Below are 72089 nucleotides of genomic sequence, written 5' to 3' on the forward strand. Positions count from 1 at the left end.
AACCACTATAGTCATAGCTACTTCACAAGTCGGGAGAGGCAATCAGACTCCCGCCGCTCGCACACCTGAGCAGGTAGTGCAGGGACTTCAGATGCCGGGGGCGCATCCAGTCCAGTCGATCGCAGCAGCTCAGGACTATGTGGTTCCTATCATGCCGGAGGATGAGCAACGTAGATTGGAGAGGTTTGGTAGATTACAGCCTCTGACCTTTAGTGGCGCAAAGGGCGAGGATGCCCGGGGCTTTTTGGATAAGTGTTAGAGGATGCTTCGTACTGCCGGTATTCTGGAAACCAACTGTGTCGCTTTTACCACCTATCAGTTTTCAGGAGCTGCTTTTACTTGGTGGGAGGATTTTGAGAGGCGTAGGCCTGTTGTTGCAGCTCCCCTTACTTGGCAACAATTCTCCGTTATCTTCCTAGAGAATTATGTGCCGTAGTCCTGCAGTGAGGAGCTGCGTAGACAGTTTGAGTGGTTGCGACAAGGGGGATATAACTGTGTCATAGTATGAGTTGAGGTTTTCTAAGTTGGCTCGTCATGACATCTGGATGGTTTTGATAGATCAAGAGAGGATCAGGAAATTTGTTGATGGTCTTACTTACCACCTCCGTATTCTTATGACCAGAGAGAGGGTGACTAGTGCTACCTTCGAGGTGGTTGTTGATATCGCTCGTGAGATTGAGATTGTTCGCCGTAAGGAGCAAGAGGAGATGGAGGCCAAGAGGCCTCGAGGATCTGGCAGTTATAGTGGTGCTCCTTCGAGGGGACAGTTCCAGCACAGTAGAGGATGTTCATTCAGGCCTGCTCAGTCAGCCCGCCCAGGTTATCGGGGGGCATCTTCGGGTCATGGTTATCATGGATCTCAGTAGGGCCAGTCCTCACTCAGCGCCCTTCCAGCTCATAGTGCATCTCGTGCTCCATCAGTTCAGGGTTCTTTTATGCCGAGTGCATCTGCTAGTCACTCCAGTACGAGGGGTTCCCTTTAGTCCCCTTCTCTAGCACTGGGAGTTGTTATGAGTATGGAGAGATGGGCCACATGTGGAGGCAATGTCCTCGTCGTGTTGCTAGTTCATCCTAACAGAGGGGTCAGTCTTCGGCTTCAGTGCTAGTTTCTTCACCACCAATCGCTTAGCCAGCTAAGGGTGGAGGTCAGGCATCCAGGGGTCTCCCCATAGGGGAAGGTCAATCAGAAGGCGGTCAAGCCCGTTTCTATGCACTCCCAAGCAGACTCGATGTTATTGCTTCAGATGTTGTTATCATAGGTATTGTTTCAGTCTGCCACAGAGATGCCTCTGTATTATTTGATCCCGGTTCCACCTTTTCTTATGTGTCATCATATTTTGCTCGTTATTTAGGTATGCCCCGTAAGTTTCTTGCTTTACCTGTTCATGTATCTACCCCAGTAGGCGATACTATTATTGTAGACCGTGTGTACTAGTCATGTGCGGTGAATATTGGGAGCCTGGAGACCTGAGTGGATCTATTACTATTGAGCATGGTGGATTTTGATGTCATTTTGGGCATGGATTGGTTATCTTCGTGTCATGCTATTCTGGACTGTCATGCTAAGACAGTCACATTGGCTATGCCGGGTGTGCCACGGATCGAGTGGTGAGGTGTGACTGATTATGTTCCTAGTAGAGTGATCTCTTTCTTGAGAGCCCAGCGTATAGTTGGAAAGGATTGTCTTTCATACCTAGCGTTTGTGAGGGATGTCGGAGCTGAGACTCCCAGTATTGATTCTGTTCCAATTGTGAGGGATTTTCCCGATGTGTTTCCTACAGACCTGTCGGGCATGCCACCGGACAGGGATATTGATTTTGGTATTGACCTGGCGCGGGGCACTCAGCCCATTTCTATTCCGCCGTATCGTATAGCACCAGCGGAGTTGAAGGAATTAAAGGTGCAACTTGAAGAGCTCCTAGATAAGGGGTTCATTCGGCCTAGTGTGTCACCTTGGGGTGCGCCAGTTCTGTTTGTGAAGAAGAAGGATGACACAATGAGAATGTGCATTAATTATAGGTAATTGAACAAGGTAACAATTAAGAACAAGTATCCTTTGTCTCGCATTGATGATTTATTTGACCAGTTTCAGGGAGCGAGGGTGTTCTCCAAGATTGATCTCCGTTCAGGTTATCACTAGTTGAAGATTAGGGACTCGGATATTCTTAAGACGGCTTTCAGGACCCGATATGGTCATTATGAGTTCTTGGTGATGTCTTTTGGGCTGACCAATGCCCCAGCAGTGTTCATGCATTTGATGAACAGCGTGTTCCGGGCTTATCTCGATTCATTCGTCATAGTCTTCATTGATGATATTCTGGTGTATTTGCGTAGTCAGGAGGAGCACGCGGAGCATTTGAGAGTTGTATTGCAGAGATTGAGGGAGGAGAAGCTTTATGCAAAATTCTCCAAGTGTGAGTTTTGGCTTGGTTCAGTGGCTTTCCTGGGGCACGTGGTGTCTAGCGAGAGTATTCAGGTTGATCCAAAGAAGATAGAGGTGGTTCAGAGTTGGCCCAGACCGTCCTCGGCCATAGAGATTCGTAGTTTTCTTGGTTTGGCAAGCTATTATTACCGGTTTGTTCAGGGGTTCTCATTTATCGCATCGCTCTTGACCAAGTTAACTCAGAAGGGTGCTACATTATGGTCGGACGAGTGTGAGAAGAGCTCAGAAGCTCAAGACAGCTTTGACCGCAGCTCTAATGTTGGTTTTGCCATCAACTTCAGGTTCATATACCGTGTATTGTGATGCTTCGACAGTTGGGATTGGTTGTGTGTTGATGCATGAGGGTAGAGTTATAGCTTATGCTTCTCGTCAGTTGAAGCCCCATGAGAAGAACTACCTCGTTCATGATTTGGAGTTGGCTGCCATAGTTCATGCATTGAAGATTTGGAGGCATTACTTGTATGGCATATCTTGTGAGGTGTTCACTGATCATCGCAGTCTTCAGCATTTGTTCAAGCAAAAGGATCTTAATTTGAGGCAGCGGAGATGGTTGGAGTTGCTTAAGGATTATGATATCACTATATTGTACCATCCGAGAAAGGCTAATATGGTGTCTAGCGAGGGTATTCAGGTTGATCCGAAGAAGATAGAGGCGGTTTAGAGTTGGCCCAAACCGTCCTCAGCCATAGAGATTCACAGTTTTCTTGGTTTGGCAGGCTATTATTACTGTTTTGTTCAGGGGTTCTCATATATCGCATCGCTCTTGACCAAGTTAACTCAGAAGGGTGCTACATTTGTATGGTCGGACGAGTGTGAGGAGAGCTTTCAGAAGCTCAAGACAGCTTTGACCGTAACTCCAATGTTGGTTTTTCCATCAGCTTCAGGTTTATATACCGTGTATTGTGATGCTTCGAGAGTTGGGATTGGTTGTGTGTTGATGCAGGAGGGTAGAGTTATAGCTTATGCTTCTCGTCAGTTGAAGCCCCATGAGAAAAACTACCTCGTTCATGATTTGGAGTTGGCTGCCATAGTTCATGCATTGAAGATTTGGAGGCATTACTTGTATGGCATATCTTGTGAGGTGTTCACTGATCATCGCAGTCTTCAGCATTTGTTCAAGCAAAAGGATCTTAATTTGAGGCAGCGGAGATGGTTGGAGTTGCTTAAGGATTATGATATCACTATATTGTACCATCCGGGAAAGGCTAATGTGGTGGCCGATGCTTTGAGCCGAAAGGCAGTGAGTGTGGGGAGTATGGCATATATTTCAGTTGGGGAGAGACCTCTTGCAGTTGATGTTCAGGCCTTGGCCAATCGGTTTGTGAGATTAGACATTTCGGAACCTAGTCGGGTATTGGCTTGTGTGGTATCTCGATCTTCCTTATATGATTGCATCAGAGAGCGCCAGTACGATGATCCATATTTGCTAGTCCTTAAGGACAGAGTTCAACATGATGATGCTAGAGATGTGACCATCGGCGATGATGGGGTGTTGAGGATGCAGGGACGGATTTGCGTGCCCATGGTGGATTGGCTTCGGGAGTTGATTCTGGAGGAGGCCCATAGCTCGCAGTATTCCATTCATCCGGGTGCCGCGAAGATGTATCAGGATTTGAGGTAGCACTATTGGTGGAGAAGAATGAAGAAAGACATTGTGGGATTTGTAGCTCAGTGTCTCAATTGTCAGCAGGTGAAATATGAGCATCAGAGACCGGGTGTCTTGCTACAACAGATGGATATTCCTGAGTGGAAGTGGGAGAGAATCACTATGGACTTTGTTGTTGGACTTCCACGGACTTTGAGGAAGTTCGATGCTATTTGGGTGATTGTAGATCGGCTGACCAAGTCCGCGCACTTCATTCCTGTGTGTACCTATTCTTCAGAGTGGTTGGCATGGATTTATATTCGGGAGATTGTTCGTTTGAATGGTGTTCTGGTTTCCATTATTTCAGATAGAGGTACTCAGTTTACTTTGCAGTTTTGGAGGGTCGTGCAAAGAGAGTTGGGTACTCAGGTGGAGTTGAGCACAGCTTTTCATCCTCAAACGGACGGGCAGTCCGAGCGCACTATTCAGATATTGGAGGACATGTTGCGTGCTTGTGTCATTGACTTCGGAGGGTCATGGGATGAGTTTTTACCGCTTGTAGAGTTTGCTTATAACAATAGCTACCAGCCGAGTATTCAGATGGCTCCATATAAGGCTTTGTATGGGAGGCGGTGTAGATCTCTAGTTGGTCAGTTCGAGCCCGGTGAGGCTAGGCTATTGGGGACAAATTTGGTACAGGATGCTTTTGAGAAGGTGAAGGTGATTCAGGAGAGGCTTCGTACAGCGCAGTCGAGGCAAAAGAGTTATGCTGATAGGAAGGTTCGAGATGTGTCCTACATGGTTGGCGAGAAGGTTCTGTTGAAGGTTTCACCCATGAAGGGTGTTATGAGATTTGGGAAGAAAGGGAAATTGAGTCCTCGATTCATTGGGCCTTCTGAGGTACTTCGGAGGATTGAGGAGGTGATTTATGAGCTTGCTTTGCCACCCAACTTGTCGAGTGTGCATCCGATATTTCATGTTTCTATGCTCCAAAAGTATATTGGGGATCCGTCTCATGTTTTGGACTTCAGCACGGTTCAGTTGGATGATGATTTGACCTATGATATGGAGCCAGTAGCTATTTTGGGTCGTCAGGTTCGAAAGTTGAGGTCAAAGGATATAGCTTCAGTGAAAGTGCAGTGGAGAGGTCGGCCCGTGGAGGAGGTTACATGGGAGACCAAGCGGGAGATGCGGAGCAGATATCCTCACCTGTTTGAGGCTTCAGGTATGTTTCTTGACTCGTTCGAGGACGAACATTTGTTTAAGTAGGGGAGGATGTGACAAACCGGCCAGTCATCTCATGAGTTACCGCTCCATTTTCCCCCATTTCAGCTTCTTTACGCTTCATTATCCGTGTTTTATGTGATCAGATTGATTAGTTCGAGTTCAGATAGGATTTGATAAGAAATGAGACACTTAGTCTCTTTTAAGAAGGCTTAAGTTGGAAAAGTCAACCGGATATTGATTTATGTGTTAGAGGGCTCGATGTGAGTTTTGATGGTTCAATTAACTTCGGGAGGTGATTTGTGGCTTAGGAGCGCGATCGGAATGAGTTTTAGAGTTGTAGAGAAGATTTAGGCTTGAATTGGCGAAGTTGATATTTTGGCGATTTCCGGTTAATAGGCGAGATTTTGATATAGGGGTCGGAAAGGAATTCCGAGAGTTGCAGTAGCTTCGTTGTGTCATTTGGGGTGTGCGCGCAAAATTTCAGGTCATTCGGGGTGAGATTTGATAGACTTTTTGATTGAAAGCATAAATTAAGAGTTCTTGGAGTTCTTGTGCTTGAATCCTATGTTAAATTGGTGATTGATGTTGTTGTGAGCGTTTCGAAGTTTTGAACAAGTTTGAACGATGTCATGGGATGTGTTGGTAAATTGGTTTGAAGTTCCGTGAGTTCCGGGTAGGTTCCGAGATGTTTTAGGTCGAAAATCATAATTGTAGCAGGTCCAGAAGGGTTGCAGGCCTCGGAACCCACCCGCGCGGTCCTCACAAAAGAAGTGCGGCCACGGTAGGTGCTGTGCGGACCGCACAAAATGCAGTGCGGCCGCGGTGGGGAACATTTCACTAGTCCTACTTCGGAAGCTCATGTCTTTTGATCTACAAGGAATTTTGAGATGATTCAGAAATGAAAGTTGTAGCCCTTCGTGTCTAGTTTCCAGAAAGGTAAGGATATCGCAATTTGGACATATGTAGCAAAAGTTATGGCCAAAATACTAAAGCCTATCACTGCAAAGGAAAGCCTATGCGGCCGTGGTCGATTTTGTGCGGTCTGCGGAGGTGGAAATCTGTGGGGTACTCTATAAATTTGAGGTTTTGGGTTTTATTTGATATTTTGACCTAGAGAGCTCGGATTTTGGTGATTTTTCGAAGGTTTTTCAAGAAATTCATCGGGGTAAGTGATTCTAACTCAGATTTGGCTAGAGTACATGAATCTATCATTGAATTCATCATTTAATTCGTGATTTGGGATGGAATTTGGGAAGAAAATTGTGAAATCTTTCAAAAATATAAAATGATGATTTGAAGGACCAAATGGTATCGGAATTGGATAATTTTCGTATGATTAGACTCGTGAGAGTATAAGGATTCTAGTTTTGTGAATTTTGTCAAATTCCGTGATGTGGGCCCGGGGGTCGGGTTTGACCAATTTCTGGAATTTTGTGGTAATTCGATTGTTTTCGCTTGGGCTTTATTCCCTTAGCATATTGTGACGTATTCGTTCTAATTTTGGATAGATTCGACACGCGTGGAGGCCAATTCGAGGGGCAAAGGCGTCGCGAGCTAGAGAATTAGCCGGTTCGAGGTGAGTAATGATTGTAAATGATGCTTTGAGGGTTTGAAACCCCGGATTGCACATCGTAGTGTTATATTAATGTGAGACACATGTTTGATAATGAGCGTGTGGTCGTATACTATTGGGGATTGTGACTTGGTCCATCCGGTTGATGATTTTACCACATATTTGACTGAAACTTATTTGTTATCATCATTATTTGGGATGAACGCCATATTTGGGCTTCGTGCCAACTATTTGGACCCTTCGGGGATTTTTATTACCATTTCCTCACTATTTTGAATTATTACTTGAACCCAGTCCCGTTATTTTCCTCTGTTTTACTACTCAGTCATTTTTACTCAGTTTTGAGACTTAAATAATATTTTAAATGACGTTTTGGGCTGAGAAATACTGTTTTACTATTGCTCGAGGGGCTTGTGATGATTTTGGACTGATTAAAGGCCGATGGCCTAGTTGTGAGGATACACTGGTACTGATATGAGGCCGAGGGCCTGGGATATATATATATACGCCACGAGGTGGCTTGATTGATATGAGGCCGAGGGCCTAGATTTGATGCCACAAGATGACTTGATATTGCGCTTGGGCCGTAAGGGGCCCATCCCGGAGTCTGTACAACCCCAGTGAGCGCGGGTACCCATTGTGATGTGAGATTGAGCCCGAGGGGTTGATATTGTTCTGAGATTGAGCCCGAGGTGCTGGTACTGTTCTGAGATATTGCCCGGGGGGCGGATTCGTTGACACTGTGCCCGAGAGGCGAACTTCTATTTGTTTACTTACCTATCAATTACTTGTTTTACTTGTTGAAAAGGGATTTACTTAACTCTTCACTGTTTTACTATTTTAATTGATTTTTACTGCTTCAGTATAGAATGCCTTATGTTTTACATGTTTTCTTACTTTCAGTCGTTATTTACATTTGTTACTCACTGAGTTGGAGTACTCACTTTACTCCCTGCACCCTGTGTGCAGATTCAGGCGTAGCTGGTACCGCTCCTGAGTGCTGATTCCTCCAGTTCCAGGCGATTTTTCGGAGACTATGAGGTAGCTATTAACGTTCACAGCCCCGTGTCTCTACTTCTCTATCATTTCTGTTTCCTTTCAAACACTTGTAGTAGTTTATGACTTTAGCAGACTAGTATTATGTTTTAGAGATGCTCGTGACTTGTGACACCCCGGTTAGGGTTGTGTCGGGTTGGACTTTCCGCATTGTTATCGATATTTTCGCTATTTAGTATTGTTTAAATCATGTTTAGACTATTTTTCATGTTGATTAACTGCTTTGAAAGTAGAGTTGGGTTGAACTGGCTGACCATGTCTTCACAAGAGGCGCCATCACGACCGGGTTCGGGGTTAGGGTCGTGACAGACTATCTGTGTACAGTGAAATCGGAGGGTCCAATTTCTCATTATCAAAGCACCTCAAAAGACCATCTCGAAGTCTCGAGGCTATAAGGTTATGATCGAATCTCCTCCCTCGAGGCTCGTCGATACTCGGTCTTAGGATAATGTTGACCACAGTCACGGTAGAAACGGGGATTTCCCAAGGCACGTGGCTAGGACTGACAGAGCCTATAGAGCTACTCTAAGACCCGAGTCAGGGTGTCATCTAGTTGTCATATCTCCGTATCTTTGTAATTAATGCTTGTTGTACTATGATGAGATTTTCCTCCTATATAAAGGGGATCCCTCCTTATAAAATATAAGAACTCTCTGATATATTCTCTTGATATTATCGCTTTTATTTGTTATCTTCATATTTGGTCATCATTCATTGCTTATCATTGGCCATAAAGAGCCTTTGTTGATTATTTCATAACTGTTAGCCTCACCCCGATTACCCTCAACAGCTCGTAGCCGAGCCCCGGGATCGACAAGCTCGAGGTCCCGAGTAACTAGCCTATCAGTTTGATTATAACTCTCTCCTTAACTTTATTTCTTCTCCAAATCTCATATACTTCAAACTAGCATAAAAATAAATCATGTATTTTTAAAGTCTCATCAACAAATTTAATTATTATTACCATTTTCACGGTAAAGAAACCCCAACTCAAATTTTAATGACAAAAAACACACATGTCGAAATATAAGTAGGCGTTTGGACATAAATATTATAATTTTTGAAAAAAGTAGTATTTGAAATTAAGTTCAAAAATAGTATTTGGAATTTGAAAATATGTTTGGACATATATTTTACTTGAAAAATGCTGTAATTTCGTGAGTGAGGAAATTTTTTTTGTAAATTCTCAAAAAGTAGTCAAAATTACTTTTTGATTTTTTCGAAAAGTTTCCAAAAAATTACAAATTTTTATGGATAAATATATTTTTAAATTTTCTTTTTTGGAAAAAGATTTTTTTTTATGGACAAACGACCATAAAATATTCATGACAAAAAGGGAAAATAGCTAAATCTTCTCGTAGTCGAAGTTTACTCGGCACCCAAAAAACCACACTCCTTCGAGTCCGTCTTGAGCTATAAAACCCCATAAGCCAGCTCCCAAGCCAGTTTTCTACTTCACTTCTCTATTTCCCCTCGCTCGCCGTCGTCGCCTCTGTGAATCCATTTTTACGGCCACTGAACCACCGTGAATCTCCGGTGAGCCAACATCTCTGGTAACATTTTTACATCCGACGTATATCGAGGTTCGTACTTCAACTAGGGTTTTGTATTTCAATTCTCTGTATAGAGATAAACCGAGATTTTGTAGTTTGAGATTTCGAGTTTGCACGAAGTAGTTATGTGGAGTGGAAACGGACAAGATATGTGGAACAATAGTAACATGGCACCACCAGGTACTAGTGGTAGTGCTGGAGGACCGCCGCCTCCGTCAATGATGCAACCGCCTCCGCCGTCTATGATGCCGCCGCCTCCAGGTACAAGCTCAGGACCAGTAATGATGCCTCCTGGTACAAGCGGTAGTAGTGGAGGACCGGCTCCACCTCTGCCACCGCCTTCTTATACTGTTTTGCCAACGGAGGCTCAGCTTGAAGAGAAAGCTAGGAAATGGATGCAGCTTAACTCTAAGCGGTATAGTGATAAGCGCAAATTTGGATTTGTGGAGACTCAAAAGGAGGATATGCCTCCGGAGCATGTTCGCAAGATTATTAGGTAAATTTTTTTGTTGTTTTTTTGCTCGTTAAATTTGTGCATTTAGGTGTATATTGTCAGAAAATGGTGGTAATCTATTTATGGGGTGTTGTGGTTTAGTTTATTAGGTAATTGTTTTGGAGTCTGGAAGGTGTTTGCATCGTGAATAAATGCATTAGTAGGTGTGAGGTAAATAATTTTTTTTGCCTATATATATATTTAACAATGTGGTTTCTGGAGTTCTAATATTTGGGGCCTCATGACTATCTTTGTTGTTTCAAATTGTGTGTAAATGAATTTAAACACTTGCACGATGGGGGCAACCAACTTCTCGAACACCTGCAAAGTAGAACCTGAAATCATCCAATGACGAGGGCTGTTAAAAATTAAAAAGAGAGAATGAAGGAAAAAACACCTTGTTACCTGAGTGAATTCTGATAGGATGGTAGTCCAAGTGCCTTAACCCATACCTATATATCCCCTTAAAGTTCAGATGTCAGTATAGAAGAACTGGGGTTTTCTACATTGTCTCAACATCACCTTTACTGTTATAAATCATGATTTGATGATAATGTTTGCTCAGCTTTATGAAGTGTGATATTGTTGTATTTTTCTCTCCTTTGCTTATCGAGCTAATACATCTTACAGGGACCACGGGGATATGTCATCAAAAAAATATCGTCATGATAAACGTGTGTATCTCGGAGCTCTTAAATTTGTCCCTCATGCTGTTTACAAACTCCTTGAGAACATGCCTATGCCGTGGGAGCAGGTACTTCCTGCAGCCTTGCTGATTGTTTTATTTTGACAAATTGTCTTGTGTCTTGTTCTAGTAGTTGAATCTTCATTTTATTCTATAATGCTTTTGTTTTAACAGGTTCGAGATGTGAAAATACTGTACCACATTACTGGTGCTATTACATTTGTTAATGAGATACCATGGGTTGTTGAACCTATATATCTGGCTCAGGTATGCTACTGGACCCCTGCCTTGGTTTCTTTCTAACTCCACTAAACGATATATTCTGGACTGATTCATAATCACGAAATCTTGCAGTGGGGCACTATGTGGATCATGATGAGAAGGGAGAAGAGAGACCGGCGGCATTTCAAGAGAATGCGTTTTCCTCCTTTTGACGATGAGGAGCCTCCATTAGATTATGCTGATAATCTTTTGGATGTTGATCCTTTGGAGCCAATCCAGTTGGAGATGGATGAAGAAGAAGATTCAGCTGTTTATAACTGGTTTTATGACCATAAGCCATTGGTGAAAACAAAGCTTATTAACGGTCCTAGTTACCGCAGGTGGCATTTGTCCCTCCCTATAATGGCTACACTTCACCGGCTGGCTGGACAGCTGCTTTCAGATCTGACTGATCGCAATTACTTCTACTTGTTTGATATGGAGTCCTTTTTCACTGCTAAAGCATTGAATATGTGCATACCTGGTAAGGAACATGCTCTATTGAGTCGTTAGTTACGTGTTTTTGTCTTCTAAGTTCATAGCTATTTGGTGTGCCCCTAAAATGCTAGTGGTCTGAACTGCTTCATTGCCTAGCTGAAGATCAGTATCCTCCCAATAAATTCAGTTGTCTTTTTCTGCCTAGTATCTGCATAATCTTATCGAGAAGTTATACCTGAGTGCTAGGTAGTTCAGGAACCAATTATGATATTGGTGAGTTCTCCCATCTGATCAGTATTTGTTTGCGTATTTCCATGTTTCACCCTGCATATTTGGCTATCCTCTCCTAATTTAGGTAACGTGTCGCATTCCAACAGGATTGCCTTGTAGCATCACTTTTTGTCCATTTTTTCTGGCCTAGGGTGGGCCGGATTAGGGAATAATTTTTCATGGTATGTGTTGAATCTTCACGCATTTACATTAATATCGGCATGAGATGAGTTTAACTGAAGTAACATGGTCTTTGGGATAAAGGCGTAGTTATTTTTGTTGTGTTGAATCTTCATGGTTGGTGGACTGTTTTCACTAAGAAGCTTCTTTTACACTGCAGGTGGGCCCAAGTTCGAACCTTTATATCGTGACATGGAGAAAGGAGATGAAGATTGGAATGAGTTTAATGATATCAACAAATTGATCATCAGGTCACCGCTGAGGACAGAATACAGAATTGCCTTCCCTCACCTCTATAACAACAGACCAAGAAAGGTGAAGCTTTGTATATATCACACTCCGATGATCATGTACATAAAAACAGAGGATCCAGATCTACCTGCTTTCTATTATGATCCGCTTATACATCCCATAGTCACCAAGGACCGCCGAGAGAAGAAAGTTCCTGAGGATGACGATGATGATGACTTTACCTTGCCTGAGGGTGTTGAGCCATTGCTGAACGAGACTCCAATCTATACTGATACTACTGCTGCTGGTATTTCCCTGTTGTTTGCCCCACGCCCATTTAACATGAGATCTGGTCGGACAAGACGTGCTGAAGATATTCCCCTTGTGTCAGATTGGTTTAAGGAGCATTGGTATGGTTTCCATCTTCACTTACTTTTGCTATAGCAAGTTAATCATTATACTGTGAATATATTTAACTATCTATTTTGGTTTCCTCCAGTCCTCCATCATATCCTGTCAAGGTGCGTGTCAGTTATCAGAAGTTATTGAAATGTTTTGTGTTGAATGAGCTGCATCATAGACCTCCCAAGGCCCAGAAGAAGAAGCACCTCTTCCGCTCACTTCAGGCCACAAAATTTTTCCAAACCACAGAACTTGATTGGGCTGAAGCTGGTCTCCAAGTTTGCAAGCAGGGATACAATATGCTGAATCTCTTGATCCATAGGAAAAACCTGAATTATCTTCACCTTGATTACAATTTTAATTTGAAGCCTGTTAAGACCCTAACTACAAAGGAACGTAAGAAATCCCGGTTTGGTAATGCTTTCCACCTTTGTCGTGAAATTCTGCGTTTGACAAAGCTAGTTGTTGATGCCAATGTTCAGTTCCGTCTGGGAAATGTTGATGCATTTCAGCTGGCAGATGGATTGCAATACATTTTTTCACATGTTGGTCAGTTGACGGGTATGTACCGTTACAAGTACAGGCTTATGAGGCAGATTCGAATGTGTAAGGATTTGAAACATTTGATCTATTATCGATTCAATACTGGGCCAGTTGGAAAAGGTCCTGGTTGTGGTTTCTGGGCACCTATGTGGAGGGTGTGGTTATTCTTCCTTCGGGGTATAGTGCCTCTTTTGGAACGATGGTTGGGAAATTTACTGGCGAGGCAATTTGAGGGTCGCCATTCGAAGGGGGTGGCCAAAACTGTCACAAAGCAACGTGTTGAAAGCCACTTTGACTTGGAGCTCCGTGCTGCAGTAATGCACGATGTCCTTGATGCTATGCCAGGTGATAATCTTCTATCATTGATTGTCCATCTTTCTTGGGATGCTTTCATTTCTTTGCATTACTTTGAACCAAATCTTTTTGCTAATATAGTGCCTCTTTACTGTAGAGGGTATCAAGCAAAATAAAGCGAGAACCATTTTGCAGCATCTAAGTGAAGCATGGCGTTGTTGGAAGGCAAATATTCCTTGGAAGGTACTATTCCCCCCCCCCCCCCGGCGTAACAATGAGTTTCACTTTAGACTACATATCTATTCAATTAAATTTTTTGGCTATTTGTTTTATTAGGTCCCAGGTTTGCCTGTTCCTATTGAGAACATGATTCTTCGTTATGTCAAATCAAAAGCTGATTGGTGGACAAATGTTGCTCACTACAACCGTGAACGTATAAGAAGAGGAGCAACTGTTGACAAGACTGTGTGTCGTAAAAACCTTGGAAGATTGACTCGCCTTTGGCTGAAGGCTGAACAGGTGAGTTTTACTGATATTATCTGTGGGTTTCTTTTACTCAGAAAAGTGCATTGGTGTTATAATATCTGCTTATTGGAGATAAGCTTGGTGGTAATTCATGTTGCTTTGTGATTTCTTCAATTAACAGGAGCGGCAACATAACTACTTGAAAGACGGCCCATATGTTACTCCAGAAGAAGCAGTAGCTATTTATACTACCACTGTGCATTGGTTGGAGTCGAGGAAGTTTTCTCCTATTCCATTCCCTCCATTGTCATACAAGCATGACACGAAGCTACTTATCCTTGCCCTTGAGAGACTGAAAGAATCTTACAGTGTGGCTGTGAGGTTAAACCAGCAGCAAAGGGAAGAGTTGGGCCTCATTGAGCAAGCTTATGATAATCCGCATGAGGCATTGTCAAGGATTAAGCGTCACCTGCTTACTCAGCGTGCCTTCAAAGAAGTAAGTTTCACTATTTGCAATACATGTTTGAGTGTTAAGGAGCTCAATGTACTGATTTGGTGGAAGCAACTATGATCTTGTCGCATTATCCTAGGTTTATAAAGTTTATGTCCTAAGTATTTACTTAATCCAAATAGCCTAAACGAGATTGAGTAATTGCTGAAAGGTCATACAAGAATCAGAGATATCAGATAGTTAGACCACTCTTTCTACTGCTGCCATACCATGGTCCAGTTGGCCCATAATTTTGCACACAGAAATTTGGTATCATGTAAATTCTGCTGAAAAAACCTAGGTCTATGATATGTTGGAAAAAATCCTTGCTAGGATTAAATTTATATTGGAGTTACTTCTGTGTGTGTGTGTGTTTTTGTTTGTTAGTTAATTGAAATTTGGGTTAGAGAAACAAGATAAGATGTGTGCTCTGATCATTTCCTGGAAGTTGCTGAAGAGAGCCCTTCTTATTTAGTTTGGTAGTCTCTGTAAGAATGTCTTTCTTTAATCATGGACTGATGATTGCATTTCACAGGTTGGCATCGAGTTCATGGACTTGTACAGTTACCTGATTCCTGTTTATGAGATCGAACCACTTGAGAAGATTACTGACGCGTACCTGGATCAGTACCTATGGTATGAAGGTGATAAGCGCCATCTCTTCCCAAATTGGATTAAGCCTGCCGATTCAGAGCCACCACCACTATTAGTGTATAAATGGTGTCAAGGCATAAACAATTTGCAAGGAGTATGGGATACCAGTGAAGGACAGTGTGTGGTGATGCTGCAGACGAAGTTTGAGAAATTCTTTGAAAAGATTGACCTGACCATGTTGAACAGGTATTTGTTGTTGAGAGCTGCTGATATTTAGATTTCATAATGGTTCTCTTTTCTTTTTTGGGTATTGCGTTAACCTAATTTAATTTTTTTGCAGGCTTCTGCGTTTGGTGCTGGACCACAATATTGCTGATTATGTTACTGCAAAAAACAACGTTGTGCTGTCTTACAAAGATATGAGTCACACAAATTCTTACGGGCTGATACGTGGTCTTCAATTTGCTTCGTTTGTTGTACAGTACTATGGGCTTGTGTTGGATCTTTTGCTCCTAGGTTTAACTCGAGCTAGTGAAATTGCTGGTCCACCACAGATGCCTAATGAATTCATAACCTTTAGTGATACTAGAGTGGAAACGAGGCATCCTATCCGGTTGTACTCTCGCTACATTGACAAGGTGCATATATTATTTCGCTTCACTCATGAAGAGGCTCGGGACCTTATCCAAAGATATCTTACTGAGCATCCTGATCCCAACAATGAAAACATGGTTGGTTATAACAACAAGAAATGCTGGCCAAGGGATGCAAGAATGAGGCTCATGAAGCATGATGGTAATTGTCATATATGCTATTCTATGTTGTGCCTTAATTTTGACCTTCTGTAATTGGTATATTTTCTGATTACAGGTAAATTTAATGAGAGTTGATTTATTATCATTGTACTGTGAAACTTGACTTTCTTTTTGGTTTAATTCAAATTTCAGTTAATCTTGGGAGAAGTGTCTTCTGGGACATGAAGAATCGGCTGCCTAGAAGTATTACTACATTGGAGTGGGAAAACAGCTTTGTCTCTGTTTATAGCAAAGATAACCCAAACTTGCTCTTCAGCATGTACGTACATCTTTCTGTTTGTTGTCTGTTATAGCTTTTTTGCATGGTGATATCTATTTAGAGAATCCTGTTGAGTACTTGAATGATATTCTTGCGGGTGAGTAGTGATGGGGACTGGATAATTCCATTCGTTGAATTCTACCCCAGAATCCATTGTGTCTAATATCTTGGGATAGGAGTTAGAACTTATTTGTGTCTTAATCTTCCTAATTTTAAACCTGCTAAAAGATCACCGGGATATTCATTCGCGATGAGCTGTTTACGGCTTACTCTTTATTGAAGGGAAGTGTTGAGGATCTTATTTAATGAGCTAACCTTGATATGATTATGTAGGTGTGGATTTGAAGTTCGGATACTGCCTAAGATAAGAATGACCCAAGAGGCATTCAGCAATACAAGAGATGGAGTCTGGAATCTACAAAATGAGCAGACTAAGGAACGCACAGCTGTTGCCTTCTTGCGTGTAGATGACGAGCACATGAAGGTGTTTGAGAATCGTGTTAGGCAGATCCTCATGTCCTCTGGTTCTACAACATTCACAAAGATTGTTAACAAATGGAACACTGCTCTTATTGGTAATATCTTGTCCTGAGTTTCTGCCTATTAATTATTTCAAACCTGAACTTTGGCTCTTGCTAGTGGATCCTTGTCACTAAGGTTTTTGGTTTATTCTTGTAGGCCTCATGACATATTTCCGTGAAGCAACAGTACATACCCAAGAATTACTGGACCTGCTGGTCAAATGTGAAAACAAGATACAAACTCGTATTAAGATTGGTTTGAACTCTAAAATGCCCAGTAGGTAAGTTCTTGAATACGTGTGAGCGTATGCTGAAATTATTTGAATTTTCAGTAAATATGTTTTCTACATCTCTTCTAATGATGAATATGCTTTAGGTTTCCTCCTGTTATTTTCTACACGCCAAAGGAAATTGGAGGGCTGGGAATGTTGTCAATGGGTCACATATTGATTCCGCAGAGTGATCTTAGGTATAGTCAGCAAACAGATGTTGGTGTGACACATTTCAGAAGTGGAATGAGCCATGAAGAGGACCAATTGATTCCAAATCTGTATCGATACATACAGGTGACTTTTGATACTGGCTTTGACTTTTCTCTTGTCTACCTAAATTAGTTTTACTAATACTAATTTATTACCCTGTGACAGCCGTGGGAGAGTGAGTTCATTGACTCTCAGAGAGTTTGGGCCGAGTATGCTTTGAAAAGGCAGGAAGCCCAGGCACAGAATAGGCGTTTGACTCTTGAAGATCTGGAAGTGAGTAATCTTCCTATATTGATAACTTCCTCTTGCATCCAGACCAGTGAAATTTTTCTTAGCTGTCTGCTGTACTTCTTAGACAAGAGGGGTTGCTCTGATGGTAAGCAACTTCCACTTCCAACCAAGAGGTTGTGAGTTCGAGTCTCCTCAAGAGCAAGGTGGGAAGTTCTTGGCGGGAAGGATGCCGGGGTCTATTTGGAAACAACCTCTCTATCCCGGGTAGGGTTAAGGTCTGCGTACACACTACCCTCCCCAGACCCCACTAAGTGGGATTATACTGGGTTGGGTTGTTGTTGTCTGCTATACTTCTTAAGTGGTTTGTAGACCGAGGCTAGATACATCATTTGTGATATCTGGAATTTCCTTCCATTGTGGTGCCGAAAAGAAAACTACAAAATACAAAAACAAATCATAAGCTAGTTAGCATTTTGGGGGGGAGGGGGAGGGGGAGGGAAACGGGAACTTGCAGCTTTCATGCTATTTTGGCAATTGAGTGCTTGCTGGTTTTGTTAATTTTCCTCTCTTGTGATTCATTAGGATTCATGGGATCGTGGAATTCCTCGAATCAATACATTGTTCCAGAAGGATCGCCACACCCTTGCATATGACAAAGGATGGAGAGTGAGAACAGACTTTAAACAGTACCAAGTTCTTAAGCAGAATCCATTTTGGTGGACACACCAGAGGCATGATGGAAAGCTATGGAACCTGAATAACTATCGTACTGATGTGATTCAAGCTCTTGGAGGAGTTGAAGGAATTCTTGAGCATACATTATTCAAAGGAACATAGTATGCTCTCTTCCTCATTGCTCTTTGTATTTCTTTTAATATTATTGGGGAGCCAAAATGTTTTACTCTCTGAACTGGATTGTCTGGTCTCAGTTTGCATAACCTTTTGGTGCAGGCTTTACTAACTTGATTTCCTTGATATTTCAGTTTCCCTACTTGGGAGGGTCTTTTCTGGGAGAAAGCTTCAGGTTTTGAGGAATCTATGAAGTACAAGAAACTGACTAATGCTCAACGATCTGGGCTTAATCAAATCCCTAATCGTAGGTTTACTCTGTGGTGGTCGCCAACAATAAATAGGGCCAATGTCTATGTTGGTTTCCAAGTACAGCTGGACCTGACTGGGATATTTATGCATGGAAAGATTCCAACTCTGAAGATATCTTTGATACAGATCTTCCGTGCACATTTGTGGCAGAAGATCCATGAGAGTGTTGTCATGGATCTTTGCCAAGTTTTGGATCAAGAGTTGGATGCGTTGGAAATTGAGACTGTACAGAAGGAAACAATTCATCCAAGAAAGAGTTACAAAATGAATAGCTCGTGTGCTGACATCCTCCTTTTTGCTGCACATAGATGGCCAATGTCAAAACCTAGTCTTGTGGCCGAATCGAAGGATGTGTTTGACCAGAAGGCTAGTAACAAATACTGGATAGATGTGCAGCTTCGATGGGGTGACTATGATTCTCATGATATTGAGCGTTATACACGAGCAAAGTTCATGGATTACACAACGGACAACATGTCTATTTATCCATCTCCTACTGGTATGTCACATGTGCATATAGTGATCAACTGAATTTATTCCCTTTTGCGGAGAAGTTATAGTTATTTCTTTTTGCAGGTGTAATGATTGGACTTGACCTTGCTTACAATTTGCATTCCGCCTTTGGTAACTGGTTCCCTGGTTCAAAACCATTGCTTGCCCAAGCCATGAACAAGATTATGAAGGTACTTTTCCCCTTTCAATCATCCATTATTTTCATGAACTGGTTTGCTTGTAGTATATGTTGCAGCTGAAAGTTTCTTAACATCCTTATGTTCCATTATGCAGTCAAATCCTGCACTCTATGTTCTGAGGGAACGCATAAGGAAAGGGTTGCAATTGTATTCTTCAGAGCCCACAGAACCATACTTATCATCTCAGAATTATGGAGAGATTTTCAGCAATCAAATTATATGGTTTGTTGATGACACAAATGTGTACCGAGTGACCATCCACAAGACCTTCGAGGGAAATCTGACGACAAAGCCCATAAATGGTGCAATTTTCATTTTCAATCCTAGGACAGGACAACTATTTTTGAAGGTATATGCAGTTGTTCGATCGTAATTTTCTTGTTTACTTTTGGGCAAACTCCATTGTCCTCTAACTGATGTGTGTGCTGTGCTTTTCATTTACAGGTCATTCACACAAGTGTGTGGGCAGGGCAAAAGCGTCTTGGCCAGCTGGCCAAGTGGAAAACAGCCGAAGAAGTGGCTGCACTTGTAAGGTCTTTGCCAGTTGAAGAACAACCTAAGCAAATTATTGTGACTAGGAAAGGAATGCTTGATCCTCTGGAGGTCCACTTGCTTGATTTTCCGAATATTGTTATCAAAGGAAGTGAGCTGCAGTTACCATTCCAGGCCTGTTTGAAGATAGAGAAATTCGGTGATCTTATACTGAAGGCTACGGAGCCACAAATGGTTCTGTTCAACATATATGATGATTGGTTGAAGAGCATCTCGTCCTATACAGCATTCTCCAGGCTCATCCTCATCCTGCGTGCACTTCATGTGAACAATGAAAAGGCTAAGATGCTACTCAAGCCTGACAAGTCGGTCGTTACTGAGCCTCACCACATCTGGCCTTCACTTACAGATGACCAGTGGATGAAGGTATGTTTAGGGAAATGTACCTATGTCTCCTTGAATATTGCCAGACCGTGATATTGTGAAAGAAATTTTTGTTAGTGGCTTTATACTCATAAGGTTAATCTTCTCTTTGGCTTGTTCAGCGGCACACCTGTGAGATTGTGTTGATTTTAATTTGGTGGAATCCTTTCTGATTCTAAGTTGTGCATGGTGCAGGTCGAAGTAGCGCTTAGAGATCTCATTCTCTCAGACTATGCAAAAAAGAACAATGTCAACACATCAGCATTGACGCAGTCTGAGATCCGTGATATTATACTTGGAGCTGAGATTACTCCTCCATCCCAGCAGCGACAACAGATAGCTGAGATTGAGAAACAGGTAATAATCTTGGTCCTTCTGGTACATATCAATGTGCCCCCTTTGTTTTTAGAGCTTCAGTTGCTAATGTGCATCATCTTTTCAGGCCAAGGAAGCAAGTCAACTGACAGCGGTTACCACAAAGACCACTAATGTTCATGGTGATGAGTTGATTGTTACTACTACGAGTCCCTATGAGCAAGCTGCCTTTGGCTCTAAAACAGATTGGCGTGTGAGAGCAATTTCTGCAACAAATCTCTATCTCCGCGTGAACCACATATACGTAAATTCAGAGGACATAAAGGTAAAACTTGCTTTGCAATATGTTGTTTTAACTAGACATACTATACCTTTAGCACCTTGTTAGTAGAATCACTGTTACAATGGAAAAAAATTCAGTGTTGATATTTTGGTTTTTAACTGTTTGTGCAGGAGACTGGATATACGTACATCATGCCAAAGAATATTCTGAAGAAATTCATTTGCATTGCTGATCTGCGGACACAAATTGCTGGTTACTTATATGGTGTAAGTCCACCAGATAATCCTCAGGTGAAGGAAATCCGGTGTATTGCAATGCCTCCACAGTGGGGGACACATCAGCAGGTGCATCTACCTTCCGGTCTTCCGGAGCATGATTTTCTCAATGACTTGGAGCCTTTGGGATGGATGCACACACAACCAAATGAACTTCCTCAGTTGTCTCCACAGGTTTACTTCTGTTCATCTTGTTTTATTGTGCAGCTGTAATGAGTTATATTCCAGGGGTTAGGTGGGGTTTGTTTAGCCAATTGCTCTGTGCATAGCTCTTCTGATGTGTAAATCTTCTGAATAACAGGATGTTACTTCACATGCTCGGATCCTGGAGAACAACAAACACTGGGATGGAGAGAAGTGTATTATATTGACATGCAGTTTCACACCAGGGTCTTGTTCGTTAACTGCATATAAGCTGACCCCAACTGGGTATGAATGGGGACGTGCTAACAAAGATACAGGAAGCAACCCTCATGGTTACCTGCCGACTCATTACGAGAAGGTCCAGATGCTGTTGAGTGACCGATTCCTTGGCTTTTACATGGTAAGTGTGCTAGTCTATGGGGATTATTCAGTTGGATTTTTGATTGCTGCTCCCGACCCGTGTTTCCTGCATCTCCCTGCTTCCTTCCATGCCACTTAAGTCTAGAACTGAATCTAAATGTAACTTTGTTGTGCAGATACCTGATAATGGTCCATGGAATTACAACTTCATGGGAGTGAAGCACACTGTTAGCATGAAGTACGGGGTGAAGTTAGGTACACCTCGGGAGTACTACAATGAGGATCACCGACCAACACATTTCCTGGAATTCAGCTATATGGAGGAAGGTGACACTGCTGAGGCAGATCGGGAAGATACATTTACATAATACATTGCCATTCAAATATATGTTGGTAAGATTACCCTCAGGTCTTTGGTAAGTCTGAATCAAGTGGCGACTTTGTTGTGGTATGTCTCAGCTATAGTCCATAGTGTAGTGGCTGATGATATTAGATGGAACCTACAAGTTGTAAATATATGAATGAATTTGTAGCTTGATACCAGTGTATGCTTTTTATCGAAGGGCGGGACGGATGTGGCGGCTCGGCTTTGTGGTTTAGGATTTAGCTCGCACCTTTTAGATGCGGCAAAACAGATGTTTGTACACTTAGAGAAAGCAAATCTTGTTTTTGGTGTTTTGATTTATTCCTTAATCCTGTTGCCGTAGGAGCCTTCTATGCCGAGAGCAATGCAACTGAACAGTGTAAGGTTTAGAATGTTAATGAATTAAACGCTAGTAATGTCTTTATTCATATTAAAGGTTTGAGATATTGCATCGTTGCATGTTTTTCGGACATGTATAACTCCTGAAAAAGGTAATATTTGTCATATGCTCGTCTCATTTGAGCTTCCCTTTGTATCGTTTACAGCAATCTTTACTAATTGCGACTCGAGCTTCCTTTGTTTCCTTCAACTTCTAGCAGCCGACTTGTATGGGAGCGTGAGGCGTAATGGATTTGATTATTTGGCAGCACAAATTCTGGCAATTTTCAAAAAAATTGTTGCATGTTGTCATACTGAGTACGTTACTTTTAAGTACGTTGACGTTAAGCTACAAAACATTATATGTCGGTGAAGTAACTGGTCAACTGAACCGTGCATTTTCAACACGGAGAAAAGATAGGAGTCTACTATAATTTCATATAAGAAATTTAAATTATGGGGTTTCAGAAAAAAGTTAAAACTTTGAGACCATAATAAGTGTAACGATTCAATAGTAAGAACCTAAAGTTAAATCTTGGATTCTCCTCCGCAAAAAAGTCAGCGGCCACAATAATACTGTTAAAGATGTCAGAGCAGCTTCCTGCTTGTATTAGCTGTTTCCAAGAACTTGGATGGAAATGTCACTTGCAAAGGCAAAAGCTATGTATCTCAACTTCCACAACAATAATCTGAACATCAAATATGCAGAACAAAGCAGTCTCTATTTGCTTCTAGATCGACTCAACTGGTAAGAACTCAGATAAGAAAAGTGACAAATAAGAGAAGCCGGTATGAGTGGAGACAATCAATTCCAACAATAATGTTCAGATCAACATTAATATCGAAATCATGCGAGATAAGCAAAGATTATACAGACACTTGAGAGGCAGGAGAGGGAAGCACATCATTTCATCATATTTCATTGTGTTTGACATTGCTTAGTCAAGAAAATTAGGGAAGGTGGGAAAGTTCCAGTTCGACAATGTTAGATGCTCACACGGGGCCACAAATACATTATGGAATGGAGCAACTTACTCTCTAAAGAACATATGCTAGAGAAATGGCAAATCCATTGGACATAACCATCTACTAAAGACTTAATATTGTAACGCGCAAAAAAGACAATACCATAAATTCATTTCAGTTGTGTAAAGAGAACTAAACTACGTGATTGCTCTTCGCCGCAGGAGATCGGTCAGATAGCTAATGAACCACTTATTCCATTACATTTGTTACGCAACGCCTTCCTGATGATCTTTGGAAGGGCAACGTAAGGCTAAGCAACCGATGTCAGTGCGGTTGCTGTCCGCCAATGAGGTCCTCGCCGCACGCTAGACTAGATTGTCAGTGCCGTGCGGGAAAACCAATGTCGTAAGCAATTGCGGAAGCTGAGAGAGAATTGGGTTTTGAATGCTGATGATGATTTTATTGATGACTGAAAATGATGATTACAATGATGCGGTGTCGAGGGGGAGAGACACCAGAAAATGCTGATTGAAATGTTTGATTGTTTGGTCCCCCTTTAATAATGCTTAAAAAAAATAAACCAACATTACAAGACTAGTCCTAAGAAAGCTGTAGAAGCACACTGAAATGAAAATGATGAAAACTAGTCTATGATTACAATGAAAAGGACTTAGATTATTACAAGGAAAAACTAAGTCCGATGGCAGCATCTTTGTCTTGCGGGTCTGCGCGCGCGTTGCTGTGGGCGCGCGCGACACTTGATGTGCTGGCCTGAGGCTGGGCACTGGTGCTTGGCATCAGGGTCTGTGCGCGAGGCGCTGTTGGAATGGGCCTGCAGCTGGGCGCTGGCGAGGCATCAGGATCTGCGCGCGCGGCATTGTCAGGGCGCGCGGCGCTGTTGTCAATGGCCAGCCCTTGGGCGCTGGCGAGAGGCATCGGTGGGGCGACAGAGGCACATGCGCGCTTGTCACTTGGCGCAGCCAAGACCACGGGGCCGACCATGGCGCTAGGCATTGTGAGGCTTGCTAGGCCGCCATGGGGTGCGGCCAAGGGGTCATGGGGCATGTCTGGAAAGCAGCCCATGACATTCTCCCCCACCTGAGTTGGCGCCGTCCTCGGAGCCTTATGATGATGATGATGATGATGATGTTTCTGATGGTTGTTGGATGGGAGGTCTGCGCCCCTCTGTTCTGTGAGCTTGCTGTTGTAGCGAAGCAATGATTTCATGCGGCTGACATGGAAGACTGGATGGATCTTCCACCAGGATGGAGTTTTGACCTGGTATGTGGACTTTCCAATGCGTTTTTCAATGGGCAGGGGCCCGATGTATTTTTGTTGCAGGCGAGGGTCATGGGTCCTTTCTGCAAACAAGTACCGCTTTGGGATGCATAGCATTACTTTGTCCCCTGGTTGATGTTGGGCAAAGCAAAGCTTTTGTTCGGTGAACCTTTTTGCCCGCTCTTGGGCCCTGATGAGATAGCTCCGCACTATCTCCATGTTGCGCTCCCATTCGCTCGAGAAGTTGGCAGCTCGAGGAGATTTCGGCATGGTTGAGGCATTCACCGTTTGCGGGAGAAGCGGTTGCTGTTCGGTAACAATTTCAAAAGGGCTCTTGTTTGTATGATGGCTCTTTTGAGAATTGAAACACAGTTGAGCAGCATCCAGGAGCTTCACCCAATGCTTCTGTGATCCGGTTGCGAAGTTGCGGAGATATTCCTCCAGCATGTCATCGAACTGGTCTGTCTGGCCATCCGATGGTGGATGGATGTCTGTGTTGTGACTCAATGTTGACCCAAAGCACCTGAAGAGATGGGTCCAAAAGTTGCTAGTGAAGCGTGAGTCGCGCCTACTAACAATGTTCTTGGGCAGGCCCCAATGTTTGACAATGTGCGAGAAGAAGAGTCGAGCTGTATCTTCTACTGAGATGTTTTGCGGGGCTGCTATGAAAGTTGCATAGTCTGAGAACTGATCTATGACAACCATGATGGATGCAAGATTGCCGACTTGGGGCAATCCCGTGATGAATCTGAGGGAAACACTTTCCCATGGTCTCTGAGGGACATGTAATGGCTGCGAGGGTCCCGGCTGTGATGAGTGATCCGACTTGTCCTTGTGGCATGGCTGACAAGTCTTCACACGATGATGAGCGTCACCAGTCTTTTGAGGCCGATGACATGATGGTTGATTGTTGCTGCGAAGGGTAGCCTGAACCTGAGGTTCATGTCTGTTGACTACCTTCTCCAACTGCATGGCCGAGATGTTTTCAGCGGCCATCTTTATGGGAAAGCATGGTATGGTGTAGGGCTTGGCCCCGTTTTCTCCCATCATCAGGAGCATGTTGGCAAATGGTACCGGAATGGTGTTGGTTTGCCTCATGAACTCTAAACCCACTATGATGTCGAAGTCATCTATGATTGCGATGCGCAGGTCGATGCTTCCTTTGTATGGGCCAAGTTTCACTGGGACATTTGTAGCTGTTCCACCCAATGTCTGAGGTGGTGAGTTGATAGCCTTGACGCGGCCTTTGCTCTTTTGCACAACAAGACCTAGGCGCTCTACTTGCGTTGATGACAAGTAGTTGTGGGTGGCACCCGTGTCTATCAAGGCGTGAAGGGGCTTGCCGTTCACTTTCAATTCGACGAACATTAGGGTCCTCGCTTGCTTAGGAGGTCCTTCGTCCATCTTTTCTTTCCCTTTCCTGGTGATCAGGACTGATGTTTTCTTAGGAGGACATGCACTGGTCCCCGCTAAGGCATGTGGGATAGAGCCAACAATTGCATTGAAGGCGCCTACCTGGTTGTCTTCAGATGTGTCTGATGCATCTGTCTCATCCTCGACAGTCTGATGAGCATTGACCTTGATGTTTGGGCATTCATTGTTCCAATGTGCCCCGCCGCAATGACGGCATTCTGAGGGAGGCTTTCTCCCCTGATTGTTGTTGATGGATGCAGCACTGTTGCTGTTGGAGGGAGGAGTCTTAGTTTTGGATGCACTCCGATCTCCCCCACTTTTGCTTGGGCCACCATTGCTGGGATGGTGCCCGTTGAATCCCCCTCGGACAGACGGCTGGGGCCTGTCGTTCTGAGTTCCCAAATGATAATCGCCAAGGCATTCTGCAGCTTGAATGGCCTTGGGCAGGGTGTCTACCCGTTGTCGCTGTAGTTCCATACGGGCATGAGGTTTCAAACCTTCTATGAATGCGAAGAGTTTGTCTTTGTCCCCCATGTCGCGTATGTTCAGCATGAGTGCGGAGAATTCGCGCACGTACTCCCTCACTGATTTGGTGTGGCGGATGTCCCGTAGCTTTCTCCTTGCATTGTATTCCACATTTTCGGGAAAGAACTGCAGGCGTATGGCTACCTTCAATTCGTCCCATGTCTGAAGAGTATCTTCACCGGCCTTGATGGCTTCGTATTTGACCCGCCACCAAAGTTTGGCATCGCCTTGAAGATACATGGCAGCAGTTGCTACCTTTTTGGATTCCTCCAAATGGCCCACGGCATCGAAGTATTGTTCGATGTCGAAGATGAAGTTTTCCACTTCTTTAGCATCCCGGGATCCGTCGTATGGCTTTGGCTCCGGTATCTTAAGCTTTTGTGGAATGGGGGTGAGGTCTGCTGCACCCCTGATGTGATGGTCGCCTTCTCGAAGTAGGCTCTGTAAGGCAGCATTGACAACATTGAGTTTGTCTGTCAAGTCGTTTATGGTTTGCTGCATGGCAGTCAGTCTGTCTGCCTCCTGTTGCTGATGGGCTAAATCGTCGGCACGCTCCTGTTGGAGGTCCTCAAATTTGCCATGAATATTGGCAGTTTCAATGGCTGCCGTTTGTCGGTCCTCGTCGGAGTCACGACTGATGTTTGCAATGTCATTTTCGGCCTGCCGCATTCGGCGGTCCAGGTCGTCCAACCTTTGCACTAGGTTGTTGCTTTGATCAGGCACCGTTTCTACGATGGGTCGTAATCGGTCAACCGTCTCTTCTAGGGATGCTAGACGCTCCCCATGATTCACCATGGTCAGAAATGGTGATGATGGCAAATGTTCCCTCGTCCGATGTCGAGCCTAGGCTCTGATACCAACTGTTACGCAACGCCTTCCTGATGATCTTTGGAAGGGCAACGTAAGGCTAAGCAACCGATGTCAGTGCGGTTGCTGTCCGCCAATGAGGTCCTCGCCGCACGCTAGACTAGATTGTCAGTGCCGTGCGGGAAAACCAATGTCGTAAGCAATTGCGGAAGCTGAGAGAGAATTGGGTTTTGAATGCTGATGATGATTTTATTGATGACTGAAAATGATGATTACAATGATGCGGTGTCGAGGGGGAGAGACACCAGAAAATGCTGATTGAAATGTTTGATTGTTTGGTCCCCCTTAATAATGCTTAAAAAAATAAACCAACATTACAAGACTAGTCCTAAGAAAGCTGTAGAAGCACACTGAAATGAAAATGATGAAAACTAGTCTATGATTACAATGAAAAGGACTTAGATTATTACAAGGAAAAACTAAGTCCGATGGCAGCATCTTTGTCTTGCGGGTCTGCGCGCGCGTTGCTGTGGGCGCGCGCGACACTTGATGTGCTGGCCTGAGGCTGGGCACTGGTGCTTGGCATCAGGGTCTGTGCGCGAGGCGCTGTTGGAATGGGCCTGCAGCTGGGCGCTGGCGAGGCATCAGGATCTGCGCGCGCGGCATTGTCAGGGCGCGCGGCGCTGTTGTCAATGGCCAGCCCTTGGGCGCTGGCGAGAGGCATCGGTGGGGCGACAGAGGCACATGCGCGCTTGTCACTTGGCGCAGCCAAGACCACGGGGCCGACCATGGCGCTAGGCATTGTGAGGCTTGCTAGGCCGCCATGGGGTGCGGCCAAGGGGTCATGGGGCATGTCTGGAAAGCAGCCCATGACACATTACATGATATCTAAGCAAGTTAGAGCAGATATTTAAGCTTTCAAAAGTGATACGAAACATATACTATTCCTATGCGACCTGGAAAAGTATATATGCTTAGAGCTTATTTCTAGCTCAAATTTGATAGTCAGAGAAAAGAATAGACCGGAAAAGCAAACGTCATTTCGTTCACTCTATCAAAGGTATTCCTAAATATACATAAGATCCTAGGAACTCAAGTATGGAATGCAGGGAAAGAACAAGTGGATCTCAATAGAGAAAACTAGTTTTCAAAAAGATAAAAACATTGTATTCGTTCCACCAGATTCATACCTGAAAACAGAAAGATTAAAGAACTTAAGATTTTTCTTGCAGTTTTAGAGGCAAATTTCTGTCAGTGTGTATCATAATGCCAAATCTATCCCAAAAAAATGAGGGCAATAAAATCAGCTGTTACCTAAGCAATTTCAAATAAATCTCCAGAACAACAGCTCGAAAACCAAGCCTTCCAATTACATCATGAAGCCACTGCAACATTCATCTCCAAGGTCAAATTTTGTAAAGACCAAAAGCAGTTTGAAAGAAGCAGATTAAGTCAGTCTATACCTTTTGTTAGTTCAGTAAAATCTGTCATTTCAGAAGTTCTTCATGCATGCCGAGCTTAAAATTCCAAAACCCATCAGATTAAGCAGACTGTGACCACTTCCCCCCATACAACTGCACAAGAACATGTCTTATACGCTTCTCTTCCGTTCTGGCATGTACAGGAAACCAAAACAGCATGCTTGCAACTATAGGCATAACCGAGCTGTTGCAATAGTGCTGAAGGAGTGGAATGAGGAACAAAACTCCTTTTCTTATGCTGAATCAAGGAGAAAAGTTTCTTCATCCCATCCACAGCCTAAAGCACCAAGCACTTTCATGATTTCCTCGATCCTTGAATTAGAGAAATCGCCAATTGTGAACTTTTCAACAAAACCCTTCACTTCAATGAGACTATGACCAGCCTCCTTCTTTAAGCCGCAGCCCTTTAACATTTTTCTTGCCTCTGCTACACTATCCCACTTCTCGTCTGAAGCATACAAGTTAGATAACAAAACATAAGGTGAAGTTGAAACTGGCCGAAGCTGTAGGAGCTTTTTAGCCATTCTTTCCCCTATTACAACATCACCATGCAGCCGACAAGCTGAAAGTAAGCAACCTAAAACAACTGGATCATGCCCAAAAGAGTATCTTTGCATGTATTCTTCAGCATCTTTCAGTCTCCCAGCTCGTCCTAGTAGATCAATGAGGCAAGAGAAATGTTCAATATCAGGAGTAACCCCATAAATCTCGTTCATGGTATTGAAGTAATCTAGGCCCTCATCTACAAGCCCTGCATGATTGCAAGCGATTAGAAGTCCAAGAAATGTGACGGAATCAGGCTTTAAACCGACATTCCTCATCTCCTCGAACAATTTTATAACTTCTTTTCCATGGCCATGGTTAGCAAATCCAGCAATGACACTATTCCATGAGACAAGATTATGACAAGTCATTAGCCTAAAAGCTGTATATGAATACTGAATACAGCCACATTTAGCATACATGTTCACAAGTGCATTGCCAACACCAATGTCTACACTTGAGCTTGTTCTAATAATATGTGCATGTATTTGCCGCCCAAATTGCATAGAACCCATGCCAGCAGATGCAGAAAGCACACTAGCATAGGTAAACTCATCAGGCCTTCCATCAAAATACTCCAACATCTCTCTAAAAACGCGCAATGCCTTCGAATGATCATCACAACGAGAACAAGCAGCAATGAGAGTATTCCATGAAATGACATCTTTCTCTTTGATTGATCTGAAAACTTTTTCAGCTTCATCTAACATGTTTATATTTGAGTACATTATCATTATTACATTGCCTATAAAAGCAGTCCCGTCAAGTTTGAGCTTCATCGTTTGGCTATGCAATTGCATTCCTTTCCCCAAATCATCTTCAGAATTGCAGGTTCCTAATAACCCCACAAAGGTGAAGCAGTCTGGCACCAACCCTTGTCGGCACATACATTTGTATACTTCAAATGCTTCCTCTCTTTGATTACTTTCTACCAAACCCATAATGATTGCGTTATAGGAGACATCAGTTAGATTAGGTGTTCTTGCAAAAACCGACAGAGCATCACCACATTGACCGTTTTTCATGTACATTGAGATCAGAGAGTTGGACACAAACGAAATGGACGAACAGCCTAATTTGATAGACTGGGCATGTATTTGTCTACCAAGTTTCAGGGCCAAGAGGTTAGAACATGAACTAAGAGCACTAGCAAGGACAAATTCATTGGGCGCTAGTGGCATTTGGGAGTAAAGGTTGATAGCCATGAGATGCTTCCCATCTTGGCTATAACCAGAGATCATGGCTGACCAGGTAACGAGATTTCTCTCGGACATCTCATTAAAAACTTGACTGGCAAAGTTGATATTTCCACACTTGGCATACATGTTGAGGATGTGATTGGATATGACAACGTCATCTCGCAAGCCTGACTTGATCGCCGCAGCATGAACAGAGAGGCCATAACGGAATGCCTTGGTCTTAGAGCAATGATGCAATAGTGAACCAAGAATTTCTGGTAACATTTACCGCAGCACTAAATGAAGTTCTCACGTAATATGCATCTCTTCTTATATCAAAAAGGTCCTTTATTCAAGAATTTCATCTACTAAACAACTTAAACACGGACGTCTCAGCAAGCAAATAAACCTGCACGAAAGGTTCAGTGTATAAGGGCAGAGGACAAAATGAAACGATTGATGATCATAGCCAATTCAAATTTAAGTACTAGCTTCTGTTCTTTCATTATCAGGTCAATCACATGGAAGCCCCACATAACTGCAAATATTTCAAAAACATCCTTCACATAAAAGAAACCATAGTTTATCCAATAAAACCACTTACTCGACCCTTCTGTGTTACTCTTTTCCTTTCTCCATTTTGTTCTCATAATTAACTTCATATCGGCATTAACTCCTAAATTGGTCCTATTTTCCTTCTTATCTTCTCCAAACAACATTACTACACTTCAATAAAGAAAATAGTAACAACCCAAAAAAAAAAAACAAAGACAAAGGCAAAAGACAATCTAGTAAAGAACGAAAGACAAGAGGAAAGACACATGGTAAAGTGGAAAATGCTGCAAATCCGAGCCATTCAAAAGCTCTCTTTACCACATTGAGCGTCATTTTGTGGCATTCGAAGATCAAACTTCAATATTTCTTGTCATAACTCCTTGAACATTTAAATTACTCTTAATATGTGAAAAATTGAATCTTGATATTTCATGTAGCTTCTATACATATAGACACTACATTAAACAAAAAACAAAAACATAAACAAATCAAGCATCTGTTTAATAAGTAAGAAACAAGATTAATAATCTTACTATTTCATTCACAAAATTAACAGTAATCAAACCAAACAACACAAGTTCTTTGAAATAGAAGCACTTATGCAACTTGACCAAATAATTCTATAAAAATGTACAAGCCAATATCTATAGCTGTTTAAACATAACATATAGACAAGTTAGTTGCACTTCATCTTCAAGAAATTATAGACCCCAACAAAAAAAATTCAACCTTTTTCTTCATAATAAACATAAAAGTTGTGGGGTACCACCAGAAAATTACCTATGAAGTAAGGTGGAACAAGAACTCAACTTGGGTCAAATCTCATATTTCTTCCTTCTTTCTTCTTCACAGAAAGCTAACCTAAGCACAGTTTCAAGAATTTCTCCAAAAACCCTTTTCAATGGAATTAAGTTTGATACTAAAAACCTAAGCTTGGATCATTAACAGCAGAAAATTACTACTATTTCTTTTTTAAATGTTTGTATCTTTATTTATTTCTCTCCCTAATTTTCAGTTCCTTTTAATAATAATAATGAAAGTTTTCTCTTAATATTTGAAAATCATATATGGGCCGTAAAGCAGATCCGTAATTCGGATGAGATGGGCTGAATAGTTATCGAAATTTAGCCCAATTCTGTAAAAAATGGATCTTTACACAAATAGCCAGCTGGATTCTCTATTACTTTTTCTAGCCACTATATATAGATTTTATATTGATTATACACAATTACACATATTATACATAAATTATATATATTATACATCTTCCGGCTATTTTTAATTTAAGTGGTTTGGTGGACGACTATTTAGGTAGTCGTGACTGGAGCCACAAAGGACTATCTAAATTGATTCGTTTCTGCCGAATTGCATAATAGGAATTAGAAAAAAATGGTTCTTTCGTATACTTATAGTGACTATTGTCACTTCTTTTTTGATTTTGATAGTTTCTGCGATTACATGGATTATATCTATTTACACAAATACCTCGATGATTTCCGCTCGTTAATACATAGAGTCCAATAAGCATATCTTGCGTTGGTACGGAAATGGAATCCCCAATAGCCGGGGACAAAAGATTCATATGAGAAAAAATAAGTAAACGGCCCTCTACTTGAGCCTCCAAGGATAAAGGTACATGAACAGTCATTTGATCTCCATCAAAATCAGCATTGAATCCCTTGCAAACTAATGGATGTAAACAAATAGCGCGCTCCTCCACTAAAACGGGTTGGAATGTCTGTATGCCTAATCTATGCAATTCCAATTCGAACCGACCAATCGAATTCGGTATATTTTCCACGTTCATAGGAGTGCGTTTATGTTTCTGCTTTACGAATATGATTTTTTTTGGGCATTTCTAATAATATTATATCATATATCTTTCGGCTATTTTTAGTTTAAGTGGTTTAGTGGACAACTATTTAGGTTAACTTTTCAAAAAAAAAAATAGACAATTAGATCGCTTATTAGGTTATTATATAAATTTATTAAAAATTATTAATTAATTTTCTGATAAAAATAGTTACTAACTTGTTATTACAGGTAAAAATTCACTGATAGCGTAAAAATTTACACATTGTTGGATATATATATATATATATATATATATAAGTCAAATAAATAAAAAACATTCAAGCTATATATACTGATTTTTTACGCTTCTAGTCTAGTGTAAGTTAGTGATAGTAGTTTAGTTATAACATTTAATTTGTTGCGAGTTTTCGTTTACGGTAAGAAATTTACTTGTAATTGTCTTATAAATGATTTGATTGTATATATATTTTTACACGATCAATTCATAGAGCTTAAAATTAAAAGAAAATTAGGCTTGTCTGGGATTTAAAGGAATATTTTGCCCTTACTTTCATAAATAAATGAAAAATTGTAGCTTTTTAAAATACATGTTCCCAAATGGATCTTCACCTTACTTAACTATCAAGTTTATCACTTGCACTTTTTGGATCTGAAGTTTAGGAGCTTAATAGACAGTCCTATTCATCATATATCAATTGCCTTAACATGAACATGTGATAAAAATTCTGCAATACATCAAATGTTTTAAACTAAATCCAACAATTTGATAATACTTTATTATGGAATAGAGTAGAATACATAAGATTCATATAATCGATCCAACTTAGACCTCATCTGTTTGCACTTAACGAAAGTCTCAATCATAATTATTTAGATCTCATACATTAAGTGTTTGTTTTTAAAATCTGAATCTTAATTATTCAGATCTTAATCATTAAGTGAGTAGACATGTAATTTTGACCCTCCCCGAGTTTTTACTCATTTTAGCTTTTAGATATTTAGTTTAGGCTTAATATCGCTATTTTACCTAGTTTTAACTATTTTACTTTATTGTATCACAAAAATAAAAATTTACAAAAATATTTTTCTTTTATTTAGCTAATTGATATTTTATCTAGTTAATTTTAGTTTATCTACCTTTCATAAAATTAAAAAATACAAAAATATTATTGATATTTTATTTTTCCAAAAAGATAAGAAGAGAAATTTCAAAAAATATATGTCTATAGTTACTTAGTTTAGTTTAAAAGTTGTAGGCCTTTAATAAGTTGAGTAGTTTTTAATTTTTTTTATTATTATTTATTTATTCGGCTATCATGTTTTTATTTTTAGTAATTTTCTATCAATTAAAAAATTAGTTTTTTTTGTCTTGTCTAAAAAAAGAAAGAAAAAAAGAAAGAAAAATGGAAAACAAACAAAAAAACAAAAATGAAACAAAAGAAGAAAACAACAAAAAATGAAAGAAGAGAAATGAAGTAGCAGAAAAGACCAAGAGTATAAGAAACAAAAATTCAAAGTGGTCCCATTTTACCCTTTTTCTTCCCCATCAAATTTTGGGGAGCACACATTGAAGATACTTTTCTTTTTCTCCAAGCACGGGAAAAAACACTGATCGGCATATATATTTAGAGTAGGTGAACCCTAAGGGACCGGGCTTCTGGACTCCTTTCCAACGCGGTAGCCGCCTCTAGTCATCTACTCCACCCTAGAGCAGCCTCTGTTGCCGGCAACCCCAGAACCGCCGCCAGACCGCCGTCCACCACGAGGCTGCCGTTTCCGGCGAGCTTCACTCTCACACACGACCACAACTCCACCCACAAACGAGCTCACAGCCGCGACACCATCCAAAACTAACGCCCTCACTCACCTCTTCTTCTTCACCAAAAGGCTGGATCGGCTGAACCTCTTAAACACCCCAAGATCCGCCGAACGTCTTCTTTTCTTGTTACGTGAAAACCAGAATTCCTTTACCCACGCATAGACTTAGCAGAACAAGGAGATAACGAGGCAGTCCTGTCAGTTTCAGCGAGGTTCCCAATCGATAACGGTCTTCTATTTGAGTTCCTGTCGGAGGTTCGAGTTTCATTTCCAGTTGTGGTTCAAACCCGGGATTTCCTTTTAGTCAAAATTTCAGAATAATTTTGGTTCATCTAAGGTTTACTCTCTTCTCATTTCTTTTAATTAATATTTCAATAAATGCTTGTTGATTGTTTATATTGCTTGGTTAATTTCTTGGTGGCCTTCATGTTTGATTGGAAACATTATGACGATAATTTCGATTATTTGTTTTAACATGAGATGAACGAACCAATTCAGATTTGGGTTGTAATTTGGACATAACAATGTTTGGGCTGCGGGATGGTTTAAGTTAAAAGAAAAAAATCGGGTAGTGGAGGTTTGAACATAATGAAAGAGAATTGGGTTTAATATGATATGTTTCATTTCTGCTTCATTATTGCTAGTTTCATTAACGCTAGGAGCATGCTTAGGCCGACAACATTTGGGTAGGCAATCTTTGGATTTTTCTATTTGTTTGCTTTTAATTTCGAGGCGAGAGGTCGTTCCATTAGTGAAATTTATCCGGGGAATGCCCCGAGGGATTTGTATATATTTTTATTCGGGGTATGCCCTGAAGTATTTGTAAATGGAGGCCAACACTAAAAACTTGTAGTGTTTTTATTTTATTTTCATTTTTCTTTTACTTTTATTTAGACGGGGACGACCTTGAGCCTCTTGTGTGTTTATTTTCCTTTTTCTGTGTTTTCTACTTCAATTGAATGTTTTAAAAGCCAACTAGATCGAGTACGCAACCGTGATTTTTACGGGACTTGGGGAGTGCCTAACACCTTCTCCCCGAGTCAAATGAACCCCCTTACCCGAATCTCTGGTGCAGACTTAGTTTGGAGTCCAAAGTGTTTTAAAAGGAAAATTATTTTTTTTAAAAACGGTGACCTGACACACCGAAACCAATGTCAGGTGGCGACTCTGAGTTATTTCCTTTTGAACACAATTTTGTCACTTTCGAATTTAAAAACCCTTTCAAGCTTTACTAAATCTTTTTATTTTTTTAAGAGGGTTAGTGAGGTTTGTTAAAAAAGGGGTGTGACATCTGTAACGACTCTGCTGGGAATCTCAGGTTCAAACTAGTACTTGATCTTGTTGGCTTCTAGGATATTCGGTTGAGGTTTTTATGTGTTTTATTTGTTTTATTCGAGTTTATTTTGTTTATGTCGTTTTATTTGCTAGTTGCTTATTTGTTTACAGTTTTTTCTTTATGTGTTACTGCTTTATAAATTGTCATCATTTGCATAGTCCCGAGTCTTCTTTCTGCAACAAGTCTTCCGGAGTACGTTTGAGCGTACACGGTCTTTTTGTGAGTCACCCGTGTCTTTAGGAGGGTGGCGTGGGAGCGTGGAGTGGGCGGACAACTAGAACAGCCGCCATCGACCACGTGCCACTCCGAATTGCCTTGTCTATTGAACCCCAACCATAGGTTAGCCTTTAGGTCATACTTATGTGCATCATATCATTTAAACCTAGCAGGGTTCGGTCCCAAGCACCGTGTCCCGTTGTAGGAGGCCTATCCAAATTATGTCAAAAGGGGCTCATGGCCCAAAAAGACATTTAATTATCCCTATGTGCTACATGTTGCATCTCTTTAGGGGTAAAGAGGTCATTTGGCGGACCAATGATATTTGAGGATGAAATATAAAATGAAGTAGGTGATTTTACACTTTCCCATTACTTTCCAAAAATGAAAAAGAAAATCCAAAAAAGATTTTACACTTTTCCATTATTTTACAAAAAAAAAAAGAAAAAAAATTTGAAAATAGAAAATCCAAAAGATTTTACACTTTTCTATTATTTTCCAAAAAAAAAATTCAAAAAAATTCCAAAAAAAAAAAGATTTCAAAATAAAAATTCAAAAGATTTTACATCTTTTATCATTTTCCAAAATTCAAAAAAATAAGAAGAGAAAATCCAGAAGATTTTACATTTTTCATCATTTCTCAAAAGACAAAAATATGATTTTCCAAATTAGTTGTATTTTTTAAAGGCTTTCTCCCATGTCCAATCTTCCCGAACTACGCAAACCTGATTTTCGTTTTTCGAGACGTGATACGTAGGAAACCCACATAGGGTCCGATCTTCCTAGTGTCTTAGGTTCTTGGCTTTGCGGGGTCTTAGCCATATCTTGCATTTCTAGCCACTTTCGGCCACATCGGTCATTCTTGCAAATTGGGGTTATTTTCGCAAAAGTGGTTCAATAACCCATGTCTTAGGATCTTGAGTCCACAAATAGGTGTCATATTATTTTAAGGTCCGTCCTTTTCAAGTTTGCATCTTTAGCCACTTTGGCCATATCAGTCGTTTTTGCAAAATGGGTCATTTCTGCAAATTAATTTTGGGCCATGATTATTAGGAGTTAGAATTCAGATAAGCTTTAGTGAGGTATTCCCATGTCTTTGAGGTCACCTTTCTTGAGTTTGCATTTTCAGCCACTTTTGGCCCCCAGGCCATTTTGCAAAAATAGCCCAGTCGTCCCCTAGTAAATGTTGTGGTGTAACATAATGTTTTGAGTCATTAACCATGTTTTTTCCATTCAGGTATGGATCCACTCACCAATGCTAGAGTATCAATGGCGGTCAAAGTCCCTAGAAGGCTAGTAAAATGGTGGAACATGTTCACATTACTTGAGCAACATGATTTGATGGGAAAATTAGGGACTCTTATTTATTTGATGGATATCACTCCCCGTCCCGACCTTGTAGAAGCAATATTGACATTTTGGGACCTGCAGGGAATGGTATTCAAGTTTGGGGATCTTGAGATGACACCCACCTTAGCTGAGATAGACGGGTTAACCCGCCTGCCATACCTAGACAAGGATTTGATTTACACAAGGGCTCATTGAAGTACCAAGTTCCTTAAGATCATAGGGATGGATTTTGAAGATCACATGGGGTGTCTAGATCAATCTTGGGTACCTTTGGACTTTTATTCGAGAGGTTTGCTCGTCCTACTGGGTATGAGACCTTCGTAGATGAATTTTCCATATCATATGATTCTTGGAAGAAGAGGCGCCCTATGGTCTTCACTATTGCATTGTTGGGTCTCCTGGTATTTCCTTTGGAAGGTAGACATATTAGTACACGTCTAGGGTCAATAGCCTTTGCACTCTTCCATGATAAACATAGTAGTAAGGTCACCTTGGTTCCGACAATTTTGGCAGAGATCTATCGTGCTTTGACCAGGATTTGAGAAGGTGGGAGGTTCTTTGAGGGAAGCAACTTGTTGCTACATCTGTGGATGATGGAACACTTACATCCCGCCACCATGTTTGAGAAAGATGTGATTGACTGCTGTCTGAGAGATCGAGTGAAGTGCATCGAGCATAGGATGACATTCGATAGGTTTGCCTTACCACCCGGAGTTCAGGATTGGGTTGATTATTTAGGATCCTTGACTGAAGAGAAGATTTTGTGGTCATACCTATGGATTGATTTGGACGTGATCTTAGCAGGATCTTGCGTGCAAGACTTCTTGGTACTGATTGGACTTTGGTGTACTAGACCATATACCCCTGTTAGAGTGATGCGTCAGTTAGGGAGGCGGCAAGAAGTCCCCTACATTCCTGATTCTCGTGACTTCATCAGGGAATTTGACACTATGCCACACAGGGAGGTCAACATCCAGACCTATTGGCGTCATGAAATGAAGATGGGTAGGGATACTTTAGCAGTTGACCCACATTCACCTGGGTATACCCATGAGTACTTCATATGGCTACAGTCTACTCAGCGAGGATTTAGCAGGCCGTTGCCCTGACATGTTAGAGCAGTATTTAACGAGGAGGCTACCTCACGGATATTGCTTAGACAGTTGATAGATCGATTTACCCAGGAAGAGGAGGCCTATGCAACAGAAAGGGTTGGGGTCCGAGCTACACTCCATTCACTGAGATCACAGTTGGTAGGGTTGGTAGAGAACATGGGACAGCACCGTGAGTACCTTACTAGAGTCAGCCTTTCAGATGCAGGCGCGCATTCCAGGATTCTCATTCTCAGCTTCGAGGTGTCCTTGCAGGGTATAATACAGAGCTTAGATTCGACAGGATTGACGGGGCCATCCGGATCTTCATTGGACCCATCCCAGCCAGGACCGTCGCATTCAGGAGCAGTTTGAGGAGTCATTCTATTTAGATGTTTTGAGATTGTCTTATGCTGTCTTTTACTTTCGCGTCTTTTCTAGGAGTACTGAGTCCTTTAGGTAGTGTCAGAGTCTATCATAGTGTAGTCGAGTCTGTCATGTCTTTCATTATCGTATTTCCCTTTGTATTTTAATATTGAAAAGTTTTAAACGAAAAATCCCAAAAAGATTTTGTTTTCAGTTTATTTTCCATCACTTCTCCAGAACTACGCTTGGTCTGATTCATGAGGGACATGATACGTAGGCAACCTACATCGGGTTCGATCAAATCATATTTGGTTCAAAATAAGAAAGAGAAAGAAAAAGAAAAGAGTGATGAGAGGTGTTGGAAAAGAAAGAGAATGAAGGATTGAAATGAGCAAATTGGGATGATGCCATATGACTTTGCGACCCTCGAAGCCACTTTAGAACCATTAATCATTGCTAAGTGTATTGCACGTAATGTGATATTATTATTTGATTAATGCTCTAACGCTAATATGATGGTTTTGTGTTGTTGTCCTCTGTTATCTCTAAGTTTCAGGAAGGTGGTTAGTTAGTTGGCATCCTGGCAAGTCATCCATACAACACCCGATCAAAGCGTCAAACAGTCATGGCTAGCAAGGAAATAAACACTGGAGTTGTAGACCCACCAAGGGATATTGTTGAGTCAGAATCGGAACTGCAAGAGGAGGTCTGGAGGTTGAAGCATCAGATGGCAGAAATGTATCAAGCCTGGATTAAGAGACACCCTCCACCCTCGTTCCCTACCAACTACACAGAAAACCCTGCTTCCATTCCACCACTCTCTCAATCCTGCCCAATACCATTGATCTTTCCCCACAACACGCACCTGGCTTTACCCCTTACCACAACTACCCCGGCACTTCAACCCAAACTATTCATGCTCCACCAGCCAAAACAACCTCGTACCCTGATCTGACATCTACTCCTATTTTCTTACCCCCTCCACAAGCTACCCTCCATCGATCCTCTAGTGAGCCTGCATTCCCCGCTACAGATGCCCACTACTATGCACCAGAGCCCACCTTCAAAGTCCCAAATCCTTACTCTTACACTCCCCAATTTGAGCCTCATGTTGAAACTGACAAACCACCTAAGAACGTAGAGCAAGAAGAGATGTTTAGGAAGGTACAGAGTCTGAAGCAATCATTGAGAAATATGCAAGGGTTAGGAAACCAAGTGAGTGTGGCCTATAAGGATTTGTGTTTGTTCCCCGATGTCCAACTGCCTGCCGGGTTCAAGATGACCAAGTTTGACTTGTATGATGGACATGTGGATACTGTAGCTCATCTGAGAGGTTATTGCAGTAAAATGAGAGGCACCGGGGGAAAAGATGAATTGCTGATGGCATACTTCAGCCAAAATCTGAGTGGGGCAGCTTTAGAATAGTACACCCGCCAGGACGCCAGCAGGTGATACACCTGGGACGATATGGCTCAGGCCTTTGCCCGACACTTTTAGTACAATAAGACATTGTTCTAGACCGCCTATCTCTGACCAAGGTGAAAAAGAAACCCAGTGAAAGCTTTAGAGAATATGGGTTCCGATGAAGGGAGCAAGCTGCACGAGTCAATCCTCCGATGGAAGAAGACGAGATTGTTAAATACTTTCTTCAAGCCCCGGAGCCCACTTACTATGGCCACTTGATCTCAGCCATTGGTAAGTCTTTCAATGATGTGGTGAAAATGGGAGAAATGGTGGAAGAGGGGCTCAAGTAGAGTAAGATTATGAGCTATTCTGCTATAAAAGCAACCACCCAGGCAATCCAGAGTGGTACCGGAAGTCTGGTAGGCAAGAAGAAGAAGGAAGATGTCGCTATGGTTGTCTCCGGATCATGGCATGGCCAGAGGGGTTCACCTCATCAATACACCCATCCTCGACCCCGACCTCAAACCTACTCCCAAGCTCCATATAATCAACCTCAACATTACTTTTCCTCGCAAAACCCCCAATACTCAGCCAGGCAATCCCAATACCTTGTTCACCATGCACAGTCATATGCTTAACCCCCTTCTTACCCGCAATGGCGTGCTCCAACTCCGCAGAATATCTACCCAGCTTCACAAAATACCTATCCACCCCCACAACCCTATTAAAACCCCACTGGTTCGAATTTTCAATCAAGGCCAGAGTATAGGAGAGAGAGGCAGCAGCAGAAACAAATTTTCACCCCGCTTGGAGAATCCTATACTAGTCTATTTCAAAGGTTAAGGCAGTTGGACGTCTTGAGTCCAATTGAGTCAAAGATACCAAATCCCCCTCCAAAGAACCTCGATTATTCTCTAAGATGCGCCTATTGTTCTGATGCTCTAGGGCATGACACAGAGAAGTGTTGTCATTTGAAACGGGCAATCCAGGAGCTTATTGATACAAACCAAATTGTAGTCCAAAGCCCAGACGCGCCAAACATCAACCAAAACCCTTTGCCAGCCCATGCAGAGACACATATGATTGAAATAGTTCATAAGGATGGGGAGCCCAAGAAGTCTTCTAAGTCCGTCATGATGATTCGGGCCAGTGAAAGCAATTTGGTTAAAGCTCCGGACTCTACCAAAGCAACGCCCTTGATAGTCGAATGGGTGACAGAGAAGCCAAGCTCACTCGATTCGAAACCACCAGTGTTGGTCGTAAAAGGGCTATCGAAAGATATCGGGGCAAGTCTGGAAAGTTCAAAAGTAATAGTACCAGGGATTCCAAGTAAGCCTGTCATAGTTGTGAAGGGGGATCCTATTACCCCTATCATCATTAAACCAGTAACCCAGCTGCCAGTGGTGGATGCCAAGGTTGTTCCGTAGAATTATAAACAAGTGATAGTGACATACAAAGGAAAAGAAATAGAGGAAGAAGTTAATGAAACTAGAGGATTGACTCGTTCTGGGAGATGTTTCACCCTAGAAGAATTAAGGAAAGCCAAGCCATTCAAGGATAGCCAAATGCCAGTAAAGAAATCGGTCACCGAGGAAGAGGCTGAGAAGTTCCTAAAAAAGATGAAAGTGCAGGATTATTCCATTGTAGATCAGTTAAGGAAAACACCAGCTCAGATTTCTCTTTTGTCTTTGTTGATACATTCAGATGAACATCGCAAGGTCTTGATGAAGATTTTGAATGAGGCACATGTTCCTAATAAGATCGCAGTGAACCACTTGGAAACGATAGCTGGCAAGAGCTTCGAAGCAAATAGGATCACTTTCTCGGACGATGAACTTCCTATGGAGGGTACAGAACACAACCGAGCTCTTTATCTCACAGTGAAGTGTGAAGATTCTGTTGTCTCAAGGGTTTTGGTTGATAATGGCTCTAGTGCGAATATTTGTCCCTTGTCTACCCTGCAAAAATTGAAGATTGGCACCGAAAGAATCCACTTGAACAGTGTATGTGTCAGAGGCTTTGATGGGGGAGGTAAAGATTTTGTTGGAGATATAATGCTCGAATTGTCGATATGGCCAGTTGAGTTTACCATGGAATCCGAGTGTTAGATGTGACTGTTTCCTACAATCTATTGTTGGGCAGGCCCTGGATACATGTTGCTAAGGCAGTTCTGTCTTTTCTGCACCAAATGGTGAAGTTCGAATGGGACATGCAGGAAATAGTTGTGCACGGTGATGAGGACTTATCAGCTTGTCATGATACAATTGTTCTGTTTATCGAAGCAGAAGATGATAAGGGACCTTGGTCTATCAAACTTTCGAAACAGTGTCTGTTGAGAAAACTCCTAAAGGAAAATGCATTCCAAGTCCTTAGTTATCCTCCGCATCCGTCATGGTTGCGAATGAAATGTTGAAGAATGGTTTTGTACCGGGCAAGGGTTTGGGCTAATCTCTGCAGGGTATTGTGCATCCAGTGCGCCCTAGTGGGAATCCTGGTACATTTGGTTTGGGATTCATGCTCACAGAGAAGGACGTGAAAATGGTTAAAAATCTGAAACAAAAGGTATGGTCGCTCTCAAAGACCGTCCTACACATCTCTAAGTCTTTTGTCAAGCTAGGGACCAAAAAACCTCCAACCTCCTCAATCCCAAAACCTGTGGTGGATGTTGATGAAGAGCTGATCAAGAGGTTCCAAAGTCTATTCGAAGAAGTCAATATGGTAGAAGTTGGTGAAGGCTCTAGTAAAGCAAATGTGCAGCTCGTTGGCCCAAATGTGAAGCTTAGCAATTGGGAAGCTACTCATCTCCCCACTAGGAAGGAGTTTTGGTAATTTGCTTTGTTTTTCTTTCTGTTATCTGGGTTATTCCAGGGTTGTAATCCAGATTTTTAGTTTTTGCTTGTTTTGATGTTCAAACCCTTTTATCCTTTTATTTTCAATGAAATGCAATTTTTCGTTTTCCGTTATTCTTAATAGTGTTTTATTTTGTTCTTTTTTCTTTTGTATAATTCTTTTTATGCTGGTTGCAGTGACATGACATGCATGAAGAGTTTTCAGCCGAGTCTTAAAAGCCAATCTAATTATGAAATAACAATCTAAGAAGTAGAATATGATGATGAAATAGAATATGATGAAGAAACAACATTTGAGGAAATCAGTAAAGAGCTAAAACAATTTGAAGAAAAACCAAAGCCTAATTTGAGTAAGACTAAAACAATCAATTCAGGGGACCAGGATGATGTTAGGGAAACCAAGATAAGTGTGCATTTAGAACCGCAAGTTAAAGAGGAAATAATCAAAACATTGTTTGAGTACAAAGATGTCTTTGCATGGTCATATGACGATATGCCGGGCCTGAGCACTGATCTAGTAGTTCATAAATTGCCAACTAATCCAGCATTACCTCCTGTCAAGCAAAAGTTGCAAAAGTTCAAAACTGATATGAGTGTGAAGATCAAAGAAGAAATCACAAAGCAGCTTACTGCAAAGGTCATTCGAGTCACTCGATATCCCACTTCGTTAGCCAATGTTGCGCCAGTACCAAAGAAGAATGGTAAGACCAGGGTCTGTGTTGATTACCGTGATCTTAACAAAGCAAGCCCAAAGGATGATTTTTCATTGTCGAACATTCACATTCTGATAGATAATTGTGCCAAGCATGAGATTGGGTCTTTTGTGGACTGTTACGCGGGATATCACCAGATCTTTATGGATGAGGAAGATGCAGAAAAGACAAAATTCATCACGCCATGTGGAATATACTGTTATCGGGTAATACCATTTGGTTTGAAGAATGTTGGGGCAACTTACATGAGGGCGATGACCACCATATTTCATGACATGATACACAAGGAGATCGAGGTTTATGTAGATGATGTGATCGTAAAGTCAAAGAAGCAGTCTGACCACGTCAAGGACTTGAGGAAGTTTTTCCAAAGGCTTCGTAGGTACAACCTCAAGCTCAATCCAGCGAAATGCGCATTTGGTGTCCTGTCTGGGAAATTGTTGTGATTCATGGTTAGTAGACGCGGCATTGAGTTAGATACGTCGAAGATCAAAGCCATTCAAGAGTTATCGCTACCAAAGAACAAAACAGAGGTGATGAGTTTGCTTGTAAGGTTAAATTACATCATCAGGTTCATTGCTCAGCTCACGACAACCTGTGAGCCCATCTTTAAGCTGCTGAAGAAGAATGTTGCGGTCAAGTGGACTGACGAATGTCACGAAGCATTTGATAAGATTAAGAGGTACTTGTCGAATCCACCTGTGTTGATCCCACCAGAGCCTGGAAGACCTTTAATTCTCTATTTGACAGTCTTGGATAATTCTTTTGGTTGTGTATTGGGTCAACATGACATCACGGGAAAGAAGGAGAAAACAATCTATTATCTCAATAAGAAGTTCACTCCCTATGAGGTTAAGTACACTATGCTTGAAAGGACATGTTGCGCCCTGAATTGGGTGGCACAAAAGTTGAAGCATTATCTGTCGTCCTACACTACTTACCTCATTTCCCACATGGATCCTCTAAAGTATATCTTTCAGAAGCCTATGCCCACGGGAAGACTGGCTAAGTGCCATATTTTACTTACAGAGTTTGACATCATCTATGTGACTCGGACCGCGATGAAGGCCCAAGCCTTGGCCGACCACTTGGCTGAGAATCTGGTGGATGATGAATATGAGCCACTGAAGACTTATTTTCCTGATGAAGAGGTCATGTATGCTTACGAGGTTGACCGTGATAAAAAGCCAGGTTGGAAACTCTTCTTTGATGGAGCTGCTAACATGAAGGGTGTCGGAATAGGGGCTGTACTTATCTCTGAAATAAGGCAACACTACCCTATAATAGGCCAACTTCGATTTCATTGCACCAACAACATGGCCGAGTACGAAGCATGTATTCTAGGTTTGAGGTTAGCTGTAGACATGGGAATCCAGAAAATACTGGTTCTAGGAGATTCAGATTTGTTGGTTCATCAGATTCAAGAAGAATGAGAAACTCGAGATTTGAAGCTCATACCGTACCGACAGTGTCTTCATGACCTTTGTCAACGATTTAGGTCGGTTGAATTTAGACATATTCCCAGGATTCATAATGAGATTGTTGATGCCTTGGCTACTTTGCCGTTAATGTTACATCATCCGGACAAGGCTTATATCGACCCCGTGCATATCCAAGTTCATGATCAACATGCTTATTGTAATGTGGTGGAAGAGGAAATCGATAGCGAACCTTGGTTCCATAATGTCAAGGAATACATCAGGTTGAGGGTATACCCAATACATGCTACAGGTGACCAAAGAGAACCATTCGACGTCTGGCTAGTGGATTTTTCTTAAGTGGAGGAATCTTGTACAAGAGGACTCCGGATTTAGGACTGCTGAGGTGCATAGATGCTAAAGCAGCTTCAACTATCATGGCCGAAGTGCATTCTGGAGTTTGTAGGCCACATATAAATGGGTATGTCTTGGCAAAGAAGATACTTCAAGCATGTTATTATTGGCTCACCATGGAACGGGATTGTATTAGTTTTGTTCGCAAGTGTCATCAATGCCAGGTACATGGTGATTTGATTCATTCTCCCCCATCTAAGTTACACACAATGTTTGCACCTTGGCCCTTTGTTGCCTGGGGCATGGATATCATTGGACCAATTGAGCCGGCAGCCTCAAACGGGCATAGGTTTATTCTGGTGGCCATTGATTACTTTACCAAGTGGGTCAAAGCTGTAACTTTCAAGTCCGTGACCAAGAAGGCAGTGGTGGATTTTGTTCATTCAAACATCATTTGTCGGTTCGGGATTCCCAAGGTGATCATCACAGATAATGCTGCCAATATCAATAGTCATTTGATGAAAGAGGTATGCCGACAGTTCAAGATCATGCATCGGAACTCCACTCCGTATCGCCCCAAGGCAAATGGAGCTGTTTAGGATGCCAACAAGAACATAAAGAAGATACTTCGTAAGATGGTTCAAGTTTCTAGGCAGTGGCATGAAAAGCTGCCTTTTGTTTTACTAGGTTATCGCACTACTGTTCACACTTAAGTAGGTGTAACTCCTTATTTGCTAGTACATGGAACTGAGGCAGTTATACCTGCAGAAGTTGAGATTCCATCCCTTTGGACCGTTAGAGAAGCTGAAATTGATGATGATGAGTTGGTCAAAACCCGACTAGAGCAGTTGAGTTTGATTGATGAGAAATGATTGGCCGCAGTATGTCATGGTCAATTGTATCATAAGAGAATGGAAAGAGCATACAACAAAAAGGTGCGTCCTCGGAAATTCGAAGTGGTCCAGATGGTATTGAAACGCATCCTTCCACATCAGCTGAAGTTAAAGGCAAGTTCGCCACAAACTAGCAGGGGCCGTTAATAGTGACAAGAGTGTTACCCAATGGTGCTTTGTATTTAACAGACATAGAAGGCAAATGTGTAGATATGTCTATCAATTCGGATGCGGTCAAGAGGTACTATGTATGAGTCTGTTGCTTATTTTTAGTCGCATTTTGTACTTGGCATGTTCAAGGTTGAAATGACGAAGGCATTTTATTCCGCTACCCAAACACTTTTATCCTTTGTTATCCTTTTTGAGCCTTATTTATTTTCTTTCATACCCCTCTTTTGGAATCAGTAACAGAATTAGAGAATGTAAAAAAAAATATGAATGAATGAAAAATAAAAAGAAGGAAAAGAAGGAAAAAAAAAAGAAAAAAAAAGAAAGACAAAAAAAATCAACATAAACAAGCAACTCACTTTTGAACTACGTTCGACCTAATTCCTTTTAAGGATATGTAGGCAGCCTCATGGTTCGGTCCCATCAAAATAAAAATAAAAATTCTCCAGACCCAAAGAAACTGAGGCAGAAGTTTTGGTTTTGAAAAGATCTGATTCCAAAAGTTGTAATTTTGACCCCTTTTCATCTTAAGTTAGTTTGAGCCTTCATGCCACCCTTTCTTTCTAACCCTGTCCAAAAGCCTACATTACAGTCCAAAGAAAGACCTTCCGATCAATCTTTAAGGATGCCAGGTCAAGCGAGATAGAGGTATGATTTACATCATGGGTAACACTTTGTTCATGGTCGCAAGAGAGAAAATTTAAAATGAGAGAGTCTTATTAGTGAAAACCCTCACGGGCATCATAAGGCGATGGTAAGCTGAGAGAAAATTTAAAATGAGAGAGTCTTATTGGTGAAGACCCTCGCGGGCACTGTAAGGCGATGGTGAGTTTAGAGATGAACAAATGAGATAGGCTTGTTGGTGAAAATCCTTCAGGGCACTACAAGTCGAATGAGGCTCGTGACTTTACAGAGAAATTGGATCAGTAAAAGCCTGGTTTTAAAGTATGAAGACATGACATGAACTAAAAATATGATTGGTTGGACGGATTAGGCTGATCAGTTTGAAACGCATGTCATGATCATTGGAGCTGGATGCTTCCCTCAGATAAGTTTTCTTTTTCTCATTCTTCTTCATATAGTCATCTGTGCTTAAAATTTTCCTTTGTTCCTTTTGTCAAAAATCATTTCACTTTGCTCTTTGAGTCTATCTTTATGGGTCTCTTTTGAGTCAGCCTTTGTTGAACAAGAAGGAAAGGATTTCAAAGCCTACTACCAGCTTCTAAATTGCACAAAGCGGAGTCCGGCCAGGCACATCACAATTGACTTGATTTAGAATAAGCAGTATGGTGATAACTGAGGTTCAGGCAATCAAGTGAATCTTGAATTTTGAGAAAATACAAGGATTCATAAACTTTCAAAATGAAAACACAATGCAACAAGTGAGGGTGAAAGATTCAGGTCGTGCAAAGGTTTTGTGGCTCAGTTCCAATCAAAAGGTCAAACAACTCCTTGCTAGCCCAAAACAGCTAATTAGAATGAAGCATGGCAGTGACGAAAGCAGACGCTCAGCAATGATGCCACAAACTAACCAATACTTTTTCAAACTAACAAGATTTTTCTGAAACAGGGGCAGGAATTTTTTTTTAATCCACAAGGACTTCCCATGGAAAAGCATGGTTCAGAGAGCAAGAAATTCTGTTCAGAATCCTCCAAGATGAGAGCATGGTTCAGGTAAGTTCATTCTAAGTTCTCAGGACCCTCCTGGATAATGGGACTTAATTTTAAGTTTTGAGGACCCTCCTGAATAATGGGATTTAATTTTAAGTTTTCAGGAGCCTCCTGGATAATGGGACTTAATTTTAAGTTTTCACGACCCTCTTGGATAATGGGACTTAATTTTAAGTTTTCAGGACCCTCCTGGATAATGAGATTTAGTTTTCAAATTTTCAGGACCCTCCTGGATAATGGGATTTAAGTTTTTAATCTTTCAGGACCCCCCTGGATAATGTGATTTAGTTTTAAGTTCTCAGACCCTCTTGGATAATGGATTTAATTTTAAAAGTTTTCAGGACCCTCTAGGATAATGAGATTTAGTTTTTAAATTTTTTGGACCCTCCTGGATAATAGTTTTTAGTTTTTAAATTTTTCAGGGCCCTCCTGGATAATGAGATTTAGCTTTTAAATTATTAGAGCTCTTTTAGGTAACATGATTCGATTAACACTCACAGATGTGCCCAGATTCCAAACTGGGGCAGGAAAATTTCTTTTGTTTTGTCTGTTCTGTTGTAATGGCAGGCGCCCACCTGGAGAACAAGGGAATACAGTTCAAGTTTTGGCAATCAGGCGCCCACCTGGAGAACAAGGGAATATCATTCAAAGTTTTTGGTAATCAGGCGCCCACCTGGATAACGAGAGAATACAATTTAAGTTTTAGCAATCAGGCACCCACCTGGATAACGAGGGAATACAATTCAAGTTTTAGTAATCAGGCGCCCACCTGGATAACGAGGGAATACAATTTAAAGTTTTAGCAATCAGGCGCCCACCTGGATAACGAGGAAATACAGTTCAAGTTTTGGTAATCAGGCGCCCACCTGGATAACGAGGGAATACAATTCAAGTTTTTAGCAAGTAGACGCCCACCTGGATAACGAGGGAACACAGTTTCAAGTTTTAGCAATCAGGCACCCACCTAGATAACGAGGGAATACAATTCAAGTTTTTAGCAAGCAGGTGCCCACCTGGATAACGAGGGAATACAATTTCAAGTTTTTGGTAATCAGGCGCCCACCTGGATAACGAGGGAATACAATTTAAGTTTTAGCAATCAGGCACCCACCTGGATAACGAGGGAATCCATTTCGAAATTATTGTGATTTTCAGGCGCCCACATAGAAAACGAGGGAATTTATGTTAGAGTTACTTCAATTCGCAAATTCAAGAAGCATCAGGAGCCTGCCTGAAGAAAATGGTCCATTTCTCAATTGCATATTGAAGATCAAGTAGAGATTCACGAAAGATTCAAGACAAGAAGTAGATAGGATCTTTTATTTTTCTTTTACTTTTGTTGTAATTTTTCCTTTTTATTTTTGATGTAATGGCAGGAACTGCGGACCGGAACCTCGACGACGGCACCTCAATCGGCTCTCCACCTCGGTACACTCCATCACTGTTCCTACTTCTGAACTACACATGACCTGATTCCTTTATAGCCAAGGATATATAGGCAGCTCAGATACCAGGGCTCGGTCACATTCTCTTCATTTCTCTTAGTTTTTGGTCTATCTAAATAAGGGTCGGGTCAAAAAACCTGTCTAGTCGTTCTTTGTCTTACAATACTTCGTATTTCCAGTCAAAGAGAGGCAGCTGTAGACATGTAATTTTTGACCCTCCCTAAGTTTTTACTCATTTTAGCTTTTAGATATTTAGTTTAGGCTTAATATCGCTATTTTACCTAGTTTTAACTATTTTACTTTATTGTATCACAAAAATAAAAAATTACAGAAATATTTTTCTTTTATTTAGCTAATTAATATTTTATCTAGTTAATTTTAGTTTATCTACCTTTCATAAAATTAAAAAATACAAAAATAGTATTGATATTTTAATTTTCCAAAAAGATAAGAAGAGAAATTTCAAAAAATATATATCTATAGTTACTTAGTTTAGTTTAAAAGTTGTAGGCCTTTAATAAGTATTGAGTAGTTTTAAATTTTTTTTATTATTATTTATTTATTCGGCTATCATGTTTTCATTTTTAGTAATTTTCTACCAATTAAATAATTAGTTTTTTTGTCTTGTCTAAAAAAAGAAAAAAAAGAAAAATGGAAAACAAACAAACAAACAAAAATGAAACAAAACAAGAAAACAACAAAAAATGAAAGAAGAGAAACGAAGTAGCAGAAAAGAGCAAGAGTATAAGAAACAAAAATTCAAAGTGGTCCCATTTTACCCTTTTTCTTCCCTATCACGTGCCTTCCTGTTTTTATATATTTCCTTCAAAATTCTTTCTTTTTCCTGAACCGACCAAGTATTTTCATCTGACCCTTATACACTATTCTTGATTCACCTTCCTCATGTATATAATTTGATACACTCCACGCACTGAAATTTTAGGGACCACACATTGAAGATACTTTTCTTTTTCTCCAAGCACGGAAAAAAATACTGATTGACATATATATTTAGAGGAGCTGAACCCTAAGAGACCGGGCTTCTGGACTCCTTTCCAATGCGGCAGCCGCCTCTAGTCATCTACTCCATCCTAGAGCAGCCTCCGTCGCCGGCAACCCCAGAACCGCCGCCAGACCGCCGTCCACCACGAGGCGGCCATTTTCGGTGAGCTTCACTCTCACACACGACCACAACTCCACCCACAAAAGAGCTCACAACCGCGACACCATCCAAAACTAACACCCTCACTCACCTCTTCTTCTTCACCAAAAGGCTGGATCGGCTGAACCTCTTGAACACCCCAAGATCCGCCGAACGTCTTCTTTTCTTGTTACGTGAAAACCAGAATTCCTTTACCCACGCATAGACTTAGCAGAACAAGGAGATAACGAAGCAGTCCGATCAGTTTCAGCGAGGATCCCAATCGATAGCGGTCTTCTGTTTGAGTTCCTATCGGAGGTTCGAGTTTCATTTCCAGTTGTGGCTCAAACCCGGGATTTCCTTTTAGTCAAAATTTCAAAATAATTTTGGTTCATCTAAGGGTTACTCTCTTCTCATTTCTTTTAATTAATATTTCAATAAATGCTTGTTGATTGTTTATATTACTTGGTTAATTTCTTGGTGGCCTTCATGTTTGATTGGAAACGTTATGACGATCATTTCGATTATTTGTTTTAACATGAGATGACCGAACCAATTCAGATTTGGGTTGTAATTTGGACATAACAATGTTTGGGCTGCGGGATGGTTTAAGTTAAAAGATAAAAATCGGGTAGTGGAGGTTTGAACATAATTAAAGAGAATTGGGTTTAATATGATATGTTTCATTTCTGCTTCATTATTGCTAGTTTCATTAACTCTAGGACCATGATTAGGCCGACAACATTTGAGTAGGCAATCTTAGGATTTTTCTATTTGATTGCTTTTAATTTCGAGGCGAGAGGTCGTTCCCTTAGTTAAATTTATCCGGGGAATGCCCCGAGGGATTTGTATATATTTTTATTCGGTGTATGCCCTGAAGTATTTGTAAATGGAGGCCAACACTAAAAACTTGTAGTGTTTTTATTTTATTTTCATTTTTCTTTTACTTTTATTTAGACGGGGACGACCTTGAGCCTTTTGTGTGTTTATTTTCCTTTTTCTGTGTTTTCTACTTCAATTGAATGTTTTAAAAGCCAACTAGATCGAGTTCGCAACCGTGATTTTCACGGGACTTAGGGAGTGCCTAACACCTTCTCCCCAAGTCAAATGAACCCCCTTACCCGAATCTATGGTGCAGACTTAGTTTGGAGTCCAAAGTGTTTTAAAAGAAAAATAACTTTTTTTAAAAACGGTGACATGGAACACCGAAACCAATGTCAGGTGGCGACTCTGAGTTATTTCCTTTTGAACACAATTTTGTCACTTTCGAATTTAAAAACCCTTTCAAGCTTTACTAAATCTTTTTATTTATTTAAGAGGGTTAGTGAGGTTTGTTAAAAAAGGGGTGTGACAAAGTGTGTGTTTTTTTTACCCCACAACCACTTAATGAGTCTGAATATGTCTGTATGATTAAGATCTACAACAGAGACTTAATTTCATTAAGATGTTATCACATATTCATTATTAACTGATGTCACAGCCTACCATTATTAATTGCCACCATACCACCACCACCACCAAACCACCATCATCCTCACTCATAGCCGCCACCATTATCGACCATCACCACCTATAATCCCCACCACTCCGACCACCATTATTCTCACCCACAATCAACACTCATCCACCTCAACTACCACAACTAACCACCTCATCAGCATCAACAACCACAGCCCGTACTGCCCATCATTATTGATAAGTAGGATTTTAACATGTTTTATACCCATACTTGCATGCGCTTTGAGAGTAATTTGCTACAAAATAGTCCCAAAATGCTTACAGATTGCGCTTGATTGCATGTTTGAGCTATAAAGTGATAAATCGTCAAAGATCGGCTCAAATTGGAGTGAAACCTGCTCAAGTGTCAAAGATCATTAAAGTAAGGACATTCAGAACTTGGTGCGGACCGCACCATCATGTCATGCGGCCGCACCATAGGAGTTCAGAGACTGTGAAACTACAAGTCAAGCTCATGCGGCCGCGTCCCACTTCATGCGTCCCGCGCCTCACTCATGCGGCCGCACAATCTTACTATGCGGTCGCGTCCAAGAAGTTCAGAGAGTGTCATAGTCCAAAAGCAAACCACGCGGCCGCGGCCGACTTCATGCGGCCCGCGTCCCTCTCTATGCGGCCGCACTCTATGGTCACGCGGCCCGCATCAGTGAAGTTCAGAGAAGCTGCCAAAACCATTCTTGCGGCCGCTCCAACTTTGTATGGTCCGCATCACCATCTTCAGAGAGCAAGATTCAGAGGTCAAGCAACCCAGTGCGGACGTGTGCCATCTTTGTGCGGTCCGCACTAACCCCGCAGGGGCAGTTTTGTCCAGTTTTTCCAGCCCACTATAAATAGAATATTTTACCATTTTTAGGTTAAGTTGGGTACATCTGATAGCTGCTGCACTCGTGAGACTTATGTTTTAGCCTATCTTGGGCATTTTTAGCTTAGTTTCATCATAGATTATTGTAGTTTAACATTAGCAATTAATTAATATGGTTGTTTCATCTTCTATTTCTTCATTTTCTTCTTTAGATATGTTTAGCTAAACCCATTAGCTAGGGTTGTGGCTCAACCCTAGTATGGGTAATTAATGGGTATAGCTTCTTAATGATAGATTGATATTAGGTATTTGTTATTTGGGTTAATTTTATGGTTTAATTAAGGATTGTTGGTTGCAAACATTCATTCTAGCTTAGTGGGTTTTGACTCTTCTTGAGAAAGAGAGTCTATGACCCCAAAATTGACCCAACAAGGAATTGGGGTGGACCCTTGAGAATTGGTAGTCCCAATTAACGGAATAAACCTCGAGAGAGTAATCACCCTACTTGAACCCTAGTTGCTTGGTCTAATTGGCCTACCCAATTGGTCTCGAGAGAGTCAATTGGGCAAAATCGCTCTCTCTACCAAGAGGTGTGAGAGTGAGTATAATTGTGCAACGGTTATAACATTGATCCCAAATATGTCAATCTATTATTAGTAGTCTCTACCCATTAGTTGACCAACTAGGTGATGCCACGACCCTAGTGCCTTTTTCTGTATTAATCACAACTTAGAACATCTCCCTTTAGCATAAATTAGCTTAAACTTGTAGTTGATACAATTAAGAATCGACCCAGAAAATGATAGAAGCACAATTAGGAGCAAACACGCATTCCTAGTCTGAACAAATACACAACTCCATTCCAAGCTCCCTGTGGAAATTAACCCTGATACCACTATTCGGGTAAAAGTCTTAGCGCCCGCTCTTCCTACCGTTGCGTAAGGTTGAGTTTGCCGCGATCAACTTTTTGGCGCCGTTGCCGGGGAGCTTACGGTGTTGACTATTTGTGTAGCTAGTTTTGTGTTTTGCTTCTCTTTCCTTCTTGTTTACTAATTTTGTTTGTGTCGATCAATCAGGTACAATGGCTCTTAATGCAAATGACCCTCTCGGCAATGTGATAGCGGGGCAGGAGGTAGAGGATCTAGAACAAGATGAGGTCTTACCTCAAGTTCCATGGAGGGGCCGACATGTCAATATAAATGCAAATGAGAACAACAATATTCCAGACCCTCCTCCAGCACCACCGAGAGTGGCTCCCAGAGTTTTACCAAATCAAGGATACGCCAGTGCTATTGTTCCTCCTCGAATCCGGGCGGGGAACTTTCAAATCACAAATGTTATGCTGACCTTGCTCGAGCAGAGAGGTTATTTCACGGGTGCCTCTGATCAAAATGCCTACAAGCACTTGAAGGGGTTCGTGGATACATGTTGGGGTAGCAAGCAGACAAACGTGTCCGAGGATGCGTTGAGATTGAGGCTTTTCCCATTTTCTCTTCGGGGTAAAGCATTGGATTGGTTAGAAAGGCTCCCCAATTATTCTATCACAACATGGGATGAATTGGCGGACAAATTTATTGCCAAGTTCTTCTCTCCAAGTCATATGGCAGCTCTTCGAGATGAAATTCTAGCTTTCAAGCAAGAGCCGACGGAACCTTTGCATGAGATATGGGAAAGATATAGAACAATGGTGAAAGAGTGCCCTAATAACGATATGACCGAGGCTATGATTCAACAAACCTTTTATCGGGGCATCAACACCACAAATCAATGCATCGTGAACCAATTGGCCAGAGGGAACTTTATGAAACTTTCTTACCAAGAGGCATGTGATGTACTGGATGAAATGGCCGACACCTCTTCGGCATGGCAAAGCCGAGCAAACGTGCCCCAAGGTGACCCCACGATCATCCATTTGCACAAGGAATTGCACGATCATGGCCAAGCTATCGCCGAGCTTACAACAACTATGAATCAATTGGCAAAGGCTCAATTGCAACAAGTCCAAAACCCGCGCCAAGTCAACATATTGGAAGGTGTTTCTATGTTGAAAAGGAGGCAAAGAGGACAAAAACCTCAAGGTAATTGTGAACAATATGACAACAACAATGATGGTGGTGGTTATTCAAATGAGTGCTATGATGATCAAAGCGAAGAAGTCCAATATGTCAACAACTATCAAGGGAATAGAGGTAACTCTTCAAATCAACAATGGTGTCTTCAAGGTAATTGGGGCAATCAACAACAAGGCGGAGGTAATTGGAATAACAACAACCAAAACAACAATTGGGGTAATCAAGGCAACCAAGGAAATTGGCATGGTAGTAACAATAATTGGGGCAACAACAACAATCAAGGAGGGTGGAACAATAGCGGGAACCAAGGCAACCGGGGGCAAGGTTTTCAAAGGCCCCTCATGTACCAACAATCGAACAATCCACCCCTTTTTCTTCTCAAGGTCCGAGTTCGTCCGGAAGCGAGATTGGGAGAATTGAAAGCATGTTCGAGCAAATGATGAAAACGAACCAAGATTCTGAGGCCCAATTAGGTTCGCATAACACATCTATCCGAAACTTGGAAGTGCAATTAGGCCAAATCTCTCAGTCTTTAAATACTCGCCCAAAGGGTGCTCTACCAAGTGATACAGTAGTAAACCCCAAGGGTGGGCACAATAATCATGTGATGGCAGTGACAACGCGAAGTGGAAGAGGCAGTGATGTGCATGCCTCAAGAGGAAACCAAGTTACGGTGGATGAAGATGAGTTACAAGATAATGAAATGCCTTTGGTGGTTGAAGATGTAGTTGAACCAAGTGTGAGAGATGATGTGCGGATTGATGTTCATGAGGTTGAGGAGGAAAAACAAGAGGTCGTGAACCCGTCTAGGGAATACGTGATTGATATGCCCTAGCCGGTGGTGACCAAAGCCCAAACACCCTTACCTCGACCTGCTTCACCCTATCCTCAACGGTTGGCCAAGCAAAAGGGTGACAACCAATTTAAGAAATTCATTGAGATGATGAAAAGTTTGACTATCAATGTGCCTTTGGTAGAGGCACTCGAGCAAATGCCGGGGTACGCAAAGTTCATGAAAGATTTGATTACAAAAAAGAGATCAATGGAGTGTGAGACAATCAACATGACCCATCAAGTGAGCGCAATTGTACATTTTATGGCTCCGAAACTTGATGACCCTGGTGCATTCACTATCCCATGTACTATTGGAAGTGCCAACTTTGCAAAATCCCTTTGTGACTTGGGGGAAAGTATCAATTTAATGCCATATTCGGTCTTCAAGACCTTGAGAATCGGACAACCTCGTCCAACTTCTATGAGGCTTCAAATGGCGGACCGATCAATGAAGCGGCCTTTGGGGATTATTGATGATGTCCTTGTTCGTGTTGATAAATTCATATTGCCGGCCGATTTCGTTATTTTGGATTGTGAGGTGGATTTTGAGGTGCCAATTATACTTGGAAGGCCTTTCCTAGCTACTGGGAAGGCTTTGGTAGATGTCAAGGCGTGAGAGTTGACCTTCCGTGTTGGTGATGAAAAGGTGGTGTTCTATGTGTGCAAATCTATGAGGCAACCGAATAGCACCGAGGTGTGCTCGTTTGTTGACATTGTCACGGCGGTGATATCGGATGACACAAGCGCAATGGTGAATGTTGAGGACTCACTTGAAGTCGTGCTCTTGAACATGGATGTTGATGATGATGATGGGAAAATTGAATGTGTAAACGTTTTGCATGGTATGGGCTCGTATTCTTATGAGCCTAGGAAGTTATCCTTGGATCTTGAGAATCGCAAAACTCCCCCAACCAAGCCATCTATTGAGGAGCCGCCGGTGTTGGAGTTGAAACCACTTCCTCCTCACCTCAGGTATGAATACTTGGGCCCTAATTTCACTTTGTCTGTTATTCTTTCATCTTGCTTGACTAACGTGTAGGTTAACGCCACTTTGGCAGTTCTACAAAAGCGCAAGAGGGCAATCGGATGGACATTGGTGGATATACGGGGTATAAGCCCTGCCTTTTGCATGCATAAGATCATATTGGAGGAGGATGTGAGGCCCTCACTTGAACACCAAAGGAGACTCAACGAAGCTATGCAAGAAGTGGTCAAGAAGGAAGTTATCAAGTGGCTTGACGCCGGTGTGGTGTATCCTATTTCTGACAGCTCATGGACTTCTCCGGTGCAATGCGTACCGAAGAAGGGCGGGATGACTGTGGTAACCAATGCCAACAATGAGTTGATTCCTACTCGGATGGTGACAGGATGGAGAGTTTGTATGGACTATAGAAAGCTTAACAAGGTGACTCGAAAGGATCATTTCCCGTTGTCGTTCCTCGACCAAATGCTTGATCGCCTTGCGGGTCGGTCGTCGATTGCTTTTTAGATGGGTATTCGGGGTACAATCAGATTCTCATCGCCCCAGAAGATCAGGAAAAAATGACCTTTACTTGTCCCTACAGCACATTTGCATTTTTGAGGATGCCGTTTGGATTGTGTAATGCCCCAGCGACCTTTCAACGATGTATGATGACAATTTTTACCGACATGGTGGAAGATATATTGGAGGTCTTTATGGATGATTTTAGCGTGGTGGGAAACTCCTTTGAGGAATGTTTGACAAATTTGGACCGTGTGTTGGCCCGATGTGAAGATACAAACCTAGTTCTCAATTGGGAAAAATGTCATTTTATGGTAGAAGAGGGTATTGTATTGGGTCATAAGATTTCGAAGAGAGGTATTGAAGTTGACAAAGCCAAGATTGAAATCATTTCAAGGTTACCTCCCCCTACTTCTGTCAAAGGGGTGAGGAGCTTTTTAGGGCACGCGGGTTTCTACCAAAGGTTCATCAAAGATTTCTCTAAGGTAGTTAATCCGTTGTGCAAGTTGTTAGAGAAGGAGGCCAAGTTTGTTTTTGATGAGAAATGCATGGAAGCTTTCGAGCTTCTAAAATACAAGTTGACAACAACCCCTATCATTACCGCACCCAATTGGAGCTTTCCATTTGAGCTCATGTGTGACACTAGTGATGTTGCGGTAGGGGCGGTCTTGGGCCAAAGAATCAACAAGATGTTCCATCCGGTGTACTACTCAAGCAAGATGATGAATGAAGCTCAAAGAAACTATACAGTCACCGAGAAGGAGTTGCTAGCTATTGTGTTTGCCATGGAAAAGTTCTGACCATACCTTATGGGGGCCAAAGTGATTATCCATACCGATCATGCCGCCCTTAGGTATTTGATGACCAAGAAAGATTCAAAAGCAAGGTTGATGATATGGGTGCTACTTCTTCAAGAGTTTGATCTAGAAATTGTGGACCGAAAAGGAAGTGAAAATCAAGCGGCGGACCACTTGTCCCGCTTGGAAGAAGAGGGGAGGCCTTCTGAAGGCCTTGAAATCAATGATGCGTTCCCGGATGAACAACTCCTTGCGGTATCTATGCATGATATGCCGTGGTTTGCCGATGTGGCAAATTATCTTGTGACCGGTATGATCCCGTATGAGCTCTCTTCTAACCAAAGAAAGAATCTCAAGCGGGATAGTTTGGATTATTATTGGGATGAGCCATATTTGTTCAAGATTTGCACCGATGGTGTGATTCGCCGATGTGTCCCGGAAGAAGAACAATTGAGTATTTTGGAGGCTTGTCATTCCTCTCCCTATGGTGGCCATCATGGCGGGGTGAGGACGACTTCTAAGGTGCTTAGTTGCGGTTTCTATTGGCCCTCCTTGTTTAAAAATGTTGGTGATTTTGTCAAGAGATGTGATGAATGCCAACGAGCCGGTGGGATTTCTAAAAAGGATGAGATGCCTCTCAACACAATTCTAGAGGTGGACATTTTTTATGTGTGGGGTATCGACTTTATGGGGTCGTTCGTGAGTTCTTGTGGGAACACTTATATCTTGGTAGCAGTTGATTATGTGTCAAAATGGGTCGAAGCCGTCGTTTTGCCCAACAATGAAGCTCGAAGTGTGGTGGCGTTCTTGAAAAAGAGTATTTTCACAAGGTTTGGCACTCCACGTACTATCATTAGTGATGGTGGTTCTCATTTTTTTCAACCGGCCTTTTGATTCATTGCTTGCCAAGTATGGTGTAAATCACAAGCTGACCACTCCTTATCATCCTCAAGCGAGTGGCCAAGTTGAGGTTTCCAACCGAGAGATCAAGAGTATTTTGTCCAAAACTGTCAATGCCAATAGGACCGATTGGTCGAAGAAACTAGATGATGCTCTTTGGGCCTATCAGACTGCTTACAAGACTCTGATTGGTATGTCTCCGTACCGGTTGGTGTTTGGGAAAGCTTGTCATCTTTCGGTGGAATTGGAGCATAAGGCTATGTGGGCCTATTGAACTTAGAATGGGATGTCGCTGCGAATCTATGGGTTGAGCAACTCAATGAGCTAGACGAGTTTAGATTTCATGCCTACTCCAGCGCGTCCTTGTACAAGGACAAGATGAAGTACCTTCACGATAAGTATGCCCGAGGGAAGGAATTCAAAGTTGGTGACATGGTTCTTCTTTTCAACTCACGGTTGAGGTTATTCCCGGGAAAGCTTAAGTCTAAGTGGAGTGGTCCATTTGAAGTTGTTGGTGTAACCCCATTTAGAGCTAATGATCTCAAAAACAAAAATGGTGAAGTTTTCGGGGTCAATGGGCATCGTGTTAAGCATTACTTGGGAAAATTTGATGACACCCCATGTGGTGGCACTCATTCATTTGAAGTGACTTTATGGTAACATGCGTCGTGCCGCAACGTTAAATCAGGCGCTTCTTAGGAGGCAACCCATGTCTTTTTCTTTCTTTTTTGATTTCTGTTGTAGATTAGGATTTTTGAGCTAATGTTTTGTGAGATGTTGCAGGAATTGTGATTGAACCAGTGCAAAAAGTGCACAGTCTCTGAACAGTGACCGTGCGGCTGCAATCCCACTTTGTGCGGTCCGCACCGGCCAAAGAAAATATTGCCAAGTTTCTGAAGATGGCTAGTGCGGCCGCGTCCTTGCTTGTGCGGTCCGCACCGGTGAAGGCCAAGAATGATCAGTCTCTGAACTGCGTTCATGCGGCCGCGTCCCACTTTGAGTGGCCCGCGTGGTTCTCAAACGGCCGCAGCCCGTCTCATACGGTCTGCGTGCCTTCGTTTTAGCACCAGGTAAATGGTAAAGTCCCAGTGCGGCCCGCGGTCGTGTTCATGCGGCCGCACTGGACGGTAAGTGATGGGCCCCACTGTGTTTCCTATAAATAGACCATTAGGATCTTCATTAGAACTTTTTGCCAAAACTAACCCCTGAGCCCTAAAAGTTACTGTTCACATTCAGAGACCCCTCTTAATGTTAATATAAAGAGCATTTCTTCGCTTTCCGGGTAACATATCTCTCACATTAGTCTTTACTTAGTATTAATTTAAATTTTATACATGTTTCCCTAGTCATAACTTCTTCGCTTTTCTTTTTTGTTCTTCGTCGTTTCATGATTATGAGAGTTTTATATTGTTCTTGTTGTTCTTTGAAATGATGGGCATGTTATAAATGAGTAGGGACAAAGTAGGATGCTAAAACGTGATAGACTTGAGTTTTTTGTAAAACCATAATTGCCCCTGTAATAAAAGCCCAGCGCGGTCGCACTCCTTGATTATGCGGTCCGCATGCCTTTTACGCGGCCGCATCATTCTGTTACGCGGTCCGCATAAGCCTTGAGCCTAAAGGTTGATACTTCCCAGCACGGCCGCACGCCTAGTTTGTGCGGTCCGTTCCACGCCCCACACGGCCGCATCTCATGTTTGCGCGGTCCACGTGGGCGAGGTTCAGAGGGCACCAGTTTTTAATAGTATGGCCAATGTGGCTGCATGACCAGTTTATGCGGACCGTGTTGGCCCCCATGCGTCCGCACCCCTTGTTCATGCGGTCCGCATGGTTCCTAATCGAATAGTTGTTCATTTTCCAATTTGGTTAGTGTGGTCCGCATGCCTTGTTTGTGCGGTCCGCACTGCTATCACATGTTCTCTGTCTGTGTTTTTGTTTTGTACTTAAACTCTGCAATTGCCTGAACTAACAATATTAGAATTATTTGTGTGTAGGAAATGGTTAAACAACGAGGGGGTGGAGCTAAACAACCCGAACGAGGAGCTGACCCCTCCCGGGGAGGTAAAGCAAAATTGAAGAAACTCACTCCCCAACCAAAGCTAAAAACAAGAAAGCAGGTGATGAGTGATGAAGAGCAGTCGGGGAGTGAATACCTCCCCTCCCAGGATGTCTCAACTGATTCGGGGAAAGCCCCGCAAGCTCAGCTAAAGCTCCAACTGTTATACAACCTGAGTCGTATGAGGGCTCAGAAGCAGGCAGTGCCAAATACTCCACCTCCCTCACAGCTTCAGAATCCGGGGAGGGTGCAGAAGATAAAAACAAGAGTGATGAGGAGGTCCCGGATAGTGGGGTACTTAGAGTTGGGGGAATTGAAAGAACTAGAAACCCAGTTGTATAGCATGACAGATTTGTCAGCGAGGTGTCCTTTTATAAATTCCGGGAAGTGTGGCCCAATAAGAAGGTGATTCCAGAAAGAAGAGTAGTCACCCGGGATTTGTTGCCCTACCTTCCCCGAGTCCATGAACAATTTATTACTAGAGTGGGGTGGGATTTCTTTAAAGATGAGTTGGTCGATGCAAATGAACATATGGTGAAGGAATTCTACAGCAATGTGGCCCACACAAAAGAAGGGTCAATTGTAACCAAAGTGCGGGATAAGAAGATAGTGTTCTCGGGAGAGGCGCTGAACGAATATTTGGGTTTTAATGAGGAGGATAACTCTCTGTACAGAAAGAAGTTAGCATTGAAAGAGGAAGCTCGTCCTTGGGTGGCACAGTTCTTAGCTCAGCCGGGTACTGTTCCGGAGTGGATTCAGGTGGGGAAGAAAATACTGCGAAAGGACCTCAATTTTGAGGCGAGAGGATGGTTAAATTTTGTATGCAACAGGTTGGACCCTTCGTCCCATGACCAGACCATTCCAATCGCCCAAGCGGTTCTCATTGCATCCATCATGGCAGGTTTCCCCATCAATGTGGGGAACATTATGTACAGTGTGATCACATCCATTGGCATTGATACGGACAGAAACTACCCCTACCCGAACACCCTAAAAATGTACTTTGAAGATGCAAAAGTGAAAAAATACCCCTTCAATGTTGGTGTCCGGCCGGTGTCCCCGTTCTCATGGTTTAATATTCAGGAGCCAGACAACCCGAAGGGGGATAAGAAGGGAAATTCATCCACCTCTGCCCCGACTGGCCAGTCTGAGGAGCCAGTTGCGGTAGAGGCCTCTATTGAGCCACCTACTCCTGTTGCCACTACTGTTCCGGACATCCCATCCTCCTCTGCAGGTCCCAGTTCTTCAACTAGCCCAGTGGTTCCCACATCCAAATCCAACCCCCTCACGGCCCAGCAGTTAGCAAAGACATTGGCCAGTTTGAAAAACTGGATGTCAATCTCGACATCCAAGTTGTCCACTTTGGCTACCACAGTTACGGCCCAGTCTATTCCAACCACCGTTGAGATTCCTCAGTTCATTGAGTAGACATTAAAGACACTCCTGGCCAACCAGGAGAAGATTTTGGCTACTCAGGCTGCCTTGACAAAGGCAGTTGATGCACAGGGCAAAGCTCTAAAGGAGCTTGCCAGAGAACACAAGAAGATGAGAAAATCCCGGGCATCTAAGGAAGAGGTGAAGGAGCTCCGAGTTGAGGTTGACAAGATAAAGGCAGACCAGCTGCCTTTAGACTTGTTCTTTGATAAGTCAGCACCTCTACCAGCAGTAGTTGTATCGGAGCCACAATAGGAGGAAGAACCTAGGCACCCAAGGAAGAAGAGGAAGCTTCCTAGCACTGAGGGTGTTGTGATAGAGGTAGCACAGGTTTAAGAGGATACTTTCAGTGCTCCACCAGATGTTCAGCCGGTCCATGACCCGGCCCCTGTCCCAGCAGCAGAGCAGCAGCAGGCCGGGAACTAGTCTGAGGTTCCCACCAGTACAGAGGACTAGGGGATCACTGATCAGCCCATGACGATGGATCAGGCTTGAGGAGCCACTCTATATCCTTTCTCTGTTTGTATGCTTATTTTGGTAGTTGGAATTGGGGACAATGCCAGCTTTTATTTATAGGGGTGCGCCCTACTATTTTGTATTTTGATGGTTGATACATTTGAGATGACTGTACATATTTATTTGACTCTTAGCTTATGTTGCTAGTTGATAGTTGGCATGTACATAACTTTTCATTCTAGTTACTTTTCTACTTTATGTACATATTCATTCCCCCCCTCCGTTGTATATATATTCTACTCCCCTATTGTACATATTCATTCGGTTTTTCTATTTTCGTTAAAAAAATTTGTTTTTAGTTTCATAGCAGGCTCGTAACCTTTTTGTTTTGTGTTGGCGTTTGCAATAAGCCCTTGGTTTTCTTAATGTCACGGTTCTTTCCAAGGGTAGAGTGTTGTGCAAACCGGGTGGCTCTTCCCAATGAGAGATAGCGTGACAACCTTCTTAAGGGTTTGAGTCCGTTTTTGATTTTTCTTTCTTAAGGGTTCTTTCTTAATGCCACGGTTCGTTTTTGCAGTCAAAGGTACCTCAGGCAAAACTTCACTTGGGCCTAACACATTTGTCTTTTATCTCATGGTCAAAGACATAATGTTGTGCTTAGGATGGTGAAAGTCGTGGCCTTGAGACTCTTGTGTTGACCAAACAGTCATCATGTGGTCGTATTGGACCATTTATGTGCTTGAATCATAACTAAGGTCGTTGTGGGCCCTCGACTCGATATCTTTAGCAATCCTTGAGTGTGTGTGGTGAGAATTCGATTTGCGAGTCCAAGTCTCGAGCCGATGGTCTAGAACTTGCCCCGAATGTTTGTTGAGGCGAAATCTTAGGTGAAATTTGGCTTGAGAAGTGATTGTAGGCTCTCATTGATCCAAAATGCTAAGATTGAACAATTCCATGACCTACCAATGAAATGATCCCTAGTTAACCTTTTTGAGCCTTGAACCTTCTTCTTTCAAGAACCAAAACTACAAGCCTATACCCGTTCTTAATGATACCCTATCTTGGCACCCAAATATTCCCTTGAGTAGATGGCAAATATCTAAGTTTGGGGGGAGACAAGAAAGGAAACAATGTGGTAAAAGGTACAAAAGCAAAAAGAAAAGAAAGGTAATGAAAAAAAAAGAAAGAAAAGATAAGACAAAAAGAAAGACCTAATTGAATAAGGTCAAAAAGGGGATTCAAATTAAACAAAAGTGAAAAAGGGTGTGGAAAAAGTAGAAAAAGGAGAAATGTGTTGAATTGCATAAGAAAGGGTGACAATGTGTCTCTCTAACCCCTTGAAAAAGAAGTGAATACTCAAATGAGTCAAGAAAGTGTGCCAAAATGAATCAAAAGAAGTGTTTAAGGGAAGATTGAACCCACTTGAACAAAAATATGTCCTACCCTTACCCAAAAGCCTTCAGAATGACTCCACAAAAGCCCTACATGATTTTGAGTTGAAGGGAACCTACATTAGTGGATACTTACATAAGGGGCAAACATATGGTACTTAGAGCCGGACTTGTGGCCTCTTCCTTGAGAGAGATGAGTGAAAATCCATCAACCTCGGTTTGTGTGTCAATACTTTAAAAGGTGAGGTTCACTTAGGGACAGTTGAGGATGTGTGAGTTTGGGTTCCACAATGGCCAAAATAATTGAGAAAAGTTCTTAGATGAAATGTGTCAACTTTTGATGCTCTTGTGTCACACTTGATCCACAAGTTTTCAAAGTTTAAATGTGTTAATGATGCATTCGCATTGAGGGCAATTGTTAGTCCCAATTGATGCTTGTTGAGGTTCCCTTAGGATAAGCTGAAATTGCTTGGATGTTGCCTTTGAGGGGTGGGTCTTGTTTTGTTTGCTTGAGGACAAGCAAAGGTTTAAGTTTGGGGGAGTTGATAAGTAGGATTTTAACATATTTTATACCCATACTTGCCTGCGCTTTGAGTGTAATTTGCTACAAAATAGTCCCAAAATGCTTACAGATTGTGTTTGATTGCATGTTTGAGCTATAAAGTGACAAATCATCAAAGATCTGCTCAAATCGGAGTGAAACTTGCTCAAGTGTCAAAGATCATTAAAGTAAGGACATTCAGAACTTGGTGCGGACCGGACCATCATGTCATGCGGCCGCACTATAGGAGTTCAGAGACTATGAAACTACAAGTCAAGCTCATGCGGCCGTGGCTCACTTCATGCGGCCCGCGTCTCACTCATGCGGCCGCACAATCTTGCTATGTGGTCGCGTCCAAGAAGTTCAGAGAGTGTCATATTCCAGAAGCAAACCACGCGGCCGCGTCAGACTTCATGTGGCCCGCGGCCCTCTCCATGCGGCCGCACTCTATGGTCACGCGGCCCGCATCAGTGAAGTTCAGAGAAGCTGCCAAAACCATTCATGCGGCCGCGCAACAACTTTGTGCGGTCCGCGCCAGTTTTCATGCGGCCGCATTCCAACTTTGTGCGGTCTGCATCACCATCTTCAGAGAGCAAGATTTAGAGGTCAAGCAACCCAGTGCGGCCGTGTGCCATCTTTGTGCGTCCGCACTAACCCCGCAGGGGCAGTTTTGTCCAATTTTTCCAACCCACTATAAATAGAATATTTTACCATTTTTAGGTTAAGTTGGGTACATCTGATAGCTGCTGCACTCGTGAGACTTATGTTTTGGCCTATCTTGGGCATTTTTAACTTAGTTTCATCATAGATTATTGTAGTTTAACATTAGCAATTGATTAATATGATTGTTTCATCTTCTATTTCTTCATTTTCTTCTTTAGCTATGTTTAGCTAAACCCATTAGCTAGGGTTGTGGCTCAACCCTAGTGTGAGTAATTAATGGGTGTAGCTTCTTAATGATAGATTGATATTGGGTGTTTGTTATTTGGATTAATTTTATGGTTTAATTAAGGATTGTTGGTTGCAAACATTGATTCTAGCTTAGTGGATCTTGACTCTTCTTGAGAAAGAGAGTCTATGACCCCAAAATTGACCCAACAAGGAATTGAGGTGGACCCATGAGAAATGGTAATCCCAATTAACGGGTTAAACCTCGAGAGAGTAATCACCCTACTTGAACCCTAGTTGCTTGGTCTAATTGGCCTACCCAATTGGTCTCGAGAGAGTCAATTGGGCAAAATCGCTTTCTCTACCGAGAGGTGTGAGTGCCACGACCCTAGTGCCTTTTTCTATATTAATCACAACTTAGAACATCTCCCTTTAGCATAAATTAGCTTAAACTTGTAGTTGATACAATTAGGAATCGACCCAAAAAATGATAGAAGCACAATTAGGAGCAAACACCCATTTCTAGTCTGAACAAATACGCAACTCCATTCCAAGCTCCCTGTGGAAATTGACCCCGATACCACTATTCGGGTAAAAGTCTTAGCGCCCGCTCTTCCTACCGTTGCGTAAGGTTGAGTTTGCCGCGATCAATTATAACCTACCACCACCTACTCACCACCTTCCTCAGTCACAACTACTACCACCATCCGCTATTATTAACTATAACCACCCACCACCATCATCCTCAATCATAATCGCAACCACTACCAATCACTACTACTAGCATGAACCACCATTATCAACCAAAATTACCACCAACCACCGCCTCTAGTTGGCATTCACCTGTTAACCATCACCAACAACAACTATCATATTTTAAAAAACTATATATTTTATTGATAGAATATTAGATTAGCTAGTATTTCATTTGAATTTTATGTTTATTAATTTTCAAATAAAGATAAATTTTATACATTCAGATGTTAAAAATCAAACAGTCTTAATTATTTTTATTTAGATCTTAATATACATCTTATTATATTCAGATGTCTTAATCTTAATACACATCTTTATATTCAGATGTGTATTCAGATTCAGACGTTTTTTCTTTAAAAAAAAATAAATGAGGCCTTAGTGTTACATTAAGGCATAATTTATGATTAATGAACATTGGTCTTATCATAGATTGGTACATCCTTAGTTCCTTACTTTAGTTCATATTTAAATCATTCATATATCGAATAGTACTTGACAAAATGATCAATTTCACGTCTCAACCTATATCACTTTAATGTGACATGCGATGCAGGAGTTAAGATTTTTATTTCTTTTTTTAGCCACGGGCTTAATGTGTAAAGCTACACCTAAATGCCAAAATTTCTGTACCCGCATTTTTTTTGTGTGGATAAATTCACAAATATTTATTTTGTAGCCCTTGTAATTGAAAAATAATTATTTTCATAAAGTTTTAAATTTACAGATATAACTCCATAACAATCTCCTGTAGTTTCAAATTATATGGCTGAAAAGTGGCTAACCGTGCTATTACTTCGAAATTTAAGTTCCAGTTCAAAAATTTTACGTAGTAGCTAATTACGGAAAAATTGACGGAGTAATAATTTTACTTTTTTAAAAAGAGACATCAAAGAAATGAATTTTTAGGTTTCCTATTTGAAGGAGATTTACTAATATTTTACTGTACAATGAACCAATTCAATTGTATAATTTATTTATGGCCACTACTTAAAAACTTGACGCAAGACTGTCCGTGGACAAAAAAGATACTATTATTACTCTTCCTGTATCTTGGTCAAATTGAAATGAAAAGAGAGGACTAAATTCCAAAAATATCAATTTTACCTTCTGATGTGAAAAAAAGAAGACAATTATTTATCGCTTTTATTGCAAAAAGTAACTTTTGGTGATTTTGATGGTGTAAGAAAAGCCAAAGACAATGCGATCATAACAGTTGTATAATAGGTAATTCAACTAATTGATCATCATATAGTCACACTTTTCCCCTATTCATGAGTCACAATCGCATCTTGAAATAATAATGTGTTTTATAAGTGAGCTTTAATTAAAAACAATCGAACTATTTAACTGTACTAATAGATTTTATTAGTTGGGTTCAAATATTTGCTGAAATTTATTGATTTTTACTTGAATATATGTTCATATCTCGTGTTGAAAATGTTGCACTGCATAGAATCAGAAGCAGGATTTTAGAGACGATGGCACTAATACAATTTCAACATAAATTTGGCACTCATTAATAGGGTGTCAATTGTTTTTTTAAAAATCCGGTCGCACTTGCCGACATCAAACCCGTTGTTAGGTTATTTTTAATAAAATTACGATTAATAGCCAAACATACTATACTATTATTAAAACTAAATTGGTTCGATAACTTTCAGCAACAAGCCACCAAGGATATTTTCACAATGCACTACTCGTCCAACAAAACCTACCCCGCCTCGTCCCATTGCCATTCCAATCCACATGGCGCCTCTACATAAAACTCAGTATCTATATTCTCAATGTGCGACTTACAATCTTTACCTCCGACTTATAAGTCGGAGATGCCAAGTCATATTTACCTCCAACTTATAAGTTGTAGTTTCAATTCATTCTTTTTCCTTTAATCTGATTAATTTAGATTCATGTTATTTAGAGTATATTAAAAAGAAAAATATTCCATACCAAAAGCTCTTTTATTTTCATGACAAGAAGCCGAAACATCTGATTAATGGTATTAGGATAAGGGATAAAAAGAAAAAGAAAAAAGAAAAAAAGAAACATATGCCACTTGAAAGTGAAAACTAGTAACATTGATGAAAGAGCCAAAACGGTCCATGAGCCATGTCGCATTGTGATAGCAACAATTGCTCCCCATGTTGCAATATAATAAATTTCAGTCCTTTTCATATAAAGTTATTTGGACAACATTGTGCTTCAATCCTTTCTCAAATAAAATGTCCCCTCTTCAATTATGAAATATAATAAAATAAATATACGAATAACTCAAGGAAATTATATAAACATAAAAATGTTACCTAACGAAACATTACTTATAATTTTTCGATTGACACCCTTCGGACAAATATGCCATTGTCTCTTTTCCTCTCCCCCACCCCAAAAAATAAAAATAAAAAGAGAGAGAAAATAAATGGAAAAAATATTTTCTAATTACGCACTCAGACAGACATTCACGAGTGTGCTCAGAGATATGTAGCATGCAGATAAAATATTCTTGTAACCTATTCATGAACAATATTTTAGGTGGAGGAAATGTAATAGTACAATATTTCTTTTTCTTCTATTTTTTGCTTTTTTGGTCCGAATGTTAATTTCTCGATGACAATCACTATGCTCTAATTTCAGGTTCAGAAAAATAATTAAAATTAAGGACTGACTGAATTGTTCCGGATTAAATCACTTTCTTTAATCCTAAATATTGTTCGTCTACTGACTTACTGTATATGATTTGTTCCCGTTTGGTCATAGATTTTGATAAATTTTTTCAATTTTATTTTGAAAACATTGCTTGTTTATGGAATATGATCAGTTTTTGGAAAAAAATTAATTTTTTTTATCCATGTTCCCAAATTAAAATCTGGTTTAGGGTAGTTTTTGGTTGAAATTTTTTTCTATTCACAAAACTTCATCTTTTTTTTTCCAAATAAAATGCATGTCAAACACAATTTCAACTTTCAAAAAGTAATTTTTAACACAATTTCAAAAACTCTTTTTTTAAGTTTTAATCAAATTTATATCCAAACGCTAGCGTAAAATCAGTTCCAGGAATGTAGTTGTTTGTTTATTCAAAGTTTAATAATCAATTATTCACTAAAAGTCAAATTTGAACAAGCTCACTATACTGTAACATTTTAGTCATTTACTGCAATTAAAGAATTAAAAACACGGAATTGTAGTTCATTAGAATTTGGTATATATTTGTCTCTGGACTGCCCTTAATTCAAGCACGTGTAGAACATTCTCAATTGTAGCAGATTAATAGCAAATTTATAAATTGGGCTGATAGACATTGTAAAATTGTAAGTCAAGCGGAAAAATAAACATATCTTGGGCTTCATGTACTAAAGTCTTAGGAACACGGGTGGAGCTAGCATGGCAATTACGAGTTCGACCGAATTCAGTAATTTTAGTCTAAATTCTATATTTGTTTAATTTATTACAAACTTATATATTATTAATTTAAAATTCAATAATTTTTAAAAAAATTAAAACCCGAACTCATTAACTTTAAATTCTGACTCCGCTTCTGTTTGAGAAAACTTGTTAATAGGTTACTACGTATATTCTTTTTTCTTAAGTGGATGGACTAGACCCAATTAGTTGAACAAACCAACTTCAAATTTGATTCGCAATTTCAAGTAAACTATTGATTATTAGTGGCTTAATTCAACATCGTAGGTTCCTTTCCCTATTAACTCTATGAAACAAAAAACTTAAATCAATAACACTTACTACGTCCCTCTAACTTTCACAGGGAGACGTAGTGCATTAGTCAACAACAACAACAATCCAATAAAATTTCACTAATGGGATCTTGGGAGGATAGTGTGTACGCAGACTTTATCCCTACCCCGAAGAAGTAGAGAGGCTATTTCTGAAAGACCGTCGGGTCAAGAAAACAAAAAGACAAAAGGACAAAAGGAGACAATATTAGTATTACCACAAAAATCATAGGATAAATAGGAACAACATGAAATCCAGAAGAAAGATGCAAAACAAAAGTAATAGCTAGTAAATAGGTCCTACACTGAAAAGTGAAATAGTAAAATATTACCACTATCTATCTTAGACAAAAATCCTACCTGGCTAGTCCCACAATAGTACGAAGTAAGGCAAGACTCAACTATCTCCTAACCTACAACCCTAATACTCGACTTCCACATCTTCCTATCAAGTGTCATGTCCTCGAAAAACTGAAGTTTCGTCATATCCTGCCTGATCACCTCTCCCCAATACTTCTTAGGCCGCCCTATACCTCTTCTCGTGTCCTCCACAACCAGTTGCTCACACCTCCGTACCGGAGCATCTAGGCTTCTCCTCTGAACATGTCCGAACCATCTAAGTCTCGCTTCCCCCATCTTGTCATCAATGGGAGCCACATGCACCTTCTCCCGAATATTATCATTCCTAATCTTATCTATCCTAGTGTACCCGCACATCCACCTCAACATCCTCATTTATGCTACTTTTCTCTTCTAGATATGTGATTTCTTAATAGGCCAACACTCAGCCCCATACAGCATGGCCGGTCTAACCACCGCTTTATAGAACTTACCTTTGAACATCGGCGGCACTCTCTTGTCACACAGGACAATAGATGCTAACCTCCACTACATCCATCCTACCCAATACGGTGTGTGACATCCTCGTCGATATCCCCTCCCCCCTGGATAACCGAACCAAGGTACTTAAAGCTGCCTCTACTTGGGATGACCTATGATTCAAGCCTCACATCCACGCCCACTTCCCCCGGCTCAGCGCTAAACTTACACTCTAGGTATTCTGTCTTCGTCCTGCTCGGCTTGAAACCCTTAGACTCAAGAGCCTGTCTCCAAACCTCCAGCCTCTCGTTAACACTGGCTCACGACTCATCAATCAAAACCATGTCATTGGCGAATAGCATGCACCATGGCATCTCCCCTTGAATATGGTGTGTTAACGCGTCCATCACTAGGGCGAATAAGAACGGACTGAGCACAGACCCTTTGTGTAATCCTATTACAACCGAAAAATGCTCAGAGTCTCCTCCTACTATCCTAACCGAGTTTTATCCCCATCATACATGTTCTTAATCGCGGGAATCAACACACCTTTTGCCTCCAGGAATTATCTAGATAACTTCTCTAGGAACCTTGTCATACGCTTTCTCTAGGTCAATAAACACCATGTGCAGATCCTTCTTCCTCTCTCTGTATAGTTCCACCAACCTTCTAACAAGGTGTATAGCTTCTGTAGTCGAACGACCCGGCATGAACCCGAACTGGTTGTCGGATACAGACACTGTCATCCTCACCCTCGCTTCAACCACCCTCTCCCACACTTTCATGGTATGACTCAGTAATTTGATACCCCTATAATTGTTACAACTCTGGATATCACCTTTGTTCTTATACAATGGAACCACCGTACTCCACCTCCGCTCATCCGACATCCTCTTCGCCTTAAAAAT

The 72089-nt window shown here is 41.4% G+C and overlaps 2 protein-coding genes and 1 long non-coding RNA gene across 4 annotated transcripts; 2 read left to right on the top strand and 1 right to left on the bottom strand.

Moving 5' to 3' along the window:
* Window positions 1-9247: 9247 nt before the first annotated feature.
* LOC107793846 (pre-mRNA-processing-splicing factor 8A) lies at window positions 9248-21968 on the top strand. The gene is made up of 26 exons (XM_075236733.1): window positions 9248-9933; window positions 10561-10684; window positions 10790-10882; window positions 10970-11360; window positions 11925-12405; window positions 12495-13285; window positions 13392-13477; window positions 13571-13753; window positions 13881-14195; window positions 14725-15029; window positions 15124-15578; window positions 15731-15857; window positions 16191-16432; window positions 16536-16659; window positions 16755-16944; window positions 17026-17133; window positions 17674-17927; window positions 18075-18691; window positions 18769-18875; window positions 18979-19233; window positions 19329-19802; window positions 19995-20156; window positions 20242-20439; window positions 20568-20846; window positions 20974-21216; window positions 21353-21968. Exons 1-26 carry the CDS (start codon window positions 9563-9565, stop codon window positions 21542-21544), a joined length of 7167 nt encoding a protein of 2388 aa, XP_075092834.1. The 5' UTR covers window positions 9248-9562; the 3' UTR covers window positions 21545-21968.
* Window positions 21969-27638: 5670 nt separating this feature from the next.
* Window positions 27639-31663, bottom strand: LOC107793845 (pentatricopeptide repeat-containing protein At4g33170-like). 2 transcript variants are annotated; one of them, XM_075236734.1, is made up of 5 exons: window positions 31592-31663; window positions 31445-31525; window positions 28371-30518; window positions 28222-28292; window positions 27877-28097 (listed from the first exon to the last, which is right to left on the bottom strand). In XM_075236734.1, the coding sequence occupies exon 3, from the start codon at window positions 30392-30394 to the stop codon at window positions 28622-28624; it is 1773 nt and encodes a 590-aa protein (XP_075092835.1). In that variant the 5' UTR covers window positions 30395-30518; window positions 31445-31525; window positions 31592-31663; the 3' UTR covers window positions 27877-28097; window positions 28222-28292; window positions 28371-28621. The 2 variants fall into 2 exon arrangements, with proteins under 2 accessions (XP_016471778.2, XP_075092835.1); XM_016616292.2 differs by lacking the exon at window positions 27877-28097 and adding an exon at window positions 27639-27762 and having other exon boundaries at window positions 31445-31654.
* A 2467-nt stretch (window positions 31664-34130) lies between these two features.
* On the top strand, window positions 34131-38879 carry LOC107793849 (uncharacterized). The gene is made up of 2 exons (XR_001649824.2): window positions 34131-34634; window positions 37087-38879. It is a non-coding gene; the product is annotated as an uncharacterized LOC107793849 (long non-coding RNA).
* Window positions 38880-72089: the final 33210 nt, after the last annotated feature.

Source organism: Nicotiana tabacum, chromosome 18 (genome assembly GCF_000715075.1).
Source record: "Nicotiana tabacum cultivar K326 chromosome 18, ASM71507v2, whole genome shotgun sequence".
Taxonomy (NCBI): Eukaryota; Viridiplantae; Streptophyta; class Magnoliopsida; order Solanales; family Solanaceae; genus Nicotiana; species Nicotiana tabacum.

Coding starts and splice junctions, on each gene's coding strand:
- LOC107793846 (XM_075236733.1), top strand. CDS start 9,563: ATGTGGAGTGGAAACGGACAAGATATGTGGAACAATAGTAACATGGCA. Junction 15,030..15,123: donor GACCTGACCATGTTGAACAG/GTATTTGTTGTT, acceptor ATTTTTTTGCAG/GCTTCTGCGTTTGGTGCTGG. Junction 20,440..20,567: donor TAAATTCAGAGGACATAAAG/GTAAAACTTGCT, acceptor CTGTTTGTGCAG/GAGACTGGATATACGTACAT.
- LOC107793845 (XM_016616292.2), bottom strand. CDS start 30,394: ATGTTACCAGAAATTCTTGGTTCACTATTGCATCATTGCTCTAAGACC.